Source organism: Primulina eburnea, chromosome 7 (genome assembly GCF_022965805.1).
Source record: "Primulina eburnea isolate SZY01 chromosome 7, ASM2296580v1, whole genome shotgun sequence".
Classification (NCBI taxonomy): Eukaryota; Viridiplantae; Streptophyta; class Magnoliopsida; order Lamiales; family Gesneriaceae; genus Primulina; species Primulina eburnea.
The window spans coordinates 9,384,258-9,445,665 of NC_133107.1; the positions used below are offsets into that span (position 1 = coordinate 9,384,258).

The window sequence follows — 61,408 nt, forward strand, 5'->3', positions numbered from 1 at the left end:
AAAATAAGAAAACTCACTCGACAAAATTCATCAAAAAGCTATAGCAAAGCTTCTGCAAAATTCTCTCAATAATTTCTCTATGTATTTCAATTTCCAGTATTCAAATTTTTTTAATCTTCAACATGTTCTTCCATTCTTCTTGTAAAACATTGCTCAAGTTCATAACAACATAATTAGAATTGACGTTACTCATGGATTCTCTCTATAATTTCATCATATTTTTAAATGTAAATTTTTAGCTTTGAAGTCATTCTTAGGGAATTATAACAAACGGTCGAATCAGGACACACAGCGTTTGATAATAGAAGTCATATCATTTCGCATTTGGCACGATCACATACCTGAAACACCCACAAGTTTTTGTGATAAACAAATTGGCACGTCCTATAACGATAAACATGATTTTTTGCTAAATAAATAGCACTCTGACTATCACAGTGTAACGTGCTACCTTCAAGCTTCTGACCCAATTCTTCCAGAAAGGATTTTAAACATATCATCTCCTTGCTAGCTTCTGTTACTGCAACATACTCAGCCTCAGCAGTCGAAAGCACAACTATCTGTTCCAGTTTAGACATCCAGCTTACGACCATACCACATAATGTGAACACATACCCAGTAGTACTTTTCCTGCCATTTAGGTCACCACCCATGTCGGCATCCACAAAACTTTGTAAGCCTAAATTTGATCTTATGAAGTATAAAGATGAACTAGCAGTATCTTTCAAATACCTCAGAATCCATTTAACTGCTTCTCAGTGTTGTTTTCCTGGATTGCTCATAAACTTGCTTACAACTCCCACTGCATGTGCTATGTCTGGTCTAGTGCACACCATTACATACATGAGGCTTCCGACAACAGAAACATAAGGAACCTTGTTAATGTAAACATGCTCCTGATCCGTCGGAGATAATTGTACTTTGGTTAGTTTAAAATTACTAGTCAAAGGAGTACTCACATGTTTAGCTTCATCCATGTTAAATCTGCTAACCACCTTTTTCACATACTCTTCTTGAGACAACTTCAAGATTTCATTCACCCGGTCTCTTAAGATCCTTATTCCAAGGATTTGCTTTGCAGCACCCAAATCCTTCATAGCAAATTCTTTTGGTAACTCTTTCTTGAGTTTATCAATCTCCTCCAGACAAGCTCCATCTATCAACATATCATCTACATATAACAATAGAATGATATAAGAACCATCAAACTTCTTCACATAACAACAGTGATCAGCTTGGCATCTCAGGAAACCATTATTACTCATGAATCCTTCAAACTTCTTGTACCACTATCTTGGAGCTTGTTTGAGATCATACAAACTCTTCTAAAGTTTGCACACCATTTTCTCTTTTCCCCGTACTTCAAAGCCATGTGGCTGCTTCATATAAATTTCTTCATTTAGGTCACCATGAAGAAATGCAGTCTTTACATCTAACTACTCCAGATGTAAATCTTCTTTTGCTACTACTCCGAGTACAGTCCTGGTTGTAGTTAACTTAACCACTGAATAGAAAATTTCAGTGTAATCAATGCCTTCCTTTTGTTGAAAACCTTTTACAACAAGTCTTGCCTTGTACCTCTTGCTGCCATCATGTTCTTCTTTTAAACGGTACATCCACTTGTTATGTAATGCCTTTTTACCTTGCTGAAGTTCCTTGTATAACAGTGAATCCATCCCATCTTCCATGGCTAACTCTCACTTGATTGAATCGCCATTTTCCATAGCCTCTTCATAAGTCCCTGGTTCACCTTTGTCTGTCAGTAAATATAGTGAAGTGCAGATGATTATCTATCAGGTGGTCTAATTGTTCTCGAAGGTATCCTGAATTCAATCACCGGAGTTTGTGAGTCATCATCTTGTGCAGTTGATTCTTCATCTTCATGGTTATTGCTTTTTGATCCATTCACATGAATATCTGTCAATGACACTTCATCTTTATTCTTGACTTCAGAACTTTCATCTTCAGTTCCAATGTCTGACTTGTCCTTGTAGAGAACTTGCTCATTGTTACATCTCTACTCCGAATGATTTTCCTGTTTTGGTCATCCCAGAAACGATAACCAAACTCATTACCAAGCTTTGTTATGCTAGCTGAGTCAACATGAACATATGATAAACATTCAAACATTTTCAAAAAAGAAAGGGTTACTTCTTTGCCGCTCCATACCTCTTCGGGTATTTTGCAGTCAAGCGGTATCGAAGGTCCTCTGTTGATCAGATATGCTGCAGTGTTAACAAAATCAACCCCGAATGATTTTGGCAATCCAGAATGCAGTCTCATGCTCCTAGCACGTTCATTCAGGGTCATGTTCATCCTTTCGGCTACACCATTCTGTTGAGGTGTATCAGGAATGGTTTTCTCCATCTTGATCCCATTATGTGCACAATATTTCTTGAACTCATCATCTTCATATTCTCCGCCGTTATCGGACCGTAAACACTTAACCTTCAAGTTAGTCTCATTCTCAACCATGGCTTTCCACCTTTTAAAGGTCTCATAAACATCAGATTTATTTTTCAAAAAATAAACCCAAACTTTTCGGCTTGAATCGTCAATAAATGTGACATAATATCTTGAGCCTCCAAGGGATTTCTCAAGAGATGGTCCCCATACATCAGTATGAATCAGCTCTACGTTTGCTGCTTTCGGTTCTCTACCGCTTTTTGAAAAGCTCACATTTTTCTGCTTTCCGAAGATACAGCTTTCACTCAGCCTTGTTCAACGGTATTTAATTCCGGTAGCTTCCCATATGATACAACCATCTTCATTCCCTTTTCACTCATAAGCCCAAACCTACAATGCCATAGACTTGAATTAGCTCCATCATCTACGGCTACTAATGTATGTCTGCAACTGAAAGTCATATAAAGTGTTTCAGTTTTCTTTCCTCGAGCAACAATCATGGATCCTTTGTTCACTTTCCAAGAACCATCACCAAAGGTCACATTATGACCTTCGTCATCGAGCTGTCCTACCGAGATCAGATTTCTTGTTAATTTCGGTATATGCCTAACTTTGTTGATTTTCTAGACAGATCTATTTGACATCTTCATCCAGACATCACTCATACCAACTATTTCCAAAGGTTTTCCATCAGCCAGGAAAAATTTTCTGTAATTGCCAGCGATGTAATTATTGAATACATCACGATTACCAGTTATATGAATCGAAGCTCCTGAGTCCATAACCCAAGAATCAACTGGGATTTCCATGGATAGTAGTAGAGCATCATGTACCTCCTCGGTGATAGCATTTGCATTATTCTTCGTAGATTTGTAGTTCTTTTTCAAGTGACCAGTTTCACCACAGCTCCAGCACTTCCAATTATTTTCAAAGTTGCTTTTGTCTTTTCCATTTCTTGACTTAGGCCTACCGCGCTATCGGTTAGAACTCTTTTCGCTACTCATGCCCCTTCCTCTGTTCTCGAGATTTAAAGTAGATCTCGATGATGTTCCTTCACTCGAATCCATCCTGCGAACTTCTTCAGCAATAATTTGATATCTGACATCATTGAATTGTAGCTTTCTTTTTCCAACAGAGTTGTTAACCGCTGCCCACATTGGTTCCCAAACATTTGGTAAAGAAGCCAAAAGAATAAGTGCACGAACCACATAATCAAAATTAATTTCAACTGATGTTAGCTGAGAAACAATCGTGTTGAACTCATTGATGTGTTTAGCCGTCGAAGAACCTTCTCTCATTTTCAAGTTGAATAACTTTTTCATGAGATGCACTTTGTTGTTTGTTGATGGCTTCTCGTATATGTCCGATAAAATGGACATTATCTCTTCTGTGGTTTGTGCCTCTGCCACGTTATGTGCCACATTCATCGTTATGGTCAATCGTATCACACCTAAAACCTGTCGGTCAAGGAGCTCCCAATCATCATCCTTCATCTTTTCCGCATTCTTTCCTAATAGAGGTTGATGCAACTTCTTACTGTACAGATAATCTCTTATCTGTAACTGCCAGAATGAAAAATTTGTTTCTAAGTTTTGAAAGCTTTTGATTTTGAGATACAATAACTGAAAGAATTGAGCTCTATTCATAACTAATTCTCTCGTTAGCTTTATAAATAAATCGATGTGGGATATGTAGAAAACACGTTTTTTTTTTAATTTTATTTAATGTGAGTCCCACCCCATTAAATTAAATCTCACTTAACATGTTTGATACCTATGAGATCTTTATTAGATATGTTTGGTTTATATATATAGGGATCATGGAGAACCATATCATACACACAAATTCAAAGAGTTTCTCTCACCATATTTTTCACATCCAATAAAGGGCAAAAACTTGTGTGAGACGGTCTCACGGGTCGTATTTGTGAGACGGATCTCTTATTTGGGTCATCATGAAAAAGTATTACGTTTATGCTAAGAGTATTACTTTTATTGTGAATATGGGTAGGGTTGACCCGTCTCACGGATTATGACCCGTGAGACGGTCTCACATGAGACTCACTCTAATAAAAAATTTATATGTTGTGAAATCATCGTGATTGTTGTCGTAATACTCACGTAAACGCGAGTATCACTCGTACATGAACAAAGTACCGTAGTAGTACCAATGAGGGGTCCTTGGCCTACTCATATCTTACAACAAAGTTGTATAAGAACCCTAGTTAGAGAAGAACTCTCAATATGAAGAATCACAAAATGGGTCCATCTGAAACAGTAACCCTGATCAAACATGATTTTGAAAAATTAATTTTATTTTAATAAGAAAGGTAATTATGGATTTTCAATTTTTCCACTAGCCTTTTCATTGAAATCAAGTATGTTCTCTGACCTATTCTTGGGTATATTTATAAATTTTCTGGTTATAAACTCTATTTATTTTCTCGCGATATGTTTAAAATGCATGTATGTGCGCGTACACACATTTGCCTTGCAGACTTTCTGCCCAACCTTTTGTTGCCTATCCCAAATAAAGAAATTTTTAATTATATTAAAGACAAACACCAATAAATAATCGTGCATCAAATCTTTCAATTGGATAGAATTGTCTGTAGAAGAAGAGTCTTTTGCCCACTCTTGCAATTTTAGAACGAGTGAGTCTCATGTAAGATCGTCTCACGAATCATAATCTGTGAGACGGGTCAACTCTACTCATATTCACAATAAAAAATAATACTCTTAACATAAAAATATATATATATATTATATTTTTTTTCTATCCTACTAGATAATTCTTTTATTGATGACAATTAGTACTCATTTAGTTTTTATTAATAATCAATTTACGTGTCTTCTAAAAATTGGATGTAATAATCTAAAATACCAAAAAAAAAAGAAAAAAAAATGAAGGAAATAAATAAGGTAATTGTACTTTGTAAGTATTATGATTTTTTTTTAATCATAGAAATTGCAGAAAAAGATTAGGTCTCTTATATCTATATCCATATCCATATCCATATCTAATACGAAATTTAATATTTTTAACATAAAAAGTAATATTTTTCATAAGTTGGGTCTGATGGGAGATCCGTAGCACAAAATTGACTCATAAACAATCTCACAAGAGTTTTTGTGAAAGAATAAAGAAAAATAGTGTGGCCAAAATATTATCATGGAATTAAAGGGGCTTTAATTTCGTCACAACATTCTTGTTCCAATGCAACCACTTTTTTTTATACAACCACACTTTTAAGCGCATGAACGGTTGGCTTTTTAGCAAGAAACACTAAACAAAGTGAATCTTAGAGAAAAGTGAAGGCGATTGTTTTTTTTTTTTTTTTTTTTTTTTTTTTTTTGTAATTGTTTGTTTTATGGAACACTAGTCTTTGGCGGGGTTTGACGGATCCCTAACTATCTGTTAAAAATAGAGAAAAGCAGCACATGATCGAGAACTAAGCCAAAAAACATCTTCAAAAAAAGAATTACAAAATTAAAACTTGGTAAGCTTTTAATTCCGACTTCCTACCTTCTCTTTCTCACAGTTTTGGATGTTTCATGGGAATCATGAGTTTGGTCACGACCTTCAAATTTAAGTGGATTGCTCATTGTGTGTGATATATCAATTTGTAATCAAAGGGAGGTGTTAGTTTCATTCCGAGTTATCCACCATGGAGCCATACAAATTATAAGGTTATCTTTGGTCGTTTGGATAATAATTCAAACCCATAAAATGTTTGGTTGCAATTTTATGATCAATTTTTTTTATCGTACATCAACCGTGTTTCAAATTTTATGGATTAATTGAACAATTTAAGTCAACTATATTGTAATATGTTTGTATATAATTTAAGAAATACAAAACTACTTTGAGACGGTCTCATGATTCGACTTTATAAACAGATCTTTTGTTTGAGTCATCCATGAAAAATATTACTTTTTATATCAAAACTATTATTTTTTATTATAAATAGACATAGTTGAATCTGTCTCACGAATAAAGCCACGTGAGACCGTCTCACAAGAGATCTCTCATTAAGAGATTAGGATTTTAACATATAAAATATTTTGATAAATCATATAATAAAAACTAATACTTGTATAGTTGTTGATCAATAATCAATTTTATTTCTACAAAAAAATTGGATGTAATCATTTAGAATATTGAAAAATAACAAGATATATGAAGGATAAAAATAAGATAATTACATTTGTTAAATATTTGACATTTTCTCAGAGAAACTAAAAAATTTCTGGTGCGGCCAAAAAGTATCCGACGTACGGGTCTAATTCAATTTAGTCGATTCACGAGTTTTTCAAGCCAACTCGAAAAATATCTGATTCCTATTCAGAACTATCGAATTCGAGAATTCGAACATGATCAAGGTTTTTTTGAGCCGAACTCGAGCTCACATTATTTTGTTAGATAGTTTACGAGCCGCTCGTGAGCTTTAAAATTTTGTTAAAATAATGTAATTATATATTAAATAATTATATTTCGAGCTTTTATTTTTAAATAGCTCACGGACATGTTCGAATACTTCGAGTCAAGTTCAAACTTGAGCGCCTTGTTTCGAACCAAACTAGTTTACCTCATTTATTCACGCTCAAATTCTATTCTTAAAATTTAGTGATATTCAACACGATTTGGTTTGTTTATATATATATCTATATCTATAAATATATTGATGGTTCGTGTGCTTGGCACCTTTGAGATGCTTCAAACACAATATTTTCAATGAGCTGCAATAGCTCGTGTTCTAAGAATGTAAACAACCGATGAATTAGATCGAGTTTGGTAACAAACCAAGCGGAAGAAACTCGAAATAATCCTTCCTTAAGCAAGCTAATTAGTTTTAATTCTTGTGCAACTGAATAACTGAAAATTACAAAGGATTGGTTCTGGCTTATATCAGTTCAGTTATGGACATAACTGAATTGATATCAGTTGAACCGATCAAATCAGTTAAGAACAAAAACAAGCAGTTAAACAGAAATAACACAAGATATGTTTATGGATGTTCGGATACTTCAACTGCTCCTACGTTACCTGATACGAAACCTCGTACGAACGAAAGACAAACACGATTTTTAATTGAACCGCGCCCTCAATTCGACAACGTTTAAAGGATTCTTTGTTGTCCCGATCTTTTGAATTAAGTAGTTGTGTGATTTTCACCTCTAAACTACGACAAAGAGTTTAACAATAAATAATCACGAAGAACACAATCGAAAAACTCGAACGAACCTTCAAAGAACAAGCCTAAGACAATCCGCACAAGAACGACCGACAAACGTCACAAAGCATAAACTTTGATAAGTTTGATTTTTGATACAAAGCTAAAAGCTTTTTGGTTGTTTGAGAGAAACTTAAGAACAAACTCAATTCAATAATCAATAATCTGAAAAAGTGTTTAAAATTTCGTCCATAATATCCTGACATATCAAAAGGATATCAAAATCTAGTTACCAAACAAATTGAAACACTAAATAAGGAAATAAATAATTTTTTCGGAACAGTGTATGTCCGCCTGGGCAGAAGGTCTTCGGCGCTCACTAAATAAGGAAATAAATAATTGATATCAAGAGTCGATATCAATGTACTTATCCTATAGGTCATGGGATCGAGTCCTGGGGAGGCGAAAGAAACCCCTTGGTAGGGAGGAGGAGATCCTATGAGTAACCCGTACGACGCCAATGGAAAGCCCGTGAGGGAAAAAGGCCCTTTTGAGGGAGCCCAAGATCGGGATAGCCTTGGGTCGATCGGGGCAGTGGGCCATATGGGCGGTCCACTGGGCCTGTAATGGGTCGTTACACAACGTCTGTTTATTCTACCTTAATAGTACAATAGCTTTTGTACCTTTGTGCACAGTTGGATTAAGCTTGTCGTATCTGCAAACTGGTTCGCTCATAACTGATGTTCTGAACTGGTCAATTGAACTGGTCTTGAACTGGTGAGGTGAAATCAGCTCACTTGTCAGCTGAACTGATTTAACTGATTCGGTTGAACTAGTCAGTAGGGTTCTTCATCAGTTGAACACTTCATCAACTGGCCGGGGTTCTGAAGGTCTTTTGCTGAACTACCCATCAACTGGACAATCAGTTGAACTGCTCTTGATACTTCAGTTGTATTGGTTCAGTTCGATCAATCAGTTGACACTTTCAGTTTGCGTCTCGATAGCTTCAGTTTAAGTTTGGTAACTGATCAGTTCGAAGCCTGATCAGTTTCAGCTTCAGTTTCTGCGCACTTAAGTAAACTCATTATAAACAAATAAACAAATTTTGTTAACATATAAATCAAGATTGCGATCATGAAATGTTCCAACATATATGATTTTGAATTATGAATTTACATATATGTCTTTATTTTCATTAAATTTTATATATATATATATATATATATATATATATATATATGATTGTAAATTATGAATTTACATATATCCATATTTTCATTAAATAATAATGACGAATAAATGTTACTTTGTTTTTTTCATCTATTAATGGATTCAAAAATAAATAAATATACGACTTTGAATTATGAATGTACATATATGTTCTTATTTTCATTAAGTAATAATAATGAATACATATTACTTTGTTTGTTTTTTATCTATTAATTAAAAATTCATAAATAAATTGAAAAAAAAAAAAACTTAACCTCCATCTCTTTGGAATGAAATTTTAAAATAAATTGAAAAAAATGAAATTTAGCCTCCATATTTTTTTGTCCTTTTTTTATTAAAAAAATAAAATTTATGCTCCCTTTTTTTGGAATGAAATTTAAAATAAATTGAAAACAATAAAATTTAACCTCAATCTTTTTATTTTGGATATGATACTCGTTTCAAAATCGATATGTGAAACAGCTTCATATGAGTTTTTGTATAAATTTTTATTTTTAAGTTGAGTAAATTAACATCAATGAATAATGTAAATAATATACAAATAATAAATTTGAAAACTCTAATAAAATTATGTAAATTTATATATATATCCAGGGGATGTAAACAAACCAAACCGTTTGCGAGCTATTCGAAGCTCGGCTCGATAAAAAGCTTATTTGAGTTCGTTTGTTAATCATATCAAACCAAGCTCAAGCTCGATTTTGAGCTCGACAACTTAATCAAACCAAGCTCAAGCCTAAGCGTATTCGGCTCGTGAGATCGCAAACATGTTCGTTAATAGGCTCGCGAGCTCGAACTCGGCTTGTTTAGGTGGCTCGTAAGCTCGAGCTTGACTTATTTGTTGAATTGACAAATAAAAATATTAGTACCAATAAAAGTTAAACTTGTATGTCTAATATAAAATTAGTTTATACATATATATATATATATATATATATATATTTAATTTTAACAAGCTCAAATCAAGCTCAAATTCGAGCTCAATTGTATGTTTTACGAGCTCAAAAACGAGCCGATCTCAAGTCAGGCTTGTTAAATATGATAAATGAGCTATTAATAAACCAAGCTCGAGGCCGGCTTGATTAACATGATAAGCGAGCTTTTAACGAGTCGAACTCGAGCTTTTAACAAGTTTAGTAATTTCAAGACAGTTCGAATTCTAGCCTGATGATAAAGCTCGAATAAAGCTCGAGTTTGAGCTCGAGCTCTATCAATCTTAAACGAGCCAAACTCAAGCCAGATGATAAAAGCTCGAATCAAGCTCGAGCTGGAGCTCGAGCTGGAGCTTGAATTAATATTAAATGAGCCAAACTCAAGCCTGATACTGTTCGGCTTGGTTTGGATCGTTTACATCCCTATTAATATCCTTATCTTCGTTAAATAATATTAATAAATACATTTCTTTTTTTGTTTGTTTTTTGGGCATTAATAAATTTTAAAATAAATTTAAAAAAATAAAATTTAGCCTATATTTTTTGCAATGAAATTTATAGTCCATTTTTTTTTAAAAAAAAAACTATATATTTAATGAAATTTAAAATAAAAATAAGAATAATAAAATTTACACTCTATTTTAAAAATAATTATATCCTTATCCTTGTTTTAAAAATAATTATTTTTGTTTGGTTTCACTTTTTTCCTTATTTTTTATGAACTCTATCTTTAATTTTTTTGGATGTCCTTTTTCTTGATTTATCTTTTTCCATTAATAAATGTATTTTAAAATAAATCGAAGAAAAATGAAGTTTACACTCTTGTTTAAAATTTTACAGCTCGCCAAATTTTTAGCGGGTCTTCTCTGAAAAGGTCTTATTAAATTATATTCCTGAAACGGGTCGACTCAGTCTATTTATGTAGTGAAAAAAAATGTTTTTTCATGTGTCGGGTTGTATAAGAGACTTATTTTACAAAATTGACACATGAAACAACCTCATAAGAGTTTTTTTTAATTATCAATTTTTAAGTCTCCTTTTAGCTCATAGGAGATTTTGTGTCAATTTTTAAGTTGAGTAAATTAACATCCATGGATAACATAAACATTATACGAATAATAAACTTGAAAATTCTAATAAATCGAAAGTTATATTTAGGGGTGGGCAACGGTCGGTTCGGTCCGGTTTTACTCTACAATAGTTCGGTTTTTCGATTTTCGGTTTTGAATATCTCTTGTCCAAAACCGAACATTTTATTACGGTTCGGTTCGGTTTTTTGTAGAACGGTTCGGTTTATACGGCCGGTTATATACGGTTAGCTAAAATTTGTTACGAAATAAAATTATACGTCACTTTATGCATTTAAAATCTAAATCATAGCATTTTTCAAACATTTAATTTGTGAGACTTAATTTTTTATATAAAAAATAAAGAAATATATTCAGAAAAGAAAAGAAAACATCGACTAGTTAGTGATGAGAAAGAAGAAAAAACGATCGGATTGAAAATGGAGAGTTAATGATACTAGGTTCTTAAATCTTAATAGGCTCATTGTACATAAAAAGCCTTATACTAAACAATAATATGACCCATTACACATAAAAATCTTATACTTAACAATAATATGGCCGGTTCGATTTTTCGTTTTTTTCGGGGATTAAAACCGAAAACCGAACCGAAAAACCGAATTTCATAAATTTTAAAACCATAACTGTGGGGACCCGGATGCTAATCATAATCATAATCGTCATTGGGACTAATTAATCAATTATAAAACAGGGTCTAATTTTTTTTTTTAAATGCGGAACGTAGTGAAATCAACTAAGATACAAATCAGTATAAAATAAAAGTACAAGTCCTGTACCACAAACATTTATTTAACCAAGGTTTAAACATCTAATATCAAGTGTTCGACCAAATATCTAATCCAAGTCCGGAGCCTCCACTCTAATCACGATCTCTCTTCATCTCCTGGACCCTGAACATGTCCCACCTGTTGTCATGTACACATACAAACAAAACAACAGCCGGATAACTCCGGTGAGAATAAATCCCAGTATAAATCAAAGAACATGCAGTCATATGTTCACTACGAAGCATGAAACAAATAACAGTAATACATATCAAAATCAGAAATGTAAACAATATCAATCTGTCGACAAAACTCGTGACTCCACGATTCAGACTAGACTCATTCCTAGCCTAGGGATCCCAGTGTCCAGATGTGGCATTCCTATATCGACAAACAGTAATAGAAAAGACTCCAGTTCTATCCAAGTCGATATAACCAAACATCCAGTGTCCAGACGCATCCGTCATAGACTATGGTCTATCACCATATCTTGTGACATCGTGAAATGTACCCGTGGTTACCTGCCACTATCAGGTACTTCTGTCACAAGATTACTCGTCTAATGCATGCTCCTATAACTCCATAGAACAAGCATTTAAATCAAATCATTAAATACAATGATAAACAATTAATAAGTATGTGATTTAGGGAAACTCAAGTACATCCTACTTGAGTCGATGTCCCAATACACATTGACTTATACCTTTCGTTGCAGTTTCGGTCTGGAATCCAAACTCTGTCAATCCCTCAATCTGACAATGACAATACCAATAATCTCATATCAATATACCTTTCAAATTACTAACAATCTGATTAATCTGGATTTAATTCAAAATCAACGGCATAACGGTACAATCTCAGTATCCCCGTCAATACCAAATCAACAGACATCAATTACAAATCATAACTCATATCCATTACAATCTGTAATTCAATCACAATTCAAATCTGTCTGGTATAACTCAATATACCCTAAAAATTCATAACAATTCCATAATCAGTCCATTTCTCAATCTGACTTCGATTCTACGATGCTAACATGTCAAGAACATCATATATGAATTCCATTCAATTCTGACAATATCTTGATATATATATATATATATATAATATATATATATATATATATATATATATATATATATATATATCAACGTTTCATGTAATGATGCGTGGCATCATTTTCACAATCTTCAGCCGGCGCTCGGGCGGTCAAAAATTACCGCTCGGGCGCTTGCTTGGCGCTCGGGCGGTTAAAACTTACTGCCCGGGCGCGAGGTGTTCTGCCTACGATTAATCTTTGGCGCTCGGGCGGTCAAAAACTACCGCCCGGGCACCACATCTTCTGTCCAAGACGTGTTTTTATGGAACTTTGGCGCTCGGGCGGTCATTTCTTACCGCTCGGGCGCCACTAGTTCTGTCCAACACTTGCACTCTTTATATGTAATCTTATTCCGTGTCCCGTTTAATCCTTTCATAATCATATCAATTATAAATCAATAATTACAGATTACTAGGATGAAATCTCCGGGCATTACAATAACCGACCAAAAAACCGATAAAACCGAACCATTTAAACCGAATTATTCGGTTCGGTCGGTTTTTTCGATTTTTCGGGTTTTATACCCACCCCTAGTTATATTCAATAACAAACGAAATTTAGTAAAAATATAACATAGATAAGACAAGGATTATTAATTCATTGAATCATAAAATAAAATACTAAAAATACATTATATAATAGTATCATAGTTTACACTATTACTAAAACATATAAAATTGAATAAACATGTTTTTGTATAGTAGTATTTATAATTTTAGTTAACTATTTAGAGTTTTATCAAATAATACTTGTTATAATGAGTAATAATTCATAAAACTACGAATCCATCCTAGTAAATTTCTAACAAATAAATTTTATAATCAAATTAATTTTTATAATCAATTTCATTATTCTTATATCGAATAAAATTATGGAATACTTATCAAATTAACTTTTATAATCGATTATATTATCCTTGTACACAAAATTTGAAATATAATCCATCAAATAGAACATCATAATAAACGAACATGTTAATTAAATACATATTGATTTTTAAAGATTTTGTAACGCCTCATACTTGACGAATGTCCTCACTTTATCAACACTGGTCTTTCTAACGTGCTTATATCTTTACTCACACACACCTTAAGGAACTTCCAAGGGGTCACCGATCCAATGACTACCCCAACTCAAGCACACTTAACTATGGAGTTCTTATATGACGAACTCCCGAATAAAATATGCACTTTGTTAATATGAATAGTACTTATCAAATCTTTCAAGACATTCTCAATTGTACAGTCTCAAACCTGCACATTTATTATATCTATCTCATTTTGGTGTGAAATCGGTTCATTCATATTCTTTTTGCCTAGAAGTCTGTCAGCAGCCGCCACTTGTCTGTGCAACTTCTTAGTACCATCAATCACTCCCCCTCCGTTTTTCAGCCTCAAGATTCACATATTTTGTGTGTTAAAAGATAATTGTTGTTCATACACAATTAAAAATAATATCTTGTGCAGATGATTGTGTAATACATAGTTATAATGCATTTTTTAAAAAAAAATTTCGGCTCACTATTTTAATTTCTTTTTGTTATTTGTCACAAGCTTTGAATATATAATTTTCTTCAATCTCTTGACTATATTATCTTTATCAAGTAACTTATGTACATTTTATTGAATCATTTTATTTATAACCCTCATCCAATTTTCTTTATATTCATTTATTTTTGAAGAAATCCTTATTATTTTTATATTTAATTGTATTAAAAAGTATATTTCTTTTTTAATTTTAAAACTTATATATGACAGACATTGTTAAGTATTAAATAAATTAGATCATTTCAAATATTACATAAAATTTAAAAATTATTATAATTTTTTGTCATAGATATAATTATAGAAGTATAATAAAAAATTATTAATATTTTGACTGATTCTCACATCAATGCTTCTCCCCTTTGAATTTTTTATCTTAATGTTTTGATTACTAGACTTAAATAAAACCAAAAAATAAATTAAATTGTTAATTTTAAACATCAAATTAATAAAGATGACTAATTGTGTATTAATTTTAAAGATCAGAAACAACAAATATTGAACAAAAATATTTATAGACCACAAAATTTAAGTGGTAAACTAATAGACAAAAAATGTACTCAACAACATGGATATCTTTATGTACTTGTGTAAAAAATTATTATTATAACTAATTTTCTCGTTATAATTTTTTACAATACAATACAATATTAAGCTATTAAAACTAATCAATATTGATGATTATGAAATCACTAACAAAACTAATTGACAGTGAAAGATTAAATTTTTTTTAATTCTAACATTTCTTGATCTTTTGATCAAAAATTATATTTGTTATATACTCGAGACACAACTTTTATTTCTTAAAATTATGATATTTCGTGTAAAGCCTTATACTAAGCAAATGGCATACATAATGAGTATTGCAATGATGTGGGTGTTAATTGGCCAAACCGTAAAACCTTAGGCATGACAAACACAAATAATTGTTGGGTTTCATAAGAGAATGCTTCAAAATAATCAAAATGAGTTTAAATTGATTTTGTGTGAAACAATTACTTTTATATATATACATCAAAGCGATAAAAAAGGAGAATAAAATGAATTCAAATAGTTTTTATTTGAAACAAATTACTCTTACATTTAAGTTAGTTAAAATGATTGATAAGAATTTTAAAATTTTCCAATGTTTTTTAAAATTTTTTTTTTTGCTTCAAAAAATAAAAGTTTTAAAAATATTACAGTTGTCTTCATGTTTTATGTCGTATCAAATTTCTATTGATGAATACTTATAGAACTTGTAGCTACTTTTTTAAAGACATGATTTATGTATAGAACCGTATAACTTCAAAATATATCATGGAATATTTAGAAATTATAGTTGTTGTAAATAAAATTTAAAATTGTTGAAAAATAAAATTTAAAATATGTATATTGAATATTTGAATGTTGAATATTTGAATGTTGAAAATAAGAGTTGTAAATATTGAAAATTAGTGTATGATGATTAGGTAATGATGTATTTTATTTTTGAATTACTTGTAAAAAAATTCTATAAATAGCCTCACCATTTGTGAAGAAATTCCCAATTGATCGTAGAGAGAAAAATATAGAAAGTGTGTAGTTTGGTAAATTTTGAGAGTTTGAGATTTTTACTTTTTACCATAAATTTTTACTTTTTCACAACACGTTATCAGCACGAAGCTCTAAAAGTCCTCCATATTTTTTCAAGCTCCAAAACAGAAGAAAAAGGTAACAAAAGTAATAATATTTATTTTACTGTTTATTTATTGTGTATATATTTAATATATAATAATATTTAATATATAATATAATGTTATTATATAAATTTTTCAAAAACTTGTTATAAATCATGGTAGGATATTAAGACGACAGGGATACGACAATATAAAGTCTATAAGGTTTTAAACAAAATAAATTATAACACTTCATTATAATAATGAGATATGATATACATAGTTATTTAAACATGTCTAATATTATATACCTCATATTATTACAATAAAATTATACAAATACATACATTTATTTTTTGTATACCAACGGTCATAAAGGTAACAAAACGGCTAGTTTTTGCTCTATAAATATGATCTCACAAACATATTCAATCACTACAACTTTCTCTTCTTCTCTAAAAATTATTTTTCATCAAATTTTTCGAAGAAAAAAGAAGATGACTTTCTCAAGTTTATTTTTAATTATTTTGGTTATCATACTCACGAGTCTTATATTTATCGAAGAATATCCTCCTCGTGTGTTTTCTTTATTTTTACAAATGCTTGTAATTGTTGTTTATCCATTACTTTGTATTGCAATATTCATTAACTAATAAAATGCTTCGTAATTTTTTAGTACCACCATGTCAAACTAGACAAAGCTCGAATTCATCGCTCTTGATATTACGGGGAAACATTATATGCCATGGACTCTCGATGTAGAAATGAATCTTGATTCATTGGGTCTAAATGAGACCATAAAAGAAAATGGCATATTGACATCACAAGAAAAGGCAAAAGCCATTATATTTTTGCGTCGAAATCTCTACGAGGGATTGAAATGTGAATATCTAATTGAAACAGATCTCATGGCTTTGTGGAAGGGATTAAAAGAAATATTTGAACATATAAGGGAAGTTATACTTCCGACCGTACGGGATGAATGGAATACGTTGAGATTCCAAGATTTTAAAAAAGTCAGTGATTACAACTCGGCAATGTATAGAATAATCTCGCAATTGAAATTCTGTGGGCACAAGATTACTGAATTGGAAATGCTTGAAAAAACATTTTCCACTTTTCACGCATCGAATATAACTCTACAACAACAATATAGATTGCGTGGATTTTCAAGATATTCTGAACTTATCGTCTGTCTCCTTGTGGTGGAAAAGAATAACGAGCTGTTAATGAGAAATCAGCAGGCACAACCCACTAGTTCAACGGCATTTCCTGAAGAAAATGTCGTAAGAAAAAATGAATTTAAATTTGAAAACCAAAATCAATGTTATAGACAAGATTTTGGTCGAGGAAGAAATCGAGGTCGTGGTCGTGGATGTGGACGTGGACGTGGAAGTGGTCGTGGTCGTGGACGCGGCCGTGGTTTTGAAAATAGTCGAGATAGTTACTTCTATAACTCATCTCAAAAGAACGTCCTAAATCATTCACTGAAAAGGCATCATGAGAATATGAGTGTTAATGAGAATCACTCAAAAAGATTTGAAAGTTCTTGTTTCAGATGTGTTACTCCAGGACATTGGTCCCGTATTTGTCGAGCCCCTAAGCACCTTTGCAAACTTTATAAAGAATCATTAAAAGGGAAACAAAAGGAGACCAACTTCACTGAACACAATGAACCTTTGAGTGATTCAACTCATTTTGATGCCGGAGATTTTCTGATTGATTTATCATACAATGATCAATTTGCTGGTGGAATAAATATGTAGAACAGTTTATTTTTCCATGTACTCGTATGATAATGTTTTATCGTGTGCTATATTTTTTTACATATGTATTGTATTTTTAAAAATGTATTGCCAGTAATTTTATTTCATTGCATATTTTTTTTGAAGTTTAAATATGGAAAATGCTATATGCAAAGCTGAAGTTTGCATAGCCGATAGTGGTACAACGCACACTATCCTCCGAGATAAAAGATATTTCTTGGAACTAAAACCAACAAAAACAACGGTGAATACAATATCAAGTCCTGTAGACTTGATTAAAGGATGTGGTAAAGTACAATTTTTGTTACCTAATGGTACAATTTTTTTTATCAATGATGCTTTATATTCACCACAATCGAAAAGAAATTTGTTGAGTTTTTTTTATATATATTCCCATGGGTATGATACTCAAACAATGAATGAAGGGAATGAGAAATATATGCGTCTTATCACATATAAACCAGGAAAGAAATATGTGATTGAAAAACTATCAATGCTCCCTACTGGATTGCATTATACACATATAAGTCTCATTGAATCAAACAAGGTAGTTGATAATTCTTCAATATTAACTAATTGACATGATCGATTAGGACATCCTGGTTCAACAATGATACGAAGAATTATAGAAATACACATGGTCATCCGCTGAAAGACCAGAAGATCTTTCAGAATAATAAGTTTCAATGTAAAGCATGTTCTCTTGGAAAACTTATTATAAGACCATCACCAGCCAAAATCCAAACTGAATCGCAAATGTTTCTTGAACATATTCAGGGTGATATTTGTGGACCAATCCATCCACCATGTGGACCATTCAGATACTTTATGGTATTGATTGATGCCTCCAGCAGATGGTCACATGTATGTTTATTGTCAACTCGAAATGTTGAATTTGCAAGATTACTTGCTCAAATAATAAAATTGAGGAATCAATTTTCCGATTATACAATCAAGAAAATTAGACTTGATAAGCTGGTGAATTTACTTCCCAGACTTTCAATGATTATTGTATGTCTATGGGAATCATTGTTGAGCATCATGTTGCTCATGTACATACACAGAATAGATTGGCCGAATCATTGATTAAACGTCTGCAAATGATTGCTAGACCAATGATTATGAAAACAAAGCTCCCTATTTCTATATGGGGACATGCAATTTTACACGCTGCTTCATTAATTCGCATCAGACCAAGTGCATATCATAAATACTCCCCATTGCAGCTTGCATTTGGTAATGAACCAGACATTTCTCATATGAGAATTTTTGGATGTATGGTGTATGTGCCTATTGCACCACCGCAACGAAAGAAAATGAGACCTCAAAGAAAAATTGGGATTTATATCGGTTATGATAGTCCATCAATCATTCGATATCTTGTACCTCAGACAGACGACGTGTTCACATCACGTTTTGCTGATTGTCATTTTAATGAGAAAATATTCCCAATGTTAGGGGAGAACAGAAACATACCGAAAAAAAAATTACATGGTATGTATCATCATTGTTACATCTGGATCCAAGAACAAAACAATGTGAAAAAGGTGTACAGCAAATTGTGCACTTGCAAAGAATAGCAAATCAAATACCATATGCATTTGCAGACACAAAAGGGGTAACTAAATCATATATACATGCTGCAAATGCCCCTACTCGAATTGAAATTCCGAAAAAAAAAATTGAAGATACTCATGATGTCATTAAATGCCTGAAGCGTGGAAGGCCAGTCGGTTCCAAAGATAAAATACTCGAAAAAAGAAATTCATAGAGAAACACGATGTTCACAAAATAGAGAATGATGTTCCTGAAAAAACACATGATGATAAAAAATAGAGAATGATGTTCCTGAAGAAACACATGATGATGAAAATGTTCTGTCAGAACCACAAACTGACGAGAATCGTGAAATATCTATCAATTACATTAATACTGGAAAAATATGGAACCGAAAAGATATAGAAGAAATTGATGATATATTTTCTAATAATGTGGCAATCGACATCATAAATGATAATGAAGATCATGAACCAAAATCTTTTGGTGAATGTAAAAATCGGCAGGATTGGATAAAATGAAAAATGCCATCCAGGTTGAATTAGATTCGCTAAATAAACGTAATGTTTTTGGACCTATAGTCCTTACACCTGAAGATGTTAAACCTGTTGGATACAAATGGGTTTTTATTCGAAAGCGAAATGAGAAAAATGAAATAGTAAGACTTGTTGCATAAGGTTTTTCTCAAAGGCCTGAAATTGATTATGAAGAAATGTATTCTCCCGTGATGGATGCAATTTCGTTTCGGTATTTGATTAGCTTGGCGGTATCTGAAAATTTAGAAATGCATCTTATGGATGTTGTTACAGCTTACTTATATGGATCACTTGATAGTAATATATATATGAAAATCCCTGAAGGATTTAAGATGCCTGAAGCATAAAGTTCAACACCCAGAGAATGTTATTCTGTGAAATTACAAAAATCATTATATGGGTTAAAGCAATCCAGTCAAATATGGTATAATCGACTAAGTGATCACTTGATGAAAAAGGGATATGTAAATAATTCAATATGCCCTTGTGTTTTCATTAAGAAAACAACATCCGGATGCGTAATTATTGATGTATATGTTGATAATTTAAACATCATTAGAACGAATAAGGAAATTCAAGAAGTTGTGTCATACTTGAAGGAAGAATTTGAAATGAAGGATATTGGAAAAACCAAGTATTGTCTGGGTTTACAAATTTAACAAAAATAATGTGGAATGTTTGTTCACCAGACAAATTATACAGAAAAGATCCTTAAACGTGGAATGTTTGTTCACCAGACAAATTATACAGAAAAGATCCTTAAACGTTTTAATATGGATAAATCAAATCCTTTAAGTACTCCAATGGTTGTTAGATCATTAAACATAGAAAAAGATCCATTCCATCAATGTGAAGATGATGAAGATATTCTTGGTCCAGAAGTACCATATCTAAGTGTTATCGGTGCCCTTATGTATCTTACAAATTGTACAAGGCCTGATATATCTTTTGCCGTAAATTTGTTGGCAAGATTTAGCACATATCCAACAAAGAGACACTGGAACGTAATTAAACATATATTCCTTTATCTACGAGGAACGACAGACTTGGGACTTTTGTATTCAAAAGATGTTAATCCAAGTATAATTGGTTATGCCGATGCTGGATACTTATCTGATCCACACAAGGCACGTTCCCAAACTGGATATGTATTTGCTCGTGGAGGCACTGCAATTTCTTGGCGTTCACAGAAACAAACGCTCGTAACAACTTCATCAAATCATGCCGAGATTATTGCACTACATGAAGCAAGTCGTGAATGTGCGTGGTTAAAATCAGTGACCCAACAAATCCAAATTTCATGCGAATTATCATTCGACGAGAAGTCTGTGATACTATATGAAGATAATGCTGCATGTGTTGCTCAAATGAAAGAAGGATACATAAAAAGAGACAGAACTAAACATATGCCTCCCAAGTTCTTCGCATTCACCAAGGAGCTTGAGAAGATTAAATGTATTGATGTTCGTCACATTCAATCAAGTGAAAACTCATCAGATCTCTTCACAAAGGCACTTTCTATGACGATATTCAGAAAGCACATATATAATATTGGGATGCGCAATCTACGAAATTTGTGAAGAATTGTTCATGTCAACATGAGGGGGAGTTTACGTGACTGCACTCTTTTTCCCTTACTATGGTTTTTATCCTAATAGGTTTTTCCTAGTAAGGTTTTTAACGAGGCATTATAAAAACACGTAATGAATACAATCATTATGATCATCATCACAAGGAGGAGTGTTGAAAAATAATATTTAAAATGTGTGTATTGAATATTTGAATGTTGAATATTTGGTGTTGAAAATAAGAGTTGTAAATATTGAAAATTAGTGTGTGATGATGTAGGTAATGATGTATTTTATTTTGGATTATTTGTAAAGAAATTCTATAAATAGCCTCTCCATTTGTGAAGAAATTCACAATTGAGTAGAGAGAAAAATATTATAAAGTGTGTAGTTTGGTAAATTTTGAGAGTTTGAGATTTTTACTTTTTACCATAAATTTTTACTTTTTCACAACAAAAATTGATATATTTGCTTTGTGTTTTATTACTCTGAACAGTCACAGTCTAACATTATTATTTTTACAATTTTAAGATTTGTGATATTAAAATAAGTGTCACGGTGATAGTAAAAATATATGATTCTGGACGTAATTGTTTCAAATGTGGAAAGCTTTCTCTCTCGTTTCTCTGTTAGGGTTTCGATGTGAGGTAATTCCTATCTTGGGATAGGTTTGTTTCTTGGGATATCTTCCAAGGAGTTTCGTAGTTATGGATTCTGAAGAAATCGCTCGAAGAGTTCTCTCACTCAAGATCTCTTCATACGATTCTGGGGAGCCAATCTCTATCCCTTCGGATTTGGCTGCTTACGGTAAACATCGTTTGGATTTGTGCTTGGTTTGTAAGGTGTTCTCATCTAGAGCCGTGAATCGAGAGACTTTCCGTGTTCATATGCCCCGTATTTTACAATCGAAGAAATCCGTGCAGATTGAGGTAATTGGGGAAAACACTTTCCTACTAGATTTTGCGTCTGGAATTGATCGTAGACATGCACTTTTAGATGGACCTTGGCATTTCTTTAAGGATATGGCAATTTTTAAAGCTCCAGAGGGTCTTCAAAAAACATCAGACTTGGTGTTCGATGAAATTCCTATGTGGGTATAGTGTCACAATGTGCCATTAGCGTTTATGCACTCCGCTATCATTAGAAATCTTGGCTCGAGAATTGGAAGGGTCTTGGAGGTGGATGAAGGAGAAGAGGGTAAATGTTCAGGCAGGTATGCTCGTATTCGTGTATCCTTAAATATAAATCATCCTTTGAAACAATGTCTTTGGATCAAATCGCTGAAGGGGTCTGATGATATTTGTATCATTATTGTTTATGAAAAGCTACCCAACTTTTGCTTTAAATGTGGTAAGCTTGGCCACGTTCAAAGAGACTGTGATGCTCAGGAGGAAGTTGGTCCTACTCTTAAATATGGTAATTGGCTTAAAGCATCATCTGTTTCTGGGGATAAGAAAGTAAACACCTCAAAACCCAATACTACTTACAGTAGTGGCTCACCTACCGAGGATTCTCAAGAAGAAGGATCAGAAGATATTATCATTAGGCCTGGATCCGATGTGAAACATGTTGGTACCGATTCATCCTGGGACAAAAGTGTGACGGATGATAACTTAGTGTTAGACACTATTGTCTTGCAACATGAGAATCTTCTGCATGAATTGCATCCTGAGAGCAGGGTGATGGAGTTATGTACTGATAAGAAAATCTCTGTGACTCAAGAAGTGGATACTCTTACCAGGACAGAACCTCACAGGAAACAGTGGAAACGATTGGCTAGAGACAAATCAATATTCAGCACCGATAATACTGAGAGTCCTCCCCACAAGGACAAAGGAAAACGTGCCATGCATACACAAGTAGATTCAGTTGAGGGTTCAAAACGAGCACGAAAATCGATGATTTCTGGAACAACAAATTTACAAACTCCGGCGGTGACTGCGTTGCAGTCCCGCCAAATCCAATGAGTTGCTTGGTGTGGAATGCACGAGGGCTTAGGAACCAACGGGCATTCCGGGAATTGCAGCGGCTTATCGCTGAAAAGAACCCGTCCCTCATATTTTTTTGTGAAACAAAATTAAGGGACTTTAATTGTAAGCGTTGGAAAGTGGCTCTGGGTTTCTCTGGATTATTTGTAGTTAATTGTGAGGGCAGAAGTGGTGGATTGATTATGTTGTGGAAGGAGCCTTTGAATGTCACAGTATTCTCCTATTCTTCTGGGCATATTGACAGTATAGTGCAGCATGGGGACAAGAGATGGAGATTTACAGGCTTTTACGGCCACCCAGAGGCGAATAATAGACATATCTCTTGGACGCTCCTGCGTCGTCTGAGTTGCATGCATGACTTGAGCATGTTACCGTGGATTGTGGGAGGTGACTTTAATGAAATTTGTTTTGACTCAGAAAAGCTTGGGGGTAACCCACGTCCCCTGGGGCAAACTAGGGCATTCCGTGATGTGCTCGATGCTTCCAACCTCCAAGATCTTCATGCTGAGGGAGAATTCTTTACTTGGGTCAACCGTCGTGCTTCGCCCAATGTTATCTTTGAAAGGATTGACAGATATGTGGCTACTTTTGAGTAGAGAATTCTATACCCTGCTGCGAGGGTGCATAATCTGGATTTTTATCACTCAGATCACTGACCAATATTTATTGAGCTAGGAGGACCGCAACACTTGCAAGTTCGGACCTCTGCCTGTATGAGATTCGAACCACATTGGGCTACAGAAGCAGACTGTTCCGATGTTATTAAGAGGGGATGGAATAAGCAGAATACTTCCTTGTCACTCCCAAATAGGTTGGCCAAGTGTTTGGAGCTCCTCAGGACTTGGGCAGGGGACAGGTTTCGAAAGTTACCATTACAGATCAGAAACAAACGCAGGCAGCTGAATGCTCTACGGACCCATGACCAATGGGCATTAGCTGGGAATCAAATTGGGCAGTTGGAACGAGAGGTGGAGATGCTAGCAACTAAGGAAGAGTTATACTGGAAGCAGCGCAGTCGGGTGAATTGGCTTGCACATGGTGACAGAAACTCCAAATATTTCCACGCATGTGCGTCAGCGCGTCGAGCTAAGAACCATATAAGAGGGCTTGTCTCTTCTCACGGGGATTGGTGCACTGACTCTAGGAGTATGGCGGAGATCGTTCAAAATTATTTCTCCGACTTGTACTCCTCTAGTAACCCTTCGGAGGATGACAGACTACAGATATTGAATCAAGTTTGCCCTATGATTGATGATCGATTAAACTCTATTTTTTGTGCCCCTTTTACGGGAGACGAAGTTAGGAAGGCTCTGTTTGATATGCATCCAGATAAAGCGCCAGGGCCGGATGGTATGTCGGTGTTCTTTTTTCAGAAGTTCTGGGAAGTGATTGGGGAGGAGGTCAAGATGGAGTGTTTAAATATTTTGAATAGGGGGGCCCCTCTTGAGGACTGGAATGCCACTACTGTCACTTTGATACCTAAGGTAGTGTCTCCAATGACTATGAAGGACTATCGGCCTATTAGTTTGTGTAACGTCTGCTATAAAATTGTTGCTCGCGCTCTCACGAATAGATTGCGTCCCATTCTCAAACATACTGTGAATGAGTTTCAGAGTGCTTTTATCCCAGGCAGACTGATCTCTGACAATATTATACTGAGTTTTGAAACTCTACACTGGATTAGAAGCAGAAAACAGGGACAAAAAGGGTATGCTGCATTAAAACTTGATATGAGTAAGGCTTATGACAGAGTTGAGTGGTCTTTTCTTGAAGACATTATGATCAAACTTGGATTCTCACGATGTTGGGTGGAGAAGGTTATGCGATGTGTCAGAACAGTTAGGTACTCCTTCTCGCTGAATGGTGATCTGGTTGGGAACGTCGTTCCGAGTAGAGGACTGAGACAGGGAGACCCTCTTTCTCCCTACTTATTTGTCTTATGCGCTCACGGATTATCATCTGCTCTTGTCTCACTTGAACACCAACGTCTGATTTCTGGGGTTCAGCTAGCTTCCTCCTGCCCATCTATTACTCATCTGTTCTTTGCTGATGACAGTCTCTTGTTCTTCAGAGCTACAATGGCAAACTGTTTGGCGGTGCATAATTGTCTGTTATCATATGCGAAGGCTTCAGGACAGCTTATTAATTTCGAAATATCCTCCCTCTCCTTCAGCCCGAATACAAATGAGCAACTGGCTGAGAATATTAAGTTTGTGTTAGCTATCCCAGTGGTTCACGCCCATTCAGTGTATTTGGGCCTCCCGGCCGTCTCTGTACGAAGTAAGAAACTGCAATTCAGATACCTGGTGGAGAGAGTAGCGAAGAGAATTCAAGGATGGGGAAACAAAACTTTTTCGGCAGGGGGTAAGGAAACATTGATCAAATCGGTGCTCCAGTCCATCCCCACTTTTGCTATGTCTTGTTTTCGTATTCCCAAATCGGTGTGTGAAGAAATAGAGCGTGAATGCTCTAATTTTTGGTGGGGAGTAGACGCAGGGAAAAAGAGAATGCACTGGAAATCGTGGGCAGCCTTGTGTAAGCCGAAATGCATGGGTGGTTTGGGGTTCAGACAGCTGGAGACTTTCAATCAGGCCTTACTAGCTAAACAGATTTGGCGCATTATCTCGGAACCTGAATCTTTGGTGGCCAGAGTCTTGAAAGGCCGGTATTTTCGCCATCAGGATATTATGGAAGCCGATTTGTGCAGCAACCCTTCTTCCATCTGGAGAGCGTTGATGTGGAGCAGGCCTTTACTTGCTGAAGGTTTGTGTTGGAAGGTGGGAGATGGGGCTCGTATTAATACGTTTGAGGATATTTGGCTTCCGGGTCCTAGAACCTGCCTAGCACCGATTCCAGACTATGCCTCATTTTCTAAAGTAAAGTCTCTCATGGTGGATGGTAGATGGAACATGCCTCTGATCCAAAAGAATTTCTCTCCACTTATTGCTCAGAAAATCACTTCCATTCCCATCACTCTGACAAGTAGAAAGGATACGAGATTTTGGAAATATGACCAGAAAGGTATATATACGGTACGAGATGGGTATAAGGCGGCCCAGGGCCTCTGTGAACAGCCACCCTCGTGCTCGGCCCCTCTCCAAAAGGGCTGGTGGAAGTTCCTGTGGTCATTATCGATTCCTCCAAAAGTGAGAATATTCTGGTGGAGAGCGCTTAATAATATTATCCCAACGGAACAAAACCTACTTACACATCATGTTCCGGTTACTGGAAGGTGTCCGTTGTGTCAATTTAACTTGGATACTACCAGTCATGCCCTATTTTCTTGCCTGGCCGTGAAATCTTGTTGGAAAAGAAGCTGGATTTGGTCGTCTCTTAAGCAGCTTCGCCACTTAGACGTGTTTGATATATTTCTGGGGATGAAGGAGAAGCTGAGTAAACCTGAGTTCGAACTGTTTATCATGCGTACTTGGGCCACTTGGAATGAGAGGCTTCGCTATCTTCATGAATGTAATGGCAAGGCTCGAGAATTGGATGCCGATTGGTGTGAAAATCTGCTCCAGGAATTTCGTGCGGCACGTGATTCACTTATGAGCGGCACAGAGTCAACTTTGATCAGCTCTCAAAACACTTGGTCTGCCCCGTTAGTTCACCAATTCCGGTTGGATGTGGATGCAACTTATAAAGAGGGATATCCTAGTTGCGCAATCGGTGGAGTTATTCGTGATCATGAGGGACAACCGATTTTGGCTTTCGGAGAATTGATTGAAAAGGCCCAATCTGTTACAATGGTCGAGCTTCTTGCCATCCAGGTTGGCTTGAAAGTCGCTAGGCAGCACAACATTCAGATTCATCAAATCACCTCGGACTCTCTTCTTGCAGTGCAAGCAGTCACAAGGCCAGAAGAGGATCTTAGTTATGTGGGTTCTATTGCGGCGGATATTAGCATACTTATGGAGGCACTCGAGAGCCCTCATCTTTTTCATGTCAGGAGATCAGCTAACCGGGTGGCTCACTCGGTTGCTGCTTTTGCTTTTTCATCCTCCTCTCATTTTGTTTGGGAGCATGGATCTTTTCCTTTGTGGTTGATTAAACTTGTAATTGCGGACCTATCTTCTTCTTAATAAATTACAAGATTTCAGCTGTCAAAAAAAAAATATATATGATTCTGATTAGAGATCACATTAATAAATATTTTTATATTTAGATACAATATCGCAACACTATATTCTTACATGTATATCAAACATAAAACATCTTAATTATATTAATATTCAAGAACTCAAACAAAAAATAAAATCTGAACTTTATTAAGATATCGTAGAATTAAATAATGATTGGAAAATAAAAGATAGCGAGAGCAATATTGTTATAATTGTTCTTCTCATATCATCTTTTTATGTTTTACATACGTGCAATACATGTGTATGTATATCTTCTAGTGTACTAAAATAAAGCTAAAAATTTGATGTATGGTAAGTAGTACATGTAATCAAAAGAAAACATACGGGTCCTCATTTATTATTTACAGATTGAATGAATGACTGATGAGTTACGGAGAATTAATTGTTGAAAATTTATCACGAAAGGGGCTTGTAATCTCGTTCGCAACATTCATGTTCTGAAACTTCTTCCATCCTACGACGAGAGAACCTCTCCCCGTGCAGAAAAGTCATTAGATTGGGGTGGACGCCAGCAAAACAGTCGGCCCACCGCTATCCATTGGCCATACACCGGGTAGAATTTACCATGTTCCCATGCAACCCCTTCCAAGCGCATGAACAATGGTTGGCTTTTTAGCAAGAAACACAAGACAAGTTCAACCAACCAACCACATGTCTTCTGAGAAAAGTGAAGTTCGTAGATTTGGGGAGATATAATTAAGTTATTGGATGTTTCATGGGGATCATGAGTTTGGCCCTTTTTCACCATTTCCATATATCTCTTAGCAGGAATAAAAGAGTGCCTTCATCCGTGTTATTCCCAACTACCTTTCTCTATATGAAGCTCTTGCCAAAGACTTGACACTATTCTTGCAAGTTTCGGCCCAGTCGGCTTTAGGTTCTAAAAAGATACGCGATGTCGTTTTCGTACAAGAGAAACTTCCTGCAGCGCTTTTGCATAGAGGACTTCCAAGTGAGCACGGGGATTCAGGGTGGTTTCTTATCCAATGATCTTCTTCCGACACTCGGGGATGGAATCGGTAGAGCAACGGTGCTTAGGAAACACATCATCTCCCCATTCGATCCCCGATACAGGTGATATGATCGTCTTGCTTCATTTTCTTGATTCTGATCCGTTGAGACGCTCACAGATTCGATTTTTGTTATTTCAGGGCTTGGGAGATGTTTCTGATTCTGCTTGTCATTTATTCGGCGTGGATCTCTCCGTTTCAGTTCGCATTTCTGACTTACAAACAGGATGGCCTATTCATTGCTGACAACATTGTCAATGGTTTCTTTGCTGTTGATATTGTTCTCACCTTCTTCGTGGCGTATCTCGATGGCACGACGTATCTCTTGATCGATGATCCTAGAAAAATAGCAATAAGGTACATAATGGTTCAACCTTTTCACAGATTCTCAATGACCTATGGAATGAAGATTTGTAGCAAGAACAAGATCTTGAACTAATCAAGTCCTTTTTTTTTTTTAACTGTTCTTACATTCGGTTAATAGGTATCTGTCAACCTGGTTCCTTTTCGACGTATGCTCGACGGTACCTTTTCAATCCCTCTGCCTCCTATTCACAGACAATAATGGTGGGATTGGCTTTAAATTGCTGAGCATGTTACGACTTTGGCGTCTCAGACGAGTCAGCTCCATGTTTGCAAGGTTTATCATCATTCTTGACTTACTACCCCATTGATTTCTTGAAAATACTCCAAATGAATATCCACAGATTCCATCTTCATAATCCAGGCTCGAAAAAGACATCCGGTTCAACTATTTCTGGATTCGCTGCACGAAACTCGTATCTGTATGCCACTACTTCCATACAATAATTTTCTTATCAGAATATAAACATATGTGCATTCTAACAGAATAGCCATCTTTCCTGATTGAAATCAGGTAACTTTATTCACTGTACATTGTGCCGGATGCTTCAACTATATGATTGCATATAGGTACCCCGATCCGAAACAAACTTGGATTGGAGCAGTCTACCCGAATTTCAAACAAATGAGTCTTTGGGACATGTATGTAACTTCCATGTACTGGTCTATTGTAACACTAACTACAACAGGATACGGAGACTTACACGCTGAGAACCAGAGAGAGATGCTTTTCGATATCTTCTACATGCTTTTCAACTTAGGATTGACAGCTTATCTCATAGGAAACATGACAAACCTTGTAGTTCACTGGACCAGCCGAACTAGAAACTTTGTAAGCTCCCTCTCTATGCCTCTCTGCCTGTATTCCCATTCGACTGTGTCGAAGCTGATTATTTCTTTGCTGTAGAGGGATACTGTAAATGCAGCCACTGAATTCACCAGAAGAAACCAATTGCCACAGCATATAGAAGATCAGATGTTGTCACATATTTGCCTCAAATTCAAAACAGCAGGATTGAAACAGCAAGAGACTTTGACCGGAATGCCAAACGCCATTCGTTCTAGCATCGCACGCCATCTGTTCTACCCCGTCGTACGAAATGTCCATCTCTTCAATGGGGTATCACATGACTTCCTATTTCAACTGGTACTGCCAATTCTTCTCCATAAATGATCTTTCAAAGCAGTAGTCAATGAACACTATTCGCAAGAATAAGCCTAAATACTAATCCTCGATTTTCTTGAAAGGTCCCGGAAATGGAAGCTGAGTACTATTCTGCCAAAGAAGATCTAATTCTACAAAACGAGGCGTCGACAGACACATACATAGTGGTGTCAGGGGCAGTGGTAAGTTAGCTATGAAATCTCATATACTTATGCTACGAAACTCGTACAAGATTGATTCTTATCCTGTTACTACTAATGCCAATTTTTTGTTTGCAGGAGTTGGTTGTAAAGATCGATGGCCATGATCAAGTAAGAATCATTACATAAACCGACATGGAAAATGTTTCCGAATACAGTAACAAATATACCATATAAAATACATGACTTAGGACTTTTTATATGCAAACAGGTAATGGGAAAGGTTTGTAAAGGGGAAACGTTTGGAGAAATTGGGGTGCTACTTAAAAAGCCTCAGCCATATGGTGCTCGAACAACCGAGGTTTCTCATATATTACAGCTAAAAGTACCGCGTTTCTCCACATTCTTCGACAAAATCCAGCAGACGAGAGCATTGTCATGAACAATCTTTTCCAGGTAAACTTCCAAAACAACACTATTCCCATGATCAACATATCCTCGAAACTCGGACAAATTGCATTCAGTATATAAAAAAACAATGATATGTTACATATTTTATTATTCGAGATTTGATTTTATTTCGTATTTTATCATATGATTCGTGGCAAACACATCAAGCAGAGCTTGATGCATATCTTCTTTCATTATAGCAATATTTTTTAATTTCATTGTCTCAAAGAAATGGTCGGTTCGCGTAACCATAATCATCTGTTTTGCTGCAACCAAAACGGTTCATAAACCATAACCGGAACCATCAAGAAAACCGACGATTTTGAATCATGATCATATATCTATGCCAGCATAGAGGATCCAACAAAACTCTAATCCGATGAACTCTTTCATGTCCAAAGAAACTCCAAGCATGGAGAAGCTTCGACATCGAGGGACAAACCAATCCAAGCTTGATCCTAACCAATTTCCACGATAGCGAAACCAAGTCGAATCAAATCAGCGAAACCAAGAAAAGCGACATGGATCAGAATCCATGGTCCGAGGATGTCCGAACAGCTTTACATTCTGCTGTCCAACAAGGGAATCTTGAGATGGCCATGATTTTGCTGGAGAAGGGACTAAAAACAGCCAAGAAAAGAGTCACCATTCATAGGCAGAACACACTTCCAAACAAGCAGCTGGCAAAGCTGATTATTTTGCCTGATTCGCTCGAAGAACTATGCAAAATAGCAGGTAAAAAGTTAGGAGTTGAGGGATTGAGCAAAGTTGTAAATGAGGAGAATGCAGAAATAGATGATATTTGTGTTATACGAGATGGAGATCATCTGTTTTTCGCAAACGAAGATGATTAAAGTTTAATATGAAGTATGTAACTTTTGTATATATATATATATATATATATATATATATAGAGTTTTGATATGCTGCACACCTACTGTGTACACTTATGTGAGCACCATTAAGGTGTCACTCACCCATTGAATGCGTAATTTCTCTATATTTCATCACATCCAATAGGTGAGTGACACCTCATCGGTGCTCACATAGATGTGCACGGTAGGTGTGCACATATATATATATATATATATATATATATATATATATATATATATATATATATTATAAGAATTTTTGTTTACAACTGATAATTTGTGATAGTTGTTAATTAATTGTTTTAGGTAGAAAATTTACAGATCATATTAAAATTAATATTTTAAAAAATGATTTTTTTTATAAAAAAACTATTTATAATTGACGCAATTAATTAATTAAATAAGATAACTTCTTTTTTTTAAAAAAAAAATTATATGATTTTACACTAGTTGTTTATTTTTATAATTATATATATTATATGTCATATGGTTATTTTGTGGTTGCACCATGATAATTGATACCTAGTTTATTCATCTGTCCGCCGCATTTGTACTGTCTGTTAAATACGACACACTTAAGTCAAATTTCACCAATTTTATTCGGCAAAAACTTGTGTGAGACGGTCTCACGGGTTGTATTTTGTGAGACAGATCTCTTATTTGGGTCATCTATGAAAAATGATTACTTTTTATGCTAATATTATTACTTTATATTGTGAATATTGATAGGGTTGACCCGTCTCACAGATAAAGATTCGTGAAACCGTCTCACAAGAGACCTACACATTTTATTCCCCAAAAATAGCCCAATTATACGCCACATAAACGGTCAGTACCTCAAAAAATAAAAACAAAACAAAATTTTTACAAAAAAATTCTAAAATGGCGAGTTTGATAGAATATAAATAAGAGAGTTGATATTTATATTTTATTTTTTGTTATTTACAATATATTTACGAATAACTTTTACACATATTTTATACATAAAATAGAATATAGATAACAAAAATGAAGTGTAAATATCAACTCTCAATAAATAGAAGTATCTCAATTGTTAGGTACAATAATTATATGCAACTTTTTTTGCTTGTAAATCATCTTGTTGTTTGATCTGGACATTGCACGTGGCACCTAAGTCTCTAGCTTGCTCAGTTATAAATTGTCATACTTTATGATCTTGATGTGTAGTCTGAGTTGTGCGTAAAATCGTCCAATTGTGTAATATGAGAAATGGTAATTGTATAATTATATAATCACAAAACTTGTTCATAAATCCACAAATACATTCGTATTTTTCTCCTAGAAAATTATTATAATTGATATGCGCTAAAAAACCATCGGCCATTTGTATATTTTTAAATCGATTTAAATATACACAAAGTGTCCATCGAGACTAGGGGTGGGTACGGTACGGTATACCGTACCGAAAATATCGGTATGAAATTTTTTCATACCGATACCGAAAATTCGGTATACCGTATGTGCGGTATGCCGAATTTTCGGTATGAAAAAAACTCATACCGATACCGTAACGACACCGAACATTTTTTCGGTATACCGAACTTAAATTTAAAAAAAATAATAATAAAAAATTATTTTCGGTATTTCGGTATATACCGAAATACCGAAAAAAATATTATTTCATACCGATACCGATACCGAAAATTTCGGTACGGTATGATACCGTACCGAAATTTTCGGTATCCCGATTTTTTCGGTAAGTTCGGTATTTTTTTCGGCACAGTTTTTCGGTATTTCGGTATTTCGGTATTTTTTCCCACCCCTAATCGAGACAACACTTTTTCTATACCACCAAGTCTCTTGAAAATTTTATTACTTGATTATTGCCTAAATCTTTGGGGAAGATAAGATAATCTGACGACTGGTGGTCAAAATCAACTGGTTAGGTGGTGCTGATCCTAGAATTTAATGTGGGCTGTTGGGCCCAACAATAATATGCTCGTGGGCCCATGATTCTCTCCACGTTATTATCAATTTCAAAAATAAAACTACAATTTACGTCAAATAATATTCAACATTTCAAATTGGTTTTTAATTTAATATCATAATATAAATAATGACTCACAAACACTTATGAACAACACATTCTTACTGTTACTGAGATCAGAAATATTTCCCTACTCAAACCTGTGCCGTCTCCAGCGAAAATGATGTTCGAAAAAGTGAAGAGTTATTTTCTCAGCGACGGATTTAGCAAGGGCGTCGTCTTCATCGCATCATCGGCATGTTGTGTCAGTTTGGGGATTACGGTGTCCGATAATACTTATGGACAATTGCTTGAAAAAATCAATGAAATAGCTGACAATGTGGTAAGTTCAGGATTTCTTCATAATCCACCGCTGATGGCCTATGGAAGAGACTTGAAAAACTTTACATTAAGAAATCCTGTCAAGACAGAATCAACCTAAAGGGAAAATTCTTTGGTTTCAAGATGCTGGAATCCAAATCCCACAGACAATCTAGATGACTTTAACAAGTTGATCCTCGATCTTGAGAACATAAGAGTGAAGATTGATGATGAAGATAAAGCAATTATCCTCCTAAATTCTCTGCCAAAATCATACGTGCTTGGCAGAAAAACATCTGGAACAAACAAAGTTATGGCACCAGAGATTAGCACACAAGTTGAAACAGGACTTATGGAGCTTCATAAGCAAGGGCTGCTGGGAAAAGAACAACTCACAAATGTTGATTTCTGCGAACATTGTGTTAAGCGACGAGGATTAAATTCAATAAGGACAAACACAACTCACGAAGAATTTTTGGAATATGTGCATTCAAATCTTTGGGGGCTCTCTAAAGTGGCCTCAAATGGAGGAGCAAGGTATTTTCTTGACATTGATGGATGATTACTCTAAGATACATTGAAACACAAGAATGATGCATTAGAAAAGTCTAAGGAGTGACTAAAGGCCATTAGAATAGATAATGACCTAGAGTTTTGTTCCAAGGAGTTTGGTGAATAGTGCAAGACTATTGATTACTAAGTAATGAAATCCAAATCTCAAAAATAACCATTTCCAACAATCATTGAAATGAATCCAGAACTTACGCTAAACCCACCTCTTCTCAGCCCTATCTTCAGAACCTCCTCCAGCAAGCTTTTTCCGGAAGAAAAACATAATATTAGCTATGATTAATCGAACAAACCAAATAGTTATGAAATCATATTTCTAAACTTAACATATTATCAGGAATTTCGCTATTTTTCAAGCGATTGTCCAGGAGTATTATTGGACACCATAATCCCCAAACATGCACAGCATGCCGATGAGGCGATGAAGACAACACTCTTACTAAATTCGTCGCTGAGAAATAACTCTTCACTTTTCGAATACCATTTTTGCTGGAGACGACACGAGCTTGCATATGGAAAGTGTTTTCAGATCAAATATCATTTTTTACATGATTAAAATATTACGGGCAAGATTTGGAAAAGAAAAAAAAACTTTCTTCGAGAAAATTTTGTTTTTGACACAGAAATATACAGAAACACAAAGCAAAACCAAAACACAGATCTCATTGCAAGTTCCCAAATCTTTAAGCGCCGGAAGGAATAAATTAATACGATTTGAAATTATGTTTTTTAACCCCTTTAATTTAAGCTAATCTATCAACCAATTAACGATCAAGGAAAAAATAATAAATGCTCAACAAGTCAATACCAACAACTATCATTAAACATGTAGAAACAGTGAAAATGGGGAAAAACACTGTAAAATGCTTGCAATTGGCACATAAAATATGATATCTCAAGCAGAATTAAAGATGAATGGAATTTAGTTTGTTGAAATTGCAAACCTAAAAACATGCAAAACATCACAAGAATGCCTCTGGCCTCCGAAGTCTAGAAAAGAACCTGCACATAATAATTCTTTGCTTTTTTCGACTTACAGTTATGGAGATCAGAAACACTTTCCCTACGCAAACTCATGCCGTCTCCAGCGAAAATGGTGTTTGAAAAATTTAAGAGTTATTTTCTCTGCGCCGGATTCAGCAAAGGCGTTGTCTTTATCGCATCATCGGCATGCTGTGTCAGTTTGGGGATTACGGTGTCTGATAATACTCCTGGACAATCGCTTGAAAAAATCAGCTAAATTGCTGACAATGTGGTAAGTTTAGAAATATGATTTCATAACTATTTGGTTTGTTCGAATAATCATGGCTAATATTATGTTTTTCTCCCAGAAAAAGCTTAATGGAGAAAGTTCTGAAGATAGGGCTGAGAAGAGGCGGGTTTAGCGTAAGTTCTGTTGGATTCTTTTAAATGATAGTTGGAAATTGTTATTTTGGAGATTCGAATTTCAATAGTCGATGATATGAGATTTCGCCTAAGGGACTTCACCCCCGTCCTTTCAAGTTCAGCGTCCTCGCTGAGATTCGCCCCACCATCCCAAATCCATGCGGAGTCGTTCTGATATGAAAGGTAACGGCCCAGCCCGATGTGAAATTGTCCATTTTGGCCTAGGGCCTTACGGATTTAAAATGTATCACAAGGAGTTGCTACACGCCTATTTAAAGGCCAGCATCTCTCCCGTGGTTCGGCGATATGGGATTTCGCGGCCTTCACCCACCTTTTTGGGGCTCAGTGTCATTGCCGAGGTTTGCCCCACCATCCTCGTCTACGGGCCTTCACTAACCGTCGCCTAAAATAAATTTTCCACGATTTTCATAATTCCGTCGCTATTTTTAGCGGATGTTTTATCACAAAACCGTTGCTAAATTGACCACAGTTTTCAAAAACCGTAGGAATTTTGGCATGGTCTTGTCAAAACCGTGGGTAATTTTATTTAGCGACGGAATTATAAAAATCGTCCTAAATCTGTAAAAAAACGTAACTAAAATAGTTATTGTCAAACTACCTGTCGAAGTTTGATCACGGTGTTTGGAAAAATTCAAATTAGATATGGTTTTTAAAAAAACGTCGCTAAAAGAATAGTTTTTTGTAGTGTAAATTTGTGAACATGTACAACATTTCAATTTGGTTTTTAATTAAATATAATAATATAAATAATGACTCACGCACACCTGTGAATGCACATTCTTACAGTTATGTAGATCAGAAATAATTTCCCTACTCAAGCTCATGCCGTCTCCAGCGAAAATGGTGTTTGAAAAATTGAAAGTTGTTTTCCCACCGTCGTGTTTATCAAAAGCGTTGTCTTCATCGCCTCATCGGCTTGCTGTGCCAGTTGGGGATTACGGTGTCCGATAATACTCATTTACAATCGCTTGAAAAAATCAACTAAATTGCTGACAATGTGGTAAGTTTAGAAATATGATTTCATAACTATTTGGATTGTTCGAATAATCATGGTTAATATTATGTTTTTCCTCCAGAAAAAGCTTGCTGGAGGAGGACAGGTTCTTAAGATAGGACTGAGAAGAGACGGGTTTAGTGCAACTTTTGTTCGACTCTTTTCAATGATAGTTGTAAACAGTTATTTTGGAGATTCGAATTTCAATAATCGGTGATATGAGATTTCGCCTAAGGGACTTCACCCCCCTGCGGGTTCAGCATCCTCGCTGAGATTCTCCCCACCATCCCAAATCAATGCGTAGTCGCTCTGATACCAAATGTAACTGCCCAGCCCACTTGTGAAATTGTCCGCTTTTGCTCAGGGCCGACGGATTTAAAACGCGTCACAAGGAGTTGCTACACGCCCATTTAAATGACCAGCATCTCTCCTGTGGTTCGGCGATGTGAGATTTTGCCTAAGGGCCTTCACTCACCCTTTTGGGACTCAGCCTCCTCGCTGATGTTTGCCCTACCATCCTCGCCTACAGGCCTTCATTCATCGTCGCTAAAATAAATTTTCTACGACTTTAATAATTCCGTCACTATTTTTAGCGAATGTTTTATCACAAAATCTTCGTTAAATTGGCCACAGTTTTCAAAAACCGTCGGAATTTGGGCACGGTCTTGTCAAAACCGTGGGTAATTTTATTTAGCGATGGAATTATAAAAACCGTCCCTAAATTTGTAAAAAACCATCACTAAAATAACGATTGTCAAAATACCCATCGTAGTTTTATCAAGGTGTTTGGAAAAACTCAAATTAGTTATGATTTTTAAAAACCGTCGCTAAAGGAATAATTTTTTGTAGTGTAAATTTGTGAACATGTACAACATTTCAATTTGGTTTTTAATTTAATATAATAATATAAATAATGACTCACGCACACCTGTGAACACATATTTTTACAGTTATGGAGATCAGAAATACTTTCCCTACGCAAGCTCATGTCGTCTCAAGCGAAAATGGTGTTTGAAAAATCGAAGAGTTATTTTCCCACCGTCGGATTTAGCAAAAGCGTTGTCTTCATCGCCTCATCGGCTTGCTGTGTCAGTTTGGGGATTACGATGTCCGATTATACTCTTGGACAATTGCTTGAAAAAATCAGCTAAATTGCTGACAATATGGTAAGTTTAGAAATATGATTTCATAACTATTTGTTTCATGGTTAATATTATGTTTTTCTTCCAGAAAAAGCTTGCTGGAGGAGGTTGTGAAGATAGGTCTGAGAAGAGGCGGGTTTAGCGTAAGTTCTGTTCGATTATTTTCAATGATAATTGGAAAAGGTTATTTTGGAGATTCCAATTTCAATAGTCGGTGATATGTGATTTCGTCTATGGGACTTCACCCCCCCTTTTCGGGTTCAGCATCCTTGCTGAGATTCGCTCCACCATCCCAAATCCATGCAGAGTTGTTCTGATACCAAATGTAACGGCCCATCCCAATGTGAAATTGTCCGCTTTGGCTCAGGGACTCACGTATTTAAAACACGTCGCAAGAAGTTGCTACACGTCCATTTAAATGACCAGCATCTCTCCCATGGTTCGGCGATGTGGGATTTCTCCTAATGGCCTTCACCCACTCTTTCGGGACTCAGCGTCCTCGCTGAGGTTTGCCCCACCATCTTCGCCTACGGGCCTTCACTCACCGTCGCCTAAAATAAATTTTCCACGACTTTTATAATTTCATCGCTATTTTTAGCGAATGTTTTAACACAGAACCGTCGTTAAATTGGCCATGGTTTTCAAAAACCGTCGGAATTTGGACACGATCTTGTCAAAACCGTGGGTAATTTTATTTAGCGACGGAATTATAAAAATCGTCCTAAATCTGTAAAAAAACCGTAACTAAAATAGCGATTGTCAAACTACCCGTAGAAGTTTGATCACGGTATTCGGAAAAATTCAAATTAGATATGGTTTTTAAAAAACCGTCGCAAAAAGAACAGTTTTTTGTAGTGTAAATTTGTGAACATGTAAAACATTTCAATTTGGTTTTTAATTAAATATAATAATATATATAATGACTCACGCACACCTGTGAACGCACATTCTTACAGTTATGTAGATCAGAAATAATTTCCCTACGCAAGCTCCTGCCGTCTCCAGCGAAAATGGTGTTTGAAAATTTGAAAATTTGTTTTCCACCGTCAGATTTAGCAAAAGCGTTGTCTTCATCGCCTCATCGGCTTGTTGTGCCAGTTGGGGATTACAGTGTTCGATAATACTCCTGGACAATCGCTTGAAAAAATCAGCTAAATTGCTGACAATGTGGTAAGTTTATAAATATGATTTCATAACTATTTGGTTTGTTCCAATAATCATGGTTAATATTATGTTTTTCTCACAGAAAAAGCTTGCTGGAGGAGCTTCTGAAGATAGGGCCGAGAAGAGGCGAGTTTAGCGTAAGTTCTGTTTAATTTTTTAATGATAGTTGGAAAAGGTTATTTTGGAGATTCGAATTTCGATAGTCGGTGATATAGGATTTCGTCTATGGGACTTCACCCCCTCTTTCGGGTTCAACGTCCTCGCTGAGATTCGTCCCACCATCCCAAATCCATGCGGAGTCGCTCTGATACCAAATGTAACGGTCCATCCCACTTGTGAAATTGCCCGCTTTGGACCAGAGTTTCACGGAATTAAAACGCGTCACAAGGAGTTGCTACACGCTCATTTAAATGACCAGCATCTATCCCGTGGTTCGGCAAAGTGGGATTTTGCCTAAAGGCCTTGTCCCATCCTTTCGGGACTCAGCGTCCTCGCTGTGGTTTTCCCCACCATTCTCGCCTGCAGGCCTTCACTATCAAAACTGTTGTCTTCATCAACTCATCGGCATCCTGTGCCAGTTTAGGGATTACGATGTCCGATAATACTCCTGGACAATCGCTTGAAAAAATCAGCTAAATTGCTGACAATGTGGTAACTTTAGAAATATGATTTCATAACTATTTGTTTTGTTCGAATAATCATGGTTAATATTATATTTTTCTTCCAGAAAAGCTTGCTTGAGGAGCTTCTAAAGATAGTGCTGAGAAGATGCGGGTCTAGCGTAAGTTCTGTTCGATTCTTTTCAATGATAGCTGGAAATGGTTATTTTGGAGATTCCAATTTCAATAGTCGGTGATATGGTATTTCGTCTATGGGACTACAGCCCCCTTTCAAGTTCAGCGTATTCGCTGAGATTCGCCCCACCATCCAAAATCCATGAGGAGTCCCTCTGATACCAAATGTAACGGCCTAGTCTACATGTGAAATTGTCCGCTTTGGCCCAGGGTCTCACGGATTTTAAAACACGTCACAAGGAGTTGCTACATGCCCATTTAAATGGCCAGCATCTCTCCCGTGGTTTGGCAATGTGATATTTCGCCTAAGGCCCTTTACCCACCATTTTAAGACTCAGCATCCTCGCTGACGTTTGCCCCACCATCCTCGCATACGAGCCTTCACTAGCAAAAGTGTTGTCTTCATAACCTCATCGGCATGCTGTGCCAGTTTGGGAATTACGATGTCCAATAATTCTCCTGGACAATCGCTTGAAAAAATCAGCTAAATTGGTGACAATATAGTAAGTTTAGAAATATGATTTCATAACTATTTGGTTTGTTCGAATAATCATGGTTAATATTATGTTTTTCTCCCAAAAAAAACATGCTGGAGGAGGTTATGAAGATAGGGCCGAGAAGATTTGGGTTTAGCGTAAGTTATGTTTGATTCTTTTCAATGATAGTTTGAAATGGTTATTTTGGAGATTCGAATTTCAATAATCGGTGATATGGGATTTCGTCTATGGGACTTCACCCTTCCCCCTTTTCGGGTTCAGCGTCCTCGCTGAGAATCATCCCACCATCCCAAATCCATGCGGAGTCGCTCTGATACCAAATGTAACGGCCCAACCCACTTGTGAAATTGTCTGCTTTGGCCCTGGGCCTAACGGATTTAAAACGCGTCACAAGGAGTTGATACACGCCCATTTAAATGACCAGCATCTCTCCCGTGGTTCGGAAATGTGAGATTTCTCCTAATGACCTTCACACCCTTTTGGGACTCAGCGTCCTCGTTGTGGTTTGCCCCTTCATCCTTGCCTACGGGCCTTCACTAGCAAAAGCGTTGTCTTCATCACCTCATCGGCATGCTATGTCACTTTGGGGATTACGATGTCCGATAATACTCCTGGACAATCGCTGAAAAAATCAGCTAAATTGTTGACAATGTGTTAAGTTTATTGGTTGATTTGTGGCCTTTAAAAACATAGTCATTTGTGGCTCCTATGATTGATTGGTTGAGATTTGGGATTTGATGGCGCTTTGCCGACTCTATCATGTGGATATTTCCTTAGACTTGACTGAGACCAGTGTGCCAGTTGAGCATTGATTTGATAGTGATTCGATTGGTTCCGATACATGCTCAGTGGATGGACATTTGACCTGATATCTCCACGACATGCATGCATTGCATATCATATATCATTGTATAGATACAAGTTGTATTTATTATGGTTGTTCCATACGGAACGTTTGCTCACTCCCAAGGGGGACTGATGTTGTCTTTGTGTGTAGACAATGGCAGGTACTCTAGGTTATCAGGAGACCAGATAAGGTACTTCTGGAGGGAGTCATATTTGAGTTTAGGTTGAGTGCTCTATCCCAATGTATGTATGTATTTATATACCGGGGCATATCCTGGGGATATGAGTTGTTTGTTTGTAGTTGATTTGATTTATGTGTGAGCTTATTTTATGATGTGCAGTGTTTAGACGAGACTTTATTATATACTATTTTTAGTATTATAATTATAGTTGACATATTTTGGGTTCATTATGAAGAAATTTTTTACTCGTTTTCAGGTATAATTAATTAACTCTTATCAAATTGCATTGTAATAACGATTAGGAGTTAAGGACCCCACACGGTATGGTTTCAGAGCGACTCCGCGTGAGTTTGGGATAGTGGGGCAAACCTCAGCAAGGATGCTGAGTCTCTAAAGGGGGGGTTAAGACCCTTTGACGATATCTCACATCGTCAAACCACGGGAGATATGATGAACATTTAAATGGGTTTGTAGCAACCCTTTGTGACGTGTTTTAAATTCATGAGGCCCTGGGTCAAAGCGGACAATTTTACAAGTGGGCCGGGCTGTTGTATTTGGTATCAGAGCGACTCCATGTGGGTTTGGGATGGTGGGGCAAACCTCAGCGAGGACGTTGAGTTCCGAAAGGAGGGTGAAGACCTTTAGGCGAAGTTCCACGTCGCCAAACCACGGGAGACATGTTGGACAATTAAATAGGCATGTAGCAACCCCTTGTGGCGTGTTTTAAATCCCTGAGGCCTTGGGCCAAAGCGGAAAATTTCACAAGTAGGTTGGGTCGTTACACTTTTAATGGGGATTCATCTTCTTTAAACCTCACATCTCTGCTTATTACTGTCCTAGAGTTTCCAGGCTCTATGCATTTAGTTTGTGGCCTTTTACCTCTTGAGGATAACCAAGGAAAACACATTTTAATGCTCTAAGCTCTATCTTACCTTATTTTATATGTGCATAAGTTGTATAGCCAAACACCCTCAAATTTTCAAAGTTGGAGGTGTTCATGTCCATTTCTCAGTCGGAGTTATCATGCCGAATGGGACTGAGGGGCAGCAGTTTATTAGAAAACATGCAGTGGAGGCAGCCTCTGTCCAATAATTTCTTGGTAAGCCTGAATGTGGCAGCATAGACCTCACTCTTCCAAGTATTGTACTGTTCATTCTCTCGGCAAGACCACTTTGTTGGGTTGTACCAGGAACCGTGAGCTGTCTAAGTATTTATTTGTCTTTGCACTATTCACCAAATTCCTTTGAACAAAAACTCTAGGCCATTATCCATTCTAAGGGCCTTTAGTTTGTTTCCAGTTTGGTTTTCTAGAATATAAGTCACTCCTTATATTTTTCTAATGCGTCATTCTTGTGTTTCAATGTATCATAGACTAATCATCCATCAATTTCAAGAAAATACATTGCTCCTCCATTTGAGGCCACTTTAGAGGGCCCCCAAAGATTTGAATGCACATACTCCAAAATTCTTCGTGAGTTGTGTTTGCCCTTAATGAATTTAATTCTCGTTGCCTTGCCCTTAACACAATGTTCGCAGGAGTAAACATTTGTGAGATGTTCTTTTCCCAGCAGCCCTTGCTTATGAAGCTCCATAAGTCCTGTTTTCACTTTTGTGCTAATCTCTGGTGCCATAACTTGGTTTGTTCCATATGTTTTTCTGTAAAAAAACGTATGATTTTGGCAGAGAATTTAGGAGGATAATTGTTTTATCTTAATCACCAATCTTCACTCTTAGTTCTCAAGATTGAGTGTCAACTTGTTAAAGTCACCTAGATTGTCTCTGATGGATTTGGATTCCAGCATAATGAAACCAAAGAATTTTACCTTTAGGTAAATTCGGTCATGAAGGGAGTTCTTCATGTAAAGTTCTTCAAGTCTCTTCCATAGGCCAGCAACGATGGATTCTGAAGAAACCTCACGTAGAACCTTGTCATCGAGATGCAAGGTGATTGTGCTAAAATCCATTTCCATGGTTCGAACTTCTGATCTTGCGCGAGTGACGCTGGTTAACATTTCAGCCCTCCCAAGGCCTTTTCCACCTTTTGTTGTACCAAGATTGCATACATACGCTTTCGATACATGGAGAAATAACCTTTAACATCAAAACCGCTTCACCTCAATCTTGCATATCCCCAATTTTGATATCGTGTTTCCCTTAAACTTGTCTCTGATGCCAACTGTTGCGATTTAATCAAACAGTTTGTGATCAAAGTTCTGAATTTTCTATTGCATCTGTCACTTATTCTTGTAGAGCCAATCCCAAGTTCAAACTTTCAATAATAGATAATATCATGCACAAGAATAATAACAATAATGCAAGAAGACTCAAGAAACACCGATATACTTGGTTCGAGAAATTGATCTACATCCATGGAGGGAATCACTACTGTAAAATTTCCAATATTCATGAGTATACAGATCACTCATACGATTGACTCTTGATTGAATCTTCCTCTGTTTCTCAAGAACACTCACTCTTGAATTGATATGACAAAGTGTTCTTCTCTCACACTCTTCTATACTCCAACAATTGTATCTATTATTAGGGATTTTGAAAGGAGTTGTCACATATCTCGATTATTGATATTGGGAGTGCACTACAACAGAAACGGCAAGGTAATTTACAACTATTGTAATTGATGGTGTTGTTGAAAGTGCGTTCTACGACAACGGTTGAAATACATTGTCGTTGCTATTATTTGCGACGGATTTTCAAAATCTGTCACTAATCATAAACCGTCGCTAAAATTAGCGACAGATAACATAACAAACTGTCGCTAAGTAGCGACGGTTTAATATACCGTCGCTAAAATTAAAATTAGCGACGGTTTTCCATAAAGTCTTTCGATAATTTTAGCGACGGTTTTTCATGATGTACGTCGCTAAGTTTTTCAGTAAAATAAAAAAAACTTACAATTTGACTATGCTAACAATATTCATGATCTTAACTAACACTTTAAAATTTACCAAAAATTGAAACGAAAATTTTTTTATCCTTAACTGAAACTAAAATCGTCTAAGAGAGAAAAATTTTAAGTGCTGTGGAGGAAAATGGACCGGAAAAATGGAGATATTTATAGACAATTTGCGACGATGTTTTAATAGCGACGGTAAATTCGTAAACCGTCGCTAACATATACCGTCGCTTTTAGCGACGGTATATTAATCCGTCGCTATTTAGCGACGGTTTGTTATGTTAATGTCGCTATTTTTGGCGACGGTTTCTGCGACGGCAAAATCCGTCGCTAATTTGACAATTTGTCGCAAATAATAGCAACGACAATGGATTTTAACCGTTTTCATTGAGTGCACTTTCAACAACACCATCAATTACAATAGTTGTAAATTACCTTGCCGTTTTTGTTATAGTGTACTCCCAATATCAATAATCGAGATATGTGACAACTCCTTTCAAAATCCCTAATAAGAGATACAATTGTTGGAGTATAGAAGAGTGCGAGAGAAGAACACTTTGTCATATCAATTCAAGAGTGAGTGTTCTTGAGAAACAGAGGAAGATTCAATCAAGAGTCAATTGTATGAGTGATCTGTATACTCATGAATATTGGAAATATCGTCGCTACTCCGTCAATAATAGCGACGATAATCTATTAAACCGTCGTTAATTTAAAAATTGTGACATTTTGATTAAACCCGTCGCTACATTTAGCGACGGTTTTACCAAAATCGTCGCTAAATGTAGCAACAGTTTAAAAGAACCGTTTTTGTATTGTCCAAAAAAACACGATAAAAAACGCTCAAAGACAACAGTTTGTCTTTGACCCCCCCAAAAAAAGCTAAAAGACAACAGTTTTTGGAAAACCATTGTCTTTTGCTTATAAAAACACGCATACGACAACGGTTTTTACAAAAATCGTTGTTAAAAAGCATACGACAACGGCTTTAGTGAAAAATCGTTGTTGTATGTGCGTTGTTGAAAGGCGTTTTTCTTGTAGTGGTGGCTTTCAGTATTTATATCATTAGTCATCCATATAGTCCCCTGCCTTTGACATTTTTACGTCTTCAACCGATAGTGCATTTTGAAGTGGACTTGAGAGATTAACTAATTGATCTCACTTTTATTTAGAGTTTGGATAGACTTTTGACAATGGAATTGGATTTTTTGACACTAGTTTTACAAACCCAAATTCAAAACTGACGAGTTTAACTTTGCAGGAAAAAATTCTCGATACCTCAAGAAAACACTTCTAGTAACTTGAAGTCATGCATCAATTCACATTTCGCATTTTCTCAGGCTCAAGTTTCCTTGCATTAGAAAAGTCTCTTAAGTTCCGTTTCTAACTTGTAGGGGTGGTACGACACAAGAAGCACTATTGCAGTAGTTCTAAACACTACAAAAAACCGTCGCAAATAAAATTAGCGACGGTTAGCAATAAAGACCATCGCTAATTGTACCGACGGTCTTTTAATCAAGATTTTCGTTGCTAATTTTTTCGAAAAAAGATACTTTTATTAATTTAATAAATCTAAAAGAATCTGACAATCGAAACTAAAATAGTGTAAGAGAAAAAAATTGTATGAGAGAAAAATTTGAAGTGTTGTGAAGTAGTAAAATCTTGTAAGAGAGAAAAATTTTAAGTGTTATGAAGTGGTGAAAAAATTTTAAGTAATGTGTGCAGTGATAAAATTGTGTAAAAGAGAAAAATTTTAAGTGTTGTGAAGTGTTGGAGGAAAATGGACTGAAAAGGGTGGTATTTATAGACAGTTTGCGTCGATTTTTAGTTAAACTATCGCTATTTTCGACGGTAATTCAAAAAACCGGTGCATTTTTTAATTTTGCTACAGTTTGGCTTTAAACTGCCGCTAAAATTAGCGACGGTTACATCAAACTCGTAGCTAAATTGAGCGAATAATTTTAAACATACGACGATTCTTTTTAAATTTTAGCGACAATTTATACTAAACCGTCGCGAATTTTAAATTAGCGATGATTTGCATAAAATCGTCGTTAAAGTTAGCGATGAGTTTAGAAAATCCGTCTCTAAATATGGCAATGTTTTCCAAAACCGTTGTTGTTTGTCCCAAAACCGTTGTTGTTTGTCCCAAAACCACGGTATTCGACAACGGTTTCTTAAAATCGTTGTCGATTGTCAAAAAAAAAACATGCTAATAAACAACGGTTCATAGAACCATTGTCATTGGCCCTAAAGAAACGCTCAAAGACAACGGTTTTATAGAACCGTCGTCATTGACCCTAAAAACCGTTGTCTTTGACCCACAAAAGACAACGATTTTCGCTAAAATCATTGTTAAAAACATACGACAATGGGTTTTCGCTAAAATCATTGTCGTATATGCGTTATTGTATGCAAAATTTTTTGTAGTAAAAAAAATGTTAAGTATGCTTTTATGAAATGTATTTAGAGAAGATATGTGGAAGAAGGATATCAATTAGCTACCATATTGAGAAATAGAGAAACACGCCCCTTGAAATTCATAAATAGTACTGATGGATATATCAAGTGATATAAATTTCTTAGGTTCAATTCTGATGCTTTTGAAGTAAGAAACACTTGGCAAGAATTTTCTTTTGAAATCGACTTTTTTATTATCCAAAAAAAAAGGATTTCTTGATTTATAATTTTGAAAAATAAAAGAATATTTTTATCAAGCAAAGATAAAAAGTTATAATCAATATTTTGGTGTCCAGGATCACAATTTCTCATGAGAAATATTGAAGATATGAACAAGTTAGGTGGTCCTTAGTTGTATCAAATAAATAACCTAGATATCATCCTCATACTGATGGCCAGACTGAGCGTATAATTCAAACGTTAGAAGACATGTTATGTTCTATTGTGATGGATTTCAAAATTGGATGATAAGATGCCTTACCATTGTAGAATTTTTTTATAATAATATCTTCCAAACAAGTATTGTCATGGTACCTTTTGAAACCTTATATGGGAGACGATGTAGGTCATCGTTATTCTGGGATGAAATTGGTAAAAGACAAATGAATGGTCCTGAAATGATACAAGAAATGAATGACAAGGTTCAGTTGATTCGACAATGAATGAAAGCTGCTTAGGATTGTCAAACAAGTTATGATAACAAGCGAAGACGACCCTTAGAATTCCAAAAAAGTGATAAAGAGTTTTTGAAAATATCACCTTTCAGAGTTATTGTTCACGATATATTTTCTTCAAGATTTGTCAAATTATATGTTTAAAGCACTGTTAGGATTCGATTGGAAATGGGAAAGGATTTTCGAACTATGACCCTTATACGGTGGGATGATAACCGTTGTACGGCCTCAGTCCATAGAGAATTAACATATTGGACATGGCCTCACTCCTTAGAGGATTAACATATAGGAGACTGGTATCAGGAAACCATGGAATGAGGTAACTTTCACTGCTAAACAAGTATGATATACGAGTATGATAAGTGATGACATGTCATGATTATGAAGTATGTATATTCGTTATTACTCAAGTTACGATATGCTATGTAAAATTTGAAGTATATGTATATGTTGCTTCATGTCTCGAACGACACTCCACTTGCTGAGTATTTCCCAAAATACTCATCCTCTTACTCTACCCTCCCAAATAAATCCGAAGAAGAATCGAACACCAGTTTTGGAGCTAATGGTGGACGCATGAAGAATTTTAATTAATAAGATGTTCTTTTGAGTTTTAATTCTAGTTATAAACTCTTCTGCATATTTTTATCATTTTAAGAATCTACGTTGTAAAGACAATTTTATGATTGATTATGAGTAATAAACTGGTTTTTGGTTTATACTGTACTACGAAGCTTGCTGTTTTCAATTACGTGGTTGTAAAATAACGTCCGTGTCGACTAACCCCGGTCTCAGGACGTGACCACAAGAAACACTACTGCAGTAGTTCTAAAAAAAAGGGTTAAGTATGCTTTTATGAAAGATGTTTAGATGAAGATATGTGGAAGAAAGATATCAATTAGCCACCATATTGAGAAATAGAGATACATGCCCCTTGAAACTCATAAATAGTACTGATGGATATATCAAGTAACATAAATTTCTTAGCTTCAATTCTGATACTTTTGAAGTAAAGAAACACTTGGCAAGACTTTTCTTTTGTGATAGACTTTGTTATTATCCAGAAAAAGGATTTTCATATTTATATTTTTGAAAAATAAAAGAATATTTTTATCAAGCAAAAGCTAAAAATTATAATCAATATTTTGGTGTCCAGGATCGCAATTTCTCATTAGAAATATTGAAGATATGAACAAGTTAAGGTGGTCCTTAGTTGTATCAAATAAATAACCTGGATATCTACGAGAGATGGAAATGAATAAATATTTTGGTTAAGAAGATGGTCAAGGTATTCAAGGAGCTCGATATCAAATATTCTTTGGAGCCCGTGACACATGCTTAGTTCCTCAACTCAAGGAACCTGCGGCACTTAGAATTTCTCCCAGAATGAAGCTAATTAGAAAATACAAGAGAACAAAAAAGATTTTGAGAGTAACTAACTTCGTATTACTTGAATGTTTTCCAAACTTGAATTGATATAAGTGAAGTAGTGAAGTCTGTTTATACCACTATTCCTCCCCTAAGAATGGATGATCTAATCATACGATGGAGATTAAGTCTCCATAACTATCTATAGAATATTCTTTTGATATTTACAATGGAGGAATCTAGATCAAGGCTATATTCTACTTCATTCTAGAATATTTTACAATGTAAATACTTAGCAAGAACATACTAGTGGTTCTAGAGAATTCCGTCAAATTCAAGGGATTTCTAGAATTCTTGGAAACTTCCCGTGACTTGAACAGCAAAAAAAATATTCTAGATGAAGAAAAATTTCTGCAAACAATAGTGCGAAAATAAACATATAATATGTCTTTTAGTATGTAGATAGATTTCACAGGCTTTACTTATTGAGCGAGTCTCATGTGAGACCGTCTCACGGATTATAATCTGTGAGACGGGTCAACCCTACCCATATTCACAATAAAAAGTAATACTCTTTGTATAAAAAGTGATATTTTTTCATGGGTGACCCAAATAAGAGATCCGTCTCACAAATAATACCCGTGAGACCGTCTCACACAAGTTTTTGCCTTACTTATTTATGGCAGTAAGTGCATTGATACGTGTTTGTTTTTGGATTGCGATTACCCTTACGCTGTGTTTGGTTTGATTGATTAGGTAGATTTATTTTTTTTAAACCTACCTAATCACTCGTTCGGTACGTTTTTTATTTAACTAGGTCATTCCCTCCTATGAATGATTAGGTTATATTAGGTAGGTTAAAATAATACATTCTCACCCCCTATATTTATTTATCTCACTCTTAATCCATCCTATTTTTCCAATTTTACCCTTCTCCTAAATCCAAACTCACCACCACTTTCTTCCACCGACCGCCCACCGCCGTCGGCAACCGCCGGCCGCCGATTCCGTCCGACTACCACCGCAGATTCCGGCCGACCATCGCCAGCTGCCGCTTCCGGTCGACCGCCGCCCTGTCGTCGGACCACCTCCGTTGCCGGGCCGTCGTCGGAGTAAAGAAAAAAAATCAAGAAAAAGGCAATTTCGTCATTTAATCAAAATATTCAAAATTATCTCATACTTAAAAATCATACCAAACATAATACTATTTTACATCATATATTACATTTCTATCACAATCATTTTTTTTTATTATTTACATACTAATCATTAGTTTATTTAATCCTTCTAACCAAACGTAGCCTTAAAAAATAGAGTTAGGAGCGAGCGCAAGTCAAGTTTTATCGAGTTTAGTTAGTTATAATCGGGTAACTAATGTATCGGATGGGGAAAACATACGTTACATACCCAATTAAGATCTAACTAATATCGGTTTGGATGGCGATTACCCTTATAAACAGCTACGCTTTCAAAATATATATTATAGATTGTTTATTAATTACATTTGTTTAAAAGATTAGTAGAAAAGTCATTTGATATTAAAAATTATGATTATATTTAAATTTGTGTCCCAAATCCGAGGACATGAGAAAATTAAGTTGTTGGTAGGATTTAAGAAATGATATATAAATAACTTATATCATTGTTTTCGCAAAAAATAATTTATATCGTTTGTCACACACACACACACAGATATATATATATATATATATATATATATATATATATATATATATATATATATATATATATATATATATATATATATATACACACTAAAATATACACTTTTATAAGACATTCTCTAGAAAACTATGTACATAGCGCCAGGGCTACTTTTTTTTCCGAACAAAAATGCTTAAGTTAAACGTAGACGGTTCCGTTTTGAACCATTTTGGCGATCAAGCCCTGAATTCAACGAGGTCTTTAAGAACCTATGGCTTAATGGAGGATCATATTCAATTCATCACAGTAATGACTTGATTCGAGAGCTTAAAGTGTGTGGGGAGAAATTACAACAGTGGGGTATATCAGAATTTGGTAATATCAATCGCCGAATAGATGACCTTCAAAAGACCATATCTCATCTCAACAACCAGAGGAATAGTTCGACTCTCCATACCACTATCCAATCTGTTGAATCTCAATTGGATCATTTGCTGAATTTACAAGAACATTACTGGAAACAACGAGCTAGGACAGAATGGCTTGCGGAAGGTGATCGTAATACAAAATTTTTTCATCGGCGGGCGTCTCGAAGACAAAGGAAAACTATATTCAGGGGATTTTTTCTTCAGAAAATCATTGGATCTCAGATTCAAATTCAGTTGCAGCTATATTTCAGGATTATTTCCAACAGCTATACACTACATCGAATCCAGATATTGTGGTTATAGAACATGCTCTAACAGGGATGCAACAACGACTCTCATCTGAGATGGTCAATCAACTGGACGAGCCTTTCTCTCATGATGAAATCAAGTCAGCACTTTTTAGCATGCAGCCTTGGAAAGCTCCGGGTCCTGATGGGTTTCATGCGGGCTTTTTCCAAGCTCAATGGAATCTGATTGGTGCGAATATAACTCAGGTTTGCTTGGATATTCTTAATAAGGGTTCCTCTTTTGGTGATTTGAATTCTACAATTTTAATCCTTATACCAAAAGTTCAGAATCCCTCTGAAGTTTCACATTTTCGGCCAATTAGCTTATGTAATGTTATTGCAAAAATAATTGGTAAAGCTTTGGCAAACCGAATGAAGAATATTTTACCAATCATTATCTCTCAAGAACAAAGTGCTTTTATTCCCGGTCGTTTAATCACAGACAATATCTTGGTTGCTTTTGAGTGCCTTCATACTTTGCGTCAAAAAAAGAAAGGCAACTCAGGGTTAATGGCCATAAAGTTGGATATAAGCAAAGCTTATGATAGAGTGGAATGGGTTTTCCTTAGTATTATCATGAAGAAGATGGGTTTTTCAGATAAATGGGTGGAGTTGACTCTACGATATGTTGCCTCATCGAGTTTTTCTATACTTTTGAATGGTAATCTAGTGGGTAACTTTATGCCGAGTCGTGGTCTTCGCCAAGGGTGCCCCCTATCTCCTTATTTGTTTTTGATTTGCTCTGAAGGTTTATCTAATCTTTTGAACCATCGAGTGGGGGCTGGTTTGATAAAGGGAATCAGATGTGCAAGATTGGCTCCTGTTATTAGCCATCTTTTTTTTGCTGATGATAGTCTGATTTTGGGAAGTACTGATGTGCTTAATTGTGTTAATATTAGGGAGGTGTTGTCTATCTATGCAGATGCATCTGGACAGGTTATCAATCTTCAAAAATCTTCAATTACTTTTAGTCCAAATCTTTCTGCTGAACACAAATCACAGGTTTATACTGCTCTTAATATGCCACCAAATGAATCCTATGAAATTTACTTGGGCCTTCCAGCGTTCATTGGCCGAAACAAAAACCAAGTTTTTGATGGCATTAAACAAAGGGTTTGGCGCAAATTACAGGCTTGGAAGCGGAATCTGTTTTCTGCTGGAGGTCGTGAGATTTTAATCAAGGCGGTTGCTCAAGCTACGTCTATTTATACAATGTCGATCTTCAAAATTCCTTATGGATTATGTCATTGTTTACAGCAGATGATTATGAAATTTTGGTGGAGTAACAACAAGGATAAATGCATTTACTGGAAAAAATGGAACTTGTTATGCCAACCAAAAGCTAAAGGGGGATTAGGATTTCGTGATCTTCAAAAATTCAATCAAGCCCTCTTAGCAAAACAAGGATGGAGAATGCTTCAAAATCTGAATCTCTTCTTAGTCGTTTTTTCAGGGCAAAATATTTTCCCTCCACTGATTTTCTTCATGCTGCACTTGGATCATCTCCATCTTATGTGTGGCGCAGTATATTATGGGGAAGAGACTTGCTTTCAAGGGGTATCCGTTGGCAAATTGGCTCTGGTGATAACATCAAAGTATTCCGAGATCCTTGGCTTTTACGTCCGTTATCATTTAAGCCTATAACTATACCTCAACATCAATTGGAAGATATGCGGATTAGTGAGTTGAGATTGGATTCAGGATCATGGAATTGGCAGCTAATAGAAGGGATTTTGTGGAAAATCGATCATGATGAACTACTGCCGTTTTCCGATTCAAGCTCTGTCAGGTAACGATAGAATCATTTGGCACTATAATCCTAATGGTGTTTTCTCAGTCCGATCAGCCTATTTCTTAGCATTAAATGATGGCATAGAGAGCAGCAAGAGTAGTTCGACAGGGAATGAAAGATTCTTCAAAAAACTATGGCATCTTAATATCCAGAACAAGATTAAGATCTTCGTATGGAAAGCTATACATGCTATACTCCCATCCCGTCATCACTTAGCTTCGAGAGGTGTCCAGATTGATCCTTTGTGCCCTCGTTGTGGTTTATCTAATGAGCATAGCTTCCATGTTCTATGGCACTGTCCTTGGGCGAAAAATGTGTGGTCTGAATCAGCTCTTTGGCCTATGTTATCCAGGTTTCGGGGACATAATTTCATGGAACTTTTGTGCTGGACAATATTGAATGGATCATGTGACGATGTGGGTTGTTTTGCAATTATATCCTGGAGTATTTGGCTCGCCAGAAATCAATGGGTGTTCGAAGGTCGGTCAATGCATGGTAGAGAAGTGGTGCTCGTGCAGGTGATATTTGGTATCAATTCTTTTCTTCTATACCTGTCAGCATCAGCAGTACCAATAATGAACCTCACTTGACTCATTGGAATGCACCTCAAGTTGGGAGCTTTAAGATAAATGTGGATGCTGCCGTCTTTGATGAATCCGATTTCTTCGGTGTAGGGATGATTGTTCGAGATGATAAAGGTATGTTCTTAATGGCTCGTGCAAGCTGTCTTGAGGGTGTCTTAACACCTTACCTGGCTGAGTTAATGGCTGTTCGAGAAGGTATTATTTTAGCCTATCATCTCCAGTGGACCAATGTCATTGTAGAAACGGATTCTTGTAATGTAGTGGAATCTATTCGTCATCATAATGCTTCTGCACCTGAGGCTTCCATAATCTCTTTTATCAGAGGGCTTATGCTACAAACATCTGGACTCATCGTGTCTTTTTGTCGACGTTCAGCCAACAAAGCTGCTCATGAACTTGCTTCCTTTGGTCTTAAAAATTTGGTGGCTGTTGATTACAAAGATTGTAGTCCTTTTTATTTAAGTCAATTTGTAAGAAGTGACTTTATTTTATGATCTATGATTATATCAGTTTCTTCAAAAAAAAAAAAAAAATCGTTGTCTTTTTTATGTTAAGACATAGGTTTTGGAAAAAAAAACGTCATCTTTTATGTTTTTTTTTTTGTATGAACAACAACGGAACTATAAATGGCAAAAACTTGTGTGAGACGGTCTCACGGATCATATTTGTGAGACGGATCTCATATTTGGGTCATCCATAAAAATATATTACTTTTTATGCTAAGAGTATTACTTTTTATGCTAAATATGAGTAGGGTTGACCCGTCTCACAGATTAAGATCCGTGAGACGATCTCACATGAGATCCACTCCCGATAAATAGATTTGTGTATATCCACTATATACATTACTTATTTTCCCCAAAATCAAAATACGCCAAAAACCTAAAATACAAGTATTGGTTTAAAAGGCTCAAACAAATAAATTATAATATTGCAACTACGTATTAATTTATACAATTAAAAACTCCTTCACTGTATATGTGACCAAATCACCCATAAAATTAAGACAAAAACTTGTGTGAGACAGTCTCACGGATCGTATTTTGTGAGACATATATCTTATTTGAATCATCCATTAAAAAGTATTACTTTTTATTCTGAGAGTATTACTTTTTATTGTGAATATCAGTAGGGTTGATCCGTCTTACAGATTAAGATATGTAAGACAGTCTTACGTGAAACCTACTCTAAAATTAAAAGCATATCGGAGATATATTTCCATAAATAAACACGTCTCTAATATGTAAAACACTATGTAATGAATATATCTTCTTTAATTCCGAATTTACCTTGTATTACAATATATTATATCACACCATAATATTAAAAAGACTATTTTTTAGGTATAAAAATAATAAATTATAAATGCGACGATACAAAAAATGAAATATGTTTAAGATTTAATTTATTTTATTTCGGACGGTTGAGATTCTTGAGAATTTGTTTCGTTTTTGCGGGAAATGATTTTCATGATCCCCTCCAATATATTTTTTATTAGATTTTATTTTATTTATTTTTCATGATAAGAATTCTCACAAATGTCACTTCAAAAGTCAGATCAGCATGCAGTAGTACCATAGCTTCACGCAATGTTTATATATTTTTAAAAATATTGTCTTTGTTTTACCTAACATTTACGAACTATTAGCATAATATATATTAATAATAATTACTAACTAATTTTTAGATAATTTAACAAAATATTATTAAAAATTACAATTATATCTTTATTATATAACTTTAATAATTAAAATTATAAAATAATATTATCATTATCTACTTTTAAAATTGAAATGAGAAATAATTCGTCTCTCAAAATATTATCTACATATTTTAAGAATGAGTCTCATGTGAGACCGTCTCATTGATTATGATCCGTGAGACGGGTCAACCTTACTCATATTCACAATAAAAAATAATACTATTAGCATAAAAAGTAATACTTTTGTATGGGTGACCCAAATAAAAGATCCGTCTAACAAATACGACACGTAAGACTATTCTCACACAAGTTTTTGCCATATCTTAAAGGGGAAGTTATTGAAAAATCCCCAACCAAAAAATTTCTTTGGCTTCACTCCCTACCCACAAAATTGTGGTACTATGTCATACAAAATGTGGTACACTTCATGTAGAAATGTGGTACACTTCATGTGAAAATGTGGTACTAAAAAAGTACCTAGGGACTGAACACAAAAAAAAATGGCGGCTGAGGACTGAACCCAAATTTCCCGTATCTTAAAACAATCTTATCATTATCTTTCAATCATATTGAAGGGAAATATAATTTCCATATTAAATTGATTTCTCCTAATATATCTTTTCTTTGTCTATTTGATTGAGTATAATATTTAATTATGGTTTTGCCTTTTTAGACAATTATGTTAAGATTTTATTGTGATATGATTTCTTCCTTAAATTTAATATTGATAAAATTATGTGAAATATTTTGTTTTACTTTTCTAGATATTATCTTTGTGATAAATATCTTCTAAATATAATAATTATGATAATGATTTAATGAGATATGATATTATTGATTTTGTTTCTAATATAATTCTTGTTTACCATATCTTATAGATTTCTTTATGGAAGATAAACTCTAGGAGAGATGAAATCTATAAATAAGAGGTGATCAACGTGAGGTGATGAGAGAGAATTGAGAGAGACGAAGAAATTCAGAGAGTTTCAGTGGAAGAGTTTTAGTGGTGGAGTTTTTCGTGGAAGTGTTTTTCGTGGTAGTTTTTCGTGGTGCTCTTCTCTCTCAATCATACATACTTACACGCACTTGTGCACGTCGTGAAAAGTCAGAGAAATAATCCTTCGAGGGACGTGCTGTTTTGAATAGTTCAGAAATCGGGTGCTGCTTTGAATGTTGGGAACATCTGCAGACAACATCCGTAACGAAGTTGGCTAAAGATCGTTTCTGTTACTCCAATCTTTTGACTCACGTTTTTAGCTTTCTTGATTAAGTTTTTTATTATGGTTATTTGTTTTAGAAAGCATTTGTTTTCTCAACTTGTTGAGTAAATTGATTTTAGTCTTAATCACTAGTGATAGGTTTTTGTGTAAACGGTTTTGGTTTTTTAGTTATTAATTTTTGACATAAGGCACCGCACAAGTATTTATACTTGTGCATATTTAATCTTGTCCATCTATTTATTTAAAATCAATTTGTGCTATAAAAGTTAATTTTCCGCTGCGTGTAGATGTTGTCCGAGATGTTGTAACATCTGGCACAACACCTAATTCTGACAAAACACAAATTCTCTGTTTTACATCCTATTATGATATTTTCATTATTTTTTATATCTGTCGGACAAAATAATCTTAACAAGTGGTATCATAGCCAACTCTTGATATACTAAGTGCCGATTCTGGTTTTATTTTGTTTTGACAGAAATATTTAATGGACACATCACTTTCAAACCGAGCACTTCGACCACCAGCTCCTAAACCTCCTGTCCAACAACAGTTTCGACCAAGGATTGAAGAAAAACGCTGGTTGCAAGTGAATCCTTTAAGTGTTGCCCTAGATGTTGCCACACTTGGCCGCAACATCTGCAAAAATTCAGTATGTTTGAACTCCACAACTTCTGGAAATTTAAGTGGGGATGATGGATCAGAGACTGATTATGAAGAACTCACTCTTGAGAGTGTGCAAAAACTTTATGAAGAGCTGTTTGAAGATTGGAGCAAGAGAAACAAGTTGAACTCAAGTCTCATGAAGGAGAACGTTGAACTAAAAGCCGTAGTTGCCAAACTTGAAGTACTTTTGAGCAAAAAGGATTTGGAACTTGGTAAGACCAAAAAAGAGCTTCAAAAAGCAACAGAAACTTTGTCCAAATTCAATTCAAACACATCCAAGCTTGAATCCATACTTTTGATAGGAAGAGATGACAAGAAAGGCTTAGGCTTCAAAGATAGTGTGTTTGAGATTGGTGAATCTTCCAAGTCGACTATCTTTGTGAAAGGAAAGGCCTATACATCCACACAACCATAATACAAGTCGCCTATCAAAAGTTCTCCTCCAAAAAGACAAACTGCGGCACCCATTCCTAGGAAAAGAAAACGAAGGTACGTATGTCATTACTGCTTTAAGCCTGGTCATATCAGGCCCTACTGTTTTAAACTCAGGGATGACTGCATGAATCGAAAGTCGAGCAAGATGTTGCCCCGAATGTTGTACAACACTTCCCGCAACATCTCCCACCATCGACCTACAGTAAGACAAATTTGGATACCAAAGGTAAAAACTCACTATAATGTTGTCTATACTTCATTGAAAACTAATACTACAGATCATTAGTACTTTGATAGTGGAAGCTCACACCACATGACAGGCTCAAGAGAACATCTCATCGATTATGTTGAACAAAATTATGGTAGAGTGACCTATGGAGGGGGAGCCAAAGGAAAAATTGTTGGAAAGGGAACTTTGAATGTGGAAGGACTACCAAAGCTCCACAATGTGCTCCATGTTGAAGGATTAAATTCGAATTTGATAAGCATAAGCCAATTGTGTGATGATAATTTGCTTGTTAAGTTTGATAGACATACTTGTGAAGTTTTTGATGAAACTAATATGTGCATTATGACAGGTACAAGGTCTTAGGATAATTTCTACCAAATAGGTGAAGATCTTTCATGCAAACATGTGCAAATCACCGAACTTGACCTTTGGCACCAAAAACTCGGACATGCAAGCTTTAAAAACTTAAAGAACTTGAGTAAGTACGATGCAGTACGAGGTATGCCTAATCTTTCATTTGATATACTATTTGTGTGCGGATATTGTCAAAAAGAAAAACAGACGCGCGTGTCGCACCCAGTGTTGCCAACATCTGGGACAACATGCTGTCTGGAGTTACTACATATGGATCTTATGGGTCCTATGGAAGTTGATAGTTTCGGAGGTAAGAAATATTCCTTTGTATGTGTAGATGACTTTTCACAATTATCTTGGATAATTTTTATTAGGGAAAAGTTAGACACTTTCGATGTGTTTAAAAAATTGATCACAAGGATTACAAACTTTCATAATTTGAAGGTGAGAAGGATAAGGACTGGCCATGGTAAGGAATTCGAAAACACTTCATTCTCATCTTTTTGTGACAAGAAAGGTATTTCACATGAATTTTTTGCTCCAAAGAAACCACAACAAAATGAGATAGCCGAACGTAAGAATAGAACACTTCAAGAAATGACAAGGGTGATGTTGACTTCAAAGTGCATTTCAAAGCGTTTTTGGGCAGAAGTCCTTAACACCGCATGTCATACTTCGAATAAGGTGTATTTGAGAAGTGGTTCGACTATGACATCGTATGAGATAATTATGGGAAAGTAGCCTAACCTTAAATATTTTCATGTTTTTGGTTGTGTGTGCTATGTTTTGAATGACAGTAATCAACTTGCAAAATTTGACTCAAAGAGTGATAAGTGTTTGTTTTTAGGATATGCCACTAATAGTCGTGCTTATTGGATGTTTAATCTTAGAACTAGGACTATTATGGAATCCATTAATGTTGTTTTTGATGATCTTGCAGATCTCAAAAAGAAAACAGCTGAAGATGATGTGGATGAGTTTCTGGAAATTTCAATATCACTGGAAAATACAGATGTTGCCCCAGATGTTGCAATATCTGACACAACATTTGACACTAAAGTCACTGAAGCTGAGGACGAAACGAATAACGATGATGGACAGAATATTCCAAGTAAAATTCAGAAAAATCATCCATCATCTCAAGTAATTGGAAGTATGCATGAAGGGGTCCAAACTCGACAGAAAGAAAAAGTGGATTACCGAAAGATGGCTGGACTTATTTGCATGAGCTCCTTATACTCACAGATTGAGTGAATATCTACTGGAAATTGGCTTCAAACGAGGTGAGGTAGACAAAACTTTTTTATTCAGAAATCTAAAGGCGATATTCTTATTTTTCAAGTATATGTTGATGATTTCTCACAATTTTCATGGGTTAGTTTTAGAGAGAAATCGGATACTGTGATAATTCTAGTGCAATTGATATTTCAAAAAAATCCAGTACAACACTCTCGAACTAAACACATTGACATTAGAGACCACTTTATTCGAGATTTAGTAGAAAAAAGATTGATTCAAATTGAGTTTGTTGGTACAAAGAACCAACTGACTGACATATTCACAAAATCATTAGACTTTGAGAGATTCTGCAACCTTAGGAAATCTCTTAGCATGTGTTCTGCCTGATCATTCATAGATGTTGTCTCAGATGTTACAACATATCGGACAACACCTAACATGCATGTGCATTTTTAGGATTTCGGCATTCTGCATTACATTCATACTGTTATATGATGTGTTATCACAGTGTTGCATAATTTTCTGGTACACTTACAATTTCTTGTTCTATCTAAACTTAACACACTTGGATATGATTAATAATCTGATTAAATCACAAAGTAGTTGAAGGATGATCATGTAATCCATGACATTATCCCATACGAAAAGTGACTTGAAAAGATTGAGTAAAAAGAAAAATCAATTATGCATATGCTCTGTATCAGAAGAAAAGATGGGAAAAAGCTACCTAAAAGAGTCCAATGAAGACTGTGCTTTTAGTGTGGGAGCTACCTCTTCTGAATTTAATACAAAGGGCAAAAATAGAAGAAAATGGAGAAAGTTACCTAGAAGAGTCCTAAAGAAGATCTTTCTTCTAGTGTGGGAGCTACCACTTCTATGATCAGAAAGTTGATAAGTCTTTAAGTGTGCAGGAAAATCGAAATATATTTTGAAATTGGACGTGTTGTCAGAAAATGTTGCCAACATTTGTGACAACATTTCATTTGTGAACATATCTCATATTTGTTTACATGTTTCTATTTCTGTTTCATTTTATTATTAGGCATAAATAGGTCATGCATAAACATAACATTGTTGTTGGTCAAGAGGGTATGCGTATTTCAACAGAGAAAATTCGATGAAAATCCAGATTTTGCTAGAAATCCAATATTTGTGATCTTTGATGTTCTAGTGGTGTTAACTCGATGTGGTTTCAATTCTGGAATTTTATTTGAAATGATTTTTGACGCAATCTCAGTAATTTTGGATAGTGATTACGGGCTAAAGCTGATCTTGTCTCTTATGAGAACTTAGTTTTTGACTATCGTCTGGCTATAGAGGTAGATGTCCATTCTGGACAAAAAAGGGGAGAAGATGCGACTCAAACTCAAGAGACTATGATTTGAAAGGCTCAAATGAATTGAAAAGATCAAATGATACATTTGCTTGATTTCGTTTTTAATGTTCTGCTTTGTTAAGTTTCTGCTTCTTTGCTTGATTTCGTTTTTAATGTTCTGCTTTGTTAAGTTCCTGCTTCCCTGATGTGTTTATGTTCTAATGAAATGAACTGTTAATGATTTTTGCAGGTGTATCTCAGGTGTTGCCAACACAATGAACAACACCAGTACCAACTTGATTTTATTCAGGGGGAGAAAAATTCTCATATTAAGGGGGAGTTAACTGGAGCTTAACTGAGAAATTGAGTTTGATTTGATTTGATTTTGTCCAGAAATGCAAAAAGGGGGAGATTGAAAGGAAATATAATTTCCATATTAAATTGATTTCCCTAATAATATCTTTTCCTTGTCTATTTGATTGAGTATAATATTTAATTATGGTTTTGCCTTTCTAGACAATTATGTTAAAATTTTATTGTGATATAATTTCTTCCTTAAATTTAATATTGATAAGATTATGTGAAATATTTTGTTTTACTTTTCTAGATATTATCTTTGTAATAAATATCTTCTAGATATAATAATTATGATAATGATTTAATGAGATATGGTATTATTGATTTTGTTTCTAATATAATTCTTGTTTACCATATCTTATAGATTTCTTTATGAAAG

General features: G+C 35.3%; 2 protein-coding genes and 1 long non-coding RNA gene across 3 annotated transcripts; all 3 read left to right on the forward strand.

Moving 5' to 3' along the window:
• The first annotated feature begins 23,266 nt into the window (after positions 1 to 23,266).
• LOC140835675 (uncharacterized) lies at positions 23,267 to 23,887 on the forward strand. Its single transcript, XM_073201076.1, has one exon. It carries the CDS (start codon positions 23,267 to 23,269, stop codon positions 23,885 to 23,887), a length of 621 nt encoding a protein of 206 aa, XP_073057177.1.
• Positions 23,888 to 27,998: 4,111 nt separating this feature from the next.
• LOC140837186 (potassium channel KAT1-like) lies at positions 27,999 to 31,451 on the forward strand. Its single transcript, XM_073203240.1, is given in 11 exon segments — positions 27,999 to 28,507; positions 28,585 to 28,800; positions 28,928 to 29,083; positions 29,171 to 29,228; positions 29,321 to 29,638; positions 29,714 to 29,953; positions 30,055 to 30,153; positions 30,250 to 30,282; positions 30,383 to 30,494; positions 30,497 to 30,567; positions 30,963 to 31,451. Coding segments are annotated over 11 exon segments (1,935 nt in total). The 5' UTR covers positions 27,999 to 28,328; the 3' UTR covers positions 31,416 to 31,451.
• Positions 31,452 to 33,384: 1,933 nt separating this feature from the next.
• LOC140836120 (uncharacterized) lies at positions 33,385 to 39,169 on the forward strand. The gene is made up of 3 exons (XR_012118981.1): positions 33,385 to 33,692; positions 38,956 to 39,027; positions 39,104 to 39,169. It is a non-coding gene; the product is annotated as an uncharacterized lncRNA (long non-coding RNA).
• The last annotated feature ends 22,239 nt before the right edge of the window (positions 39,170 to 61,408 follow it).

Coding starts and splice junctions, on each gene's coding strand:
- LOC140835675 (XM_073201076.1), top strand. CDS start 23,267: ATGAGTTGCTTGGTGTGGAATGCACGAGGGCTTAGGAACCAACGGGCA.